The following is a 60,948-nucleotide window of genomic DNA, read 5'->3' on the forward strand; positions in this document are numbered from 1 at the left end:
TGTGGATTCTATAAAAGAATTCCTCTTGCTAATAAATAGTCTATAATATTTTAGTTATAAAAGTTTTAAAAATTTAACAAAAAATTAAACAAAGGTTTTTCAGTTAAGATTTAATTAAAAATTAGCTTATAAAGTATTAAGAATGAACTTTCTGTACTAAAAAGTTCAGTTTGCTTTTTTTTAACATGACATTAAAAAATCATTTAATTGTTTATTTGTACAATGAAAACTATAAAAACTAGTTTTGTACTGTTATAAAAATTATTGACAAAAATCTTAAAGCTAAGTTTACTCTTTCTTTCAAAATATTAAGTATTTATACAGTATAAAAACAATTTTAAAAATTGGTATATTGATTGATTACTACTTTCTGGAATAGTTGTTTACAAATACACCAATAAATGAAGAACTATCATGGAGAACCTTACTTTTTCCAAGCGAATTTTTATTCACTGGAGGCGTTTTTTACACAATATGTTTTTATGCATGAATGATTTCTCTTAAGTCAATTATAACTTTCGAATAATTATGTTTTAGCTTGATGTTACTATACGCAATACTGTTAAAATTATATTAAGTTGTTGGTAAAATCTATTTTTAATGCCTTCGAAAATATATATATATATATATCTTTTTTCTAGTAGCATTTAAAATTATTTTAGTTATTTGTTTAAAGCTTAATTTACTAACTTTTTGATTAAAATTGGTTTCAAGAGGCCTTTATCAGGATAAAAACTGTAAAACGAAAAACAAATATTTGACATTTCTCTAAATATTTTATCTATCTTTTTAAGTTAGTCTACATTTACTTGTAATTTTTTTATGTAAAAAATAAAAAAATTACTAGTTGCTAGAAAAACAAAGCTTAGCACAAATTTTGTTATAATTGTCTTTTTTTTTGGATTTTTCCTTTTGTTTTTTTGCTTAATGTTAATTCCAAACTTTAATAAGTTTAAAAAGTTGATAAAAATTAAAATCCTAGTTCATGGATCGGCACACGATAAAATTTTCAGCTAATAAGGTTTTTTGAATGTAAATGATAAAAAATTTTTGTTAAAACTTACAATTAGACTCTTAACTTATTAAGCTATTTGACAGTGTTTAAATATTGTATGTTTTATCTCATTTTGTTTTATATAATTACAAAGTAGTACAAAAATTTCATTTGGTTTCAAATAGTAAAGAAGCTACAACAACTACGTTTATGCTCTATTGTAAGTTAAACTGAATATTTTTCTAGTTGCTTTTCAAATTATAAAAATGTTCACTGTTATCACAACAGTTTTATATTATTACAATATCAGATGTTTCAACATGCTTCCTGAATCAGAATTCTGCGTGAAAATAGGGTACGGGTCTAAACTGCACGAATACAAAAATGCACGAGGTAACTAAATTGCATGAGGGGACTAAATTGCACGAAGCCAAATTTGCACTAAATTAAAATTGCACGAAGACGATTATGCACCAAGGGTCAAATTTGCACGAGCTACATTTTTGCACGTGAGTAAAAAATAAAGAAAAAACTGAAAAAAAAAACAGAAAACAAAAAAATAAAAACAGTTACTGACCGAGGGTAAGGGTAAGGGGTTACAGTACTAGTAAAACAAATAACTAATAATGATCTTTTTAGGTAAAAAAATATTATTAAAAAAAAACATTAATTAAAAAAAAAAAAGCTACCGACGGAGGGTAAGCATTAAGGATAACAGTGATAGTATAAAATAAAAATAAAAGCAAAAACAAAAAAGATTTAAATAAATAATAGTTATTAAGAAAAAATAAAAATACAAAAAATTACTGACCGAGGTTAAGGGTTAGGGGTAACAGTGATAGTAAATAAAAAAAAAAACATTAATTAAAAGAATTTAAAAAAATTATCCGTGCAAAATCGTCTGCTCGTGAAAAATCGTCTGCTCGTGCAAAAGTGTATTCGCGCAAAAGTGACCCTTCGTGCAATTTTATCCCCTCGTGCAAAAGTATCTTCGTGCAATTTTGTGAACTTGAGCAATTTTGTCCCCTAACGCAATTTCGTACGCTTGTGCAATCTAGACAGCTACCCGAGAAACATAACAAAAAGATGAATAGCTGTGTAAAAAATCTACTGAAATAATTCTATTTGTTGTATGTTTATTGTTTGCGTTGTTTGCATATATTATTAATATTTAAGCTGTTTGTTTAATTACTTTAAATTGTTTGAACTAGATTAATTTTCAATAATTTTCTAAGCCTTTTACAACTTATTGTTTACTAAAGAATCATGTAAACTATACTAAGCTATTTCAAATTTTTTTTTTATATTTAAATATTGGGTAGTTCTTTAGTTGACTTATAGTTTACTGCTCTAAAATCTCGTTTATTATTAAGTTTGTATTTTTTTAAGTAATTTCAAAAAGTGTTAAAAGTAACTTGTAACTTTAGATATAATGCTTATATCTTATTGTGATTATCTTTTTAGAATGGATTCATACTGTCTAATTTTGTATAAAGTATTCAAAAACAGCATCTAGTATTTATACGATTATAATCAAATGAGGTAGTGTTTAATTATGACTAGTAGTCAAATGAAATTAATTAAACTATCATTCAGGTATTACAACGTTTAATTAAGATGTCAGAATATTTAAATAAAAAATACACATATACAACAACTTAAAGATTAAACTATTACAAATATTCTTAAAATAGATTTTCATTTATAACACTGTTTTACAACAGTTTTAAAATAGCTTCATTGAAAGCTGCTTAACAATAGTAGTTCAAAAGCCCATGAAATTTCAATAACTATTTGTTAAATGCATAAAAATTATTTTTTGTTACAAGCAAGTATTATTGCCACTAGAGGCGTTTTAATCCTCACTACTAATTATATTTACATGCATGAATGGTTTCTCACTGTCAAAAAAACTTGTTAGCTTGTATTTTTTTTTGTTTATCTATTAGTAGCTGTTATTTAGCTTGGCTTTACTATGAAAAAACTGCTTAAGACGAATATAATTCTAAATATTCTATAAATTTTATTGTCTATTTTAGACCTTAATTTTTTTTTCTTTGAGTTGAGAAGTTTCATATATTCATTAACAAATCTGGCTCATCAATAAGTGACTATATATAGTTGAATATAAAAACTAATATAAATGTGGTTAGTTTTTTTCTTTGTTGTTTTCAATTTGTTAGCAGCTATTTGTTAAAAATTTTTAGTAATTGATTCGATACGTAATAACTTAATATATTTTCTAATATAAGCCCTCAGCTTAAACTGTTAACTGTTACAGCTACTAATTTTTTTTAAGTAGTAAAACAGTTTCAAAGTATTTCAAACAAGTGAATTTGGTAAGAAACTGTTTAAATACTTATAAAATTTTCAAATCTCATCAGATTGTTAAACTTCAACTAACTAGTTTTCTTATTATTAAAAACTAACACAAACTATTTAATGTGACAAGTATACCGATGCTTAGATATCTTTTATCTTTTTTTTGAGATAGTAGGATATTTTGTCTTTTTTTATTTCAGTTTGGTGAAACATGATTTATTTCATAAATCAATAAACAAAAACTACATGAACTCTGCATGAAAGTATTTAATGTTTATAGAGACAAATAAACTGAATTAAACTCACATATATTTGTTGTATATATTAAATAACTGTTTTTTCTGGTTTTTAATGTCTACAAAACAGTTTATTTAAATTAGTAGCTAATATTTTGTTAATACAGGTTCTAACGAAACGCACTCATTAAAAAGTACAATGAAACAACAATTTTAACAACACTTTTCTTAAATAACTGATATATGTTACTATGTTTTAAACAATTAACGCAGTTCCACGGAGTTCAGCAAAAAAGATTAGAAAATAAAGAAGATGCTCTTGCGTATTTAATTACATATAAATAACAATGGATACAGCACATTTTAATTGATCACTTGTAAATATCTTTATAAATGCTTATTGATTTACTCAATTTTACAATGTTAATGATAAAATATTTAGATCTATTTTTATTTATTGTTCTAAAATATTTATGTATTATACTTTAGTACAAATGCACAATCAAATTCTTTATATCTATTTGATACAAATTTTCGTGGAACTGTGTTAATTGTTCGACACTAAGTAACAAATGTCAGTTAAGTAACAACATTTATTTCGTTTTTTTTAGTGTTTACAATTATGTAAAAACAAACATAAATTTGATAATACTAATGCAGCTTAAAACTTTTGGATAGCTTGGCTAAATAAAATTGTTTTCAAGTTTAAAAATAAATGTTTACAGTTTAATTGTCTGTAATGGAAACTCTATATGTCTCTGTCCAATAAACGATGCAATAAAACAATCCTCTATAGATAAAACTGTTATCTTGTAAGACACGAAGCTTTTGTTTTTGTTTCTTCGAAATAAACTCTATTTTATAGAAATAATTAATATTTTTACTTCATTTGTTTATTAACTATACTATTTTATTGTTTTATTGGCAATAATGATACTTTTAGTGCGGCTCCTGTAAGTTTTAAACTTAGTTTGTGTAACGTTTCTGATCGGTTTGTGAGTTAGTAAGTTGCAATATATTAATAATAATATTATATACTTCATAAAATATTTTTACTAAAGCATTATATTTTTTAAAATTAGTATGTTAAAATTTTTTAGAATTTAATATATATTTCATACACAAAAATTTTCTCGATATGATTAATTCTAAAAAACCATTTTTTGTGAGAAATCGTTCATGTATAAGAATTTATTAAATTGTTAAAATAAAACGCTTCTAGTTACAAATTGGTTCTTAAATTTGTTGATATCATTTTAAGTATTGTATTAACAACCGATTAGAAATACATATATGTATCTTTTATCGTAATTTCAAAACTGTTGTAAATCAGAATAAATATTAGAAGTAGTTTAAACAGTTCTATTGTACAAATAATGAACAAATTGTTATGTAAAATAGACATAACAGTTCATAACAGTCGTTTCATTAGTTTAATTCAATAGTTTATAATCTAAGCCAAAATTTTAATTTTAATATAAACAAAAAAAGGTGACTTCTGTTAACACTATTTAGATAACTGTTTTTATAGCTACACTTAAATATAAAGGTTAAAATATTAAGTTACAAAATGTTAGAAAAATCTAAAAACAACCGATTCAAACTAAACTAAGAAGTTTTGCATTTGTCATTTGTATTTTTAATAAGATTTTAAAAGTAAAAAATGCATTAAACAAAAATTTTTAAAAACTATTTTTAAGCTAAAATTTTAAAAAAGTTAAGCAAAAACAATGAAAAATGTTTTTTTTTTTTAATTTAAATAGTTATATTAAAAGTTTATCAGTCATTCATATTTCTTTTTACCTTTTAAAGTTCTTTCAAAAACAAAACTACGCTTATTACAAATGAAAATTATTTAAGAACAAATACTAATGTTTTAACCAATCATAACAAAGTATCAATGTGTTGACCAATCAAAACACAGTAATTGTTTTTTCTTTATCACTTTCTTCCTTCCATTTTTTTCTGTTGTGTTGACATCCTTCTAACAGTGGCTTTAAGTCGGGTGAAACTTTGTAAAGGTGCTGTATAAAAAATATTATTCAAATATTTCTTTTGTAATAAACCTTTTAGCAGATTACTGATTTTTCTAATTACTTTTATTGTAAAAGCCTAGTTTTCACAGCATACACTACGATTTTTAACAGTTAATATAAAATAAAATACATCAATTAGTTTATTGTGTCCTGTTGAAAAATTTTCTGAAACAAGGCGCAGCGATATATCTTATTAATCTAGTAGTTTAGTTGAGAAGCATGAGGTTTTAATTTTAGTGACTATTTTCATACAAAACAATTAAAAATATATCTTAATACTCTTACGGTGGTACGACTCGATAAACAAACATTCCTTTATACACCAGACCCTTAGAAAAAACTTTTACAGCGTTTTTCTTTTATTATCAACAAATTAATCTTGATTAAAAGCGCTTTAATATTGTTTAAGTTGTCGTAAATAGTAAATCGCTTGATAAAAAAAAAGTTTGTTTCAATTTAATAGTTTTTAAGTTGTGAATTTTTTTTTTTACCTTCCTACTAAAAAAAATTCTATTAAAATTAACAAAAACTTAACTATTTAAATTTTATTTTATACTTGACGTAGTAATTACATAAGTCTAATAGCACTAGCCAAAATTGTTATAGTTTTTATATTTTAGTATACTATTTCGCTACATTTTACACTTAAGCATAACTCGCATAAGGTCAAAGAAAAATCAAAAAACATTGTAACTATGTCACCAAATTTGTACATGTCTTACATTAAACTTTAATTTCTCGTAAATAGGTAAATATCTTGAAACATGTTGTGTTTAATATTTTTTTTTATTACATAGTTTTTTGTTACGGCTTTTAACCACAAAGTTATTGATTTAAAAATCTAACAGCTATTTTTTTTTGTTAACATTAAAGTTTTAGTACCGCTTAAAAAAATTATCAGTTTTACTACCTCGTAAAGTTCATATGGCATCTATAAATACGATTAAACAAATAATTAGGTTTTTAACTTGTAGTGTATTTTAAATTATCTTTTTAAGTTTTTACTTAAAAACTTGTAGAGTCTTATATTATTTTTGTTGAAAACTTGGTAACTCCTAAACACTCATATATATTGTAGTATATGCTATCAGTATATATAAATGTTTAACAAAAGTTAATATGTTTATTCTATGGTTATTTCCATTACCTCATACTTAGTAGTGACTCATATGTGCCTTTATAAATCGGGTATTAATAAGCTTAAATTAATAAAAAATAATAATAAATATTATCTCTAATACCTCACACTTAGTAGTTACTCATAAGTACTTAATAAAATTGGGTATCAATACGTTTGAATTAATAAAAAATAATAAACATTATTTCTTTTACCTCATACAGCGGCATGCAGATGGCATCGATGAACCCGACTTGCATGCTGGGAAGCTTGTGCTTCAGCTCCCTGTCCATCAGTTCTATTGGCTGCTGCTGCAACCTAGACCTCTCAAAGTCCCCTTGCTCGAAAAACTCCTCCGCAAGCTCTTGCGCTATCTGGTGGTTGAAAAATTTCATTTAATGAAACTAATAACATTGATTGTAGATTCAAAATCGTAAACTTAGATAATAAAATTTACATCAATAAACTAGGTTTAGTATCATTTATTTTGATTTTTTTAAACCTTTATTATATTTGTTGGTAACATAAGTAGAATCTAAAAAAACTTAAACATTTTCTATCTATTTTGTTCATAGTTTATAATGAAAACATATTTTTATACACATAAGCAATAAGCATACGACTTATTTTAATTTAAAACTTGATTAAAAAAAGTAATAGGAACAACAGAAACTCTTAATAAGTAATATATTTTTTTAAATATAAAATTATATTTTACAATGATTTTTCAAACCAAGTATTAATTAACATCAGTTCTTTGATTAACTATTACCAAACTTTTTCAAAGTTTTCGAGACAAGACCATGTAAAAAGTTATTGTTTATATTATTTTTATTGACTACAAAACTTAATTTAAATAGCTTTAAAAGATTTAAAGATGTTTTTAAAAAGCAATTTAACAATTTTGTTTTAAGTAGATAAGCTAATAAAATTAAAAACAAGTTTTGAAAGTAATAATAAACGACTTTTTGTAGTATTTTAACTATCAGACAAGAAAGTAAAATGATTAAGAAAAATATAAGCTAGTTTATTTAAGATTTATTATTAAAAGTAAAAAAAACACTGAAAATATAAACAAAAAATGGTACTTAAAAGTTATTAAAAACATTAGTTGCTTGCTATAATCACAAAAGACACATACTAACATGTTGAATCATTTAAGATTTTTTTGCAAATTATACACAACATGCTTACAAAATAAATTTAAACTGTAGACGAAATTAATTTATCATGGTTTCGAGCACATATGATGATGCATACCAACAACTTTTAAAAAGAAAAAATTTATCATCATAGATGTAACTTTTATTTACAATAAAAACTTCTATTCATTCAATAAAAATAACTTCTGATAACTTTTAATTCATTAAGTAATTAGTTAACACAATCTACACAACACAAATTTACAAGAAATTTTTTTATTATAATCGTTCAAACTCGTGTGACAAATTATAACACATTTACATGTTTTCAATTACCTTTCTCTGAATATACCACGGTTTACAAATTGCTGCAATATCCGTTGACGTCATCATCATGCTTCTATTACGTCATAATTAATTTGTTAATACGTCATAAATATTTAGCTAATGTGTCATAATCATTTTGTAAATAGGTCATAACTATTTTGTTTTTGTGTCAAAACTATTTTATTTATCTTTCTTATAACGTCATAGTTATGTTTTTAATATTTTGTGTAATATTGAGATACTTTAAATTAATTACACTAAAAGAATAGAAGAAAAGCCTAGTTTTCCAGAAACATAGTTTCGTTTTTAGGAAGCGAAATTACTTTTTGTCAGTAATTTAAATCTAAGAAAAATTTTATGGGCATTTAGACAAAATTGAACTAATGGTATTGCAATTGACTTAGCATTATTTTTACAGCAGCATACAAACTATAAAGTTAGTTTAGTTACGAAAAATAAAGTTATAAAGTAGTTTCATGTTTTTAGACTTGGTGAAGCGTAGAAACTTTAGAAGTTCACTAAAAGTGTTTTTAAATTCTCGGTGTTTGAAAAATTTTTATACTTATGAGATATAGACAAACAAAATAGTGCTTTTAGTTTTTTTAAATTAAAATAGTATAAATCCAATTAACCTGTTTACTTTTTTGTTTTTTTGTTTATGTCAATAAATAACAGTAAATTTCGTACATAAACTACATAGTATTACAAGTTAAGACGCGAAGTTGTGTAAAATATCAAGCTATTTTGTTGTTTATGTATAATCAAGAATTTATCTACTTATTGCCATACAGTCATTTTTTTTTTTTATTTAAGGGTGTTACTATTGTTTGTTAAATAATTTTATTTAGTAAAAGAAATATATTTTTTTAAACAGCTTAGTGCGTTATTTCATATGCCTCTAGTTTTTGATCTTTATTAGCTAAGGCTTAATAAAAACAAATCCTGGTTATTTTGAGAAAAGCAAGGGTATTCTAATCAAATGACAAACATACTTTAAAAGAATAGAAAATTTATTTTGCAAAATCTTCAACCAAACACCAAACGAACACATTATGAATTAGTCTGCACATAAAACATAAGAATTAAGCAAAATGAATGGCAGATAGTGCAAGCATAACACAGCCTTACTTAAAATATTTATACCTTGTATTGAACTTCCCAAGGTCTTGTAATACCAGCTATGTCACTTCCGGTTACTAACATCGATCTTAAATATTTAGTAAATATGCTTAATTTAAAATAAATACTATTATTGATAAATTAGACTAAGGCTGATTTAAGCTTTGAGTTTGAGAAAATTAGATAAATATGTACGTTCCATAAGCCGAGTTGTTTCAGAATTATTTCTATTAAACAAATAAGGTTTATTTAAGTAGCCAAATACAAAAGGTATGTTTTACTATAAAAGTTCAGTGTTGTGATAAACTAATAGTTTAACACTTTCTTTAAAGCACTGACTTAGGTAAGATTTAGGAAGAACAGTAAATATTAAACAGATCACTTTTTGATTTTAATTTTAATATTATTATCTACGACCTAAGTAAAGCAATAAATAATTTACACTTGTTTAATTGAGTACTAAATTTTGTTGGTCAGTTACTTGAAAAAATCTTCAGTGAAATGATTTAAACCTTAGTAAACAACTAGTTTACTCAAGGTTTTACTCAAGGTTTTCTTTCCTTAATTAAATATTTAAAAAAAACTTATAAAAAACATCTTTCATTATATTTTAAAGTCTTACAGTTTTTTATTCTGAACCTAAATTTAAAAAATTATACTGTAGTATAAATTAAAATTGTAGAGATTATTAAATTAACAAAAAACTACCTAAGTAAAGCTCTGTTGTTATTTTTGTTCCAGTCAACATCTTGTTTTTGGGCGCACTCAAAAAATTTTCCCTTCCTTTGAAAGTATATCGCCAGGTCAGTTGATATTATCGAATGCCTGATCAGCTCAATCACGTGGCTGTATTCTGATTGGTTCAATTGAGACAATATCTCGCATCCTGTGTTTTGATTGGGCAATAGTCATTCACAGGTTTAAACATTTGAAAGTAGTTTATTACTAGAAATATAACTAGAATTAATTAGCAAACTATGTTTTTTTTTCATCATTGATTGTAACCACTGTCTTGCATCTAAGCTAAAACTGTGAGAAATAAGGTGATGAAAGTTTCAAAAAAAATTATATAGATACAATACTGTTATATTAATTAAAAAGCATGCACTTCTATTCTACTCATCAAAAGTTTGTTTGCTTGAAAAGATTTAATTTTTATAGCTAGATGTTTTACGAGACTAATTGTCTTTTCATAGTTTGAATGAAAAAGGAAATTCTATTACGATTGTAATAAGAAACTAATATAATATAATTTAAGTACAAAGTCTTTAGTAAGAAAAATATTAAATTGCTAGAGATTGAAAACTCACAAAGTTATTTTTACCAAAATAAAACGATTGTTAGATAATTTCAAATATTTATTTATTTTAAACATATATTGAGTAAGTTTATTTAAGGCAGTTACACAAGTTCTGTAATTTAACAAAAACAAAAACTAAAAAAAAAATCCGTTGACTAAACTAAACAGAAACTTTACCAATAAATGAAAATTACTCAGTTGTTATTTTACAAAAGTTTTATGATTTTCTCTGTAATGGAATTTATAAAATGTTGTTATTTATTAGAATTCTAATACGTTTATGCCAGCGAAGATATATGGATTGTTATACGCAACACTCGTTCTTAAAACTTTGTTTTTTATTGGTATTTGAATTTTTATTAGTTTTTTATTTTAAATTCCAACAGATATTTCTGAATATTTGTTTGGTGGCAGTAATCACATAGTTCGGTTGTTGATGTTTTTAAAGTTTGGTAAATACTTGCTTTGGGATTTGGGGTTTTAAGATAACTACACACGAATGTTTGAATTTTAATCCTTCAAGTGTTTGCTAAGTGACGTACCTGCAAACATATTTATCTTTTTTTCCGTCTTTTTTGGATAATTAAGTTTTGACTATTAAGTAGGCAGGTATTTTGACACAAAATTTTGTTTGCTTGCCCAACTCATAAATTTGATCGTTAGTAAAAGAAAAGTGAGTGACATGTTTTCTATAAAGAAAAAATTGACTTTTTTTTGTGGTTTTTTAAAATTAAAACAATAAACAAACATAAAAGTTATAAAACCTTCACTTTGTAGTATCATCAGACATTGGTCTAAATGATGATTTTCTAAAGTTGATGTAGAATACAATCTTGCCAATGGATGTTCTATTCTGAAAATATGTACTTTTATTTTGATGTTACTAATAGTATAAAATGTTTTGACTTTTTCAAAGTAAAATAACCGACTTAATTTTTTTAGCAAATAAAACTTTTTAATAAATAAATAAATAAACAACTAGGTCATAAAAATAGTAACATTATGTTAACTAATCAAAAAACTATTTTTACTACGCTACTAGCTCTTCACATGGTCAAAATTGTTTAAATAAACAATAAGTTAAAAAAATTTAAGCCAGTATTCAAATACAATATATAATTGACTTGGCATGAAAATATTTTTACAAAATCATTTAAAGTATAAACTTTTGATATGTAGTATATATAATAATATAAGAGTTATGAACTAAACAATCAGCACCAACTTGGCCTGAAACGCGTTGTTCCTGCCCCTGTGGTCCAGATCGTGGCACAAGCAGCTGACCAGCAACGCCAGCCTCTCAATATCGTCGAAGTACTGGCCCAGCCCGCCCATGGTCAGCATGGCGAATGTGGTTTGGCACACGTTGAAGGCGTGGCGCCAGTTGTGGTACTTGACCGGACGGTAGTTACGCTTGACCGACGCCAGCCACTTGCAGAAAACCTGTGGGGATTTTAACGCTTGGGTTAGTTTTAATTAAGTTGTGGTACTTGACAGGGCGGTAGTTACGCTTGACCGACGCCAGTCACTTGCAAAACACCTGTGCAATTATAACGCTTGGGTTAGTTTTGATTAGGTTGTGGTACTTGACAGGGCGGTAGTTACGCTTGACCGAAGCCAACCACTTGCAGAACACCTGTGAAATTTTAACGCTTGGGTTAGTTTTGATTAGGTTGTAGTACTCGGCAGGGTAGTAGTTACGCTTGACCGAAGCCGACCACTTTGTTTTGGATTTTAACACTTGGTTTTTTTTTTGGTAGGTCGTGGGTAAGGAAGAAATTATAACGCTAAAGTTTAGCCAAAAAAAAAGTTTTGCTTGGTCGAAAACTATTGAGAGTTTTTGAGTTTTTCTTAGATTCAAAAAAGTGTAGTTTTAAAGTTAAGGTTTATTTCTTAGTCTTTTCGGATACTTAAACATTTGTAAGTGTTCTAGGAATAGTGTAAACCTTTTTTTTTTTAATTTCTGAGAAATAGTTATAAATTCTTCAGCAGACAAATCATTTTCATGTTTGTTGTTCTGTATTGAACTGCAATGTTTGTTGGTGTGTTTACCGTTATACGGTTTATATTACGTAAATAAAACTTTGATTGACGTAATAAAACTAACAAAGTTTTTCACGTTTGATTAGCCGGTCGTGGTGAAATGTTGTACTAATGCACAAAATACAAATTAGTATTCATGCAAAAGGAGTTTTTAAATTTTTGTTTCCCTGTCTTTATTTTTGTAAAACAAAGTAAAAAGTTCAATTAAAAGTAGCTACTTAATTTCAAGCCGAATTAATTTTTAAGTGTTCTTGTACAATTGTAAGTGTTCTAGGAGTAGTATAAACTGTTTTTTTTTCTGAGAAGTAGTAATAAATTCTTCAGCAGACAAATCATTTTCATGTTTGTTGTTCTGTATTGTATTACAAAATTATTGGTATGTATACCGTTATACGGTGTGTATAAAACTTTGATTAACGTAACAAAATAAATAAAGTTTTACGTTTGATTAGCCGGTCGCGGTGAGCCAATATAAGAACAAATGCATACAATCAGCTAGATTGTATTTGTCTAACAAATATTGCTTTCTCTGTGTATTTTAAATTACAAAGTAAAGTAAGTGAGTTTGGATAGAGTTGCTTTTAAATCAAAACTTATATGAGTTGTTTCAAAATGATGTTTTTTTAATTTTGTTATTGAAGTTATACAACGTTTTCTTACAAATCTAACTAACGAATTTCTACTTTAACAACAGCTTTGAAAGTTTGTAATGTACAAAACAACATCATTAAAATATAAATTTTACTTAACTTTCTATTAACATTCACTAACGTTTTGATCAATTTGGAATTTGTTGAACAGATCAAGATCAATGAACATTCTGTACGAAGCCTTCATCGTTTTATCGTCATCTAGTATGTGGTCATTGAAGTGAAACGAAAACAAATCCAATTTTTTTGACGATGGTATTTCTTCAACCTGTGTTAGAAACAAATTATTGTGAATAATAAAATCTTAAAGTGGAAATAATAGTTTTTGGCGGCATTATTATTCACTTTATAATAAAAGTAATTATTGTCGTTTAAATAAAATACAAAAACATGTCTTATTCAATTTCTTATAGCAGATAAACTAAGATCTAATTTTAATGAACTTATTGAAAATAGTTGTTTGGTATGTATGTTGTGATATGATAAAATATTATAAATTGATATAAAAAACTAGTATATTGATAAAAACTACACTGCTATTATTTAGCTTACTATTAAATCGTTACATTCTCCTTTATATTACTTCTTAATTTACACACTAATATATGAAAAAAAATTCAACGCTTATTAAACATACCATCAGATGGTTATACTCCTCTTTAGGTGCTATTGCATGATACGACAAGACCTGTTAAATTTTTAAAGTACTAAGTTATAAATAAGTTAAGAACCCAAGAATCAATACAAGAGACGTAACGTTTATAAATTTATTCGTTATAAAACAACCTCCAGCACGACTTGCTGCCTTGCCGACAACTTAGCTTTTGCCTCGTACATTCGAGCGTGGGAAATCCCCAGTCCGCAGAAAATGTTGAAAGCCTCCAATAGTATCTCGTCGCTCCTAGTGAACTTGCTCGATCCGGAACGAAGCGATTTGTTCAGCAGCTGGATGACTCCTAAGAAGTATCAATATAAAAAAATTAAAAAGTAAAAATAATATCTCCTAAAAAGAATCATTGTTATTTATCATGTATGTTTATTCGTGGTCTTTGAAGTTTAAAACCAGTAAACAATAAACATGTTTATTTTAAATTAGTTACGATGCTAGTCATCAGTCTGAAAACTGAATGACAACAAAATTTTCAAACTCACCAAGTACTCTAGTATTTTGATTATACTGAATATTTTCCATGCTTAACATAGTTTAATCTGATGTACTGAAATGTTAAGCAAAAAGAATTTTACCGGCAAATATTTTAAGCAAAATATCTATTAAAAAGCTGTAGACTAAGTTTATATGAACAAACCGATAACTTGGTTGTCACCGTCATACACAGGAACGCAAAGAATGTTTCTGTAGTTGAACCCACATATGTGTTCCTCCATCTAGTGTTTAAAATCGTTGTTTAAGTATTTGTTTATAAATGGTTAACATTAAAGTTTCATACCTCGAAGGGCAAGTTTTTTGCTTCCGATGGATCGCTTATGTTGACTGGCTGGAAAAATAAATACTTTTTTAATATACCTTTTATATTTTAAGTAAAAAACAAAAAAGCTATTTTTAGTATGTTACAATATGCCGACAACATCAAATCTTTTATGAAGCTGTGAATAATGTTACATGGTTAGTTTTGGTCAAAATACTAGTTTGTAATTTACCTTTTTTCATAGCACATTATTAGCTTAATGATAAATATGTACATGTGTATAAACAAAAGTATATATAAATCTTACGTGTTAATCTTTTTACATTTTTAATAACATTTTTTGATAAATTTTGTGTGATAGAACTATTAGTTCAATTTTTGCCTTTGCGGTTTTTAAAATTTAGAAGATCACAAATATTTTTTATAAATTTCAACAACGAAAAAATAAATTAAAGTACTTAAAATTTTTGTGTATTACTTATTAATTGTAAACGATTAAATAAGTTTCGCAAAATTTCTACTAAAAAAAATCTTATGTTGTATACTTTCTAAAAATCTTTAACTACTTAACAAATAATATTAAGCATGCTTTGTCCTTAAAAAATAATTCAAGTTAAAATTTGTGTCTAACTTTTGTTTATTATTATTATTCGTCTAACAAAATAAATATATGCTTTAACTATTGACAAAGTATCAACTGGTTTTCTTGTGTTTTACTTTTGAATAGTTTGAAGCTAAAGTTTAATAAAGTTCAACCTTTTTAGTAAATTTTATCTTTTTAACTAAGGTAACTATGAGCAAGCTTAAAGCTTTTAGTAATGTTTTAATATACAACTTATCAAAAGGTATTTTAATTGACGCATAACTTTTAGTTTGACAATCAAAACAATATTGGAGTGCACTTTGTTTATAAAAAAACAGATAAGATACATATTTGTCTTTTACATGGTAATAAACTTTTGAAAGTTTTATACAAAATTTAAAACAGTTTCTTTTATCTAAACAAATATAAGTTTTTTTTTAGGTTTTTAGGTTATTTTCATGTTTTGATTAAAACTTTCCTCTTTTTGTAATTTAACTAAAACAAATACAACAGTTGTGAGCTAACAGTTCTGCTGTGCTGCACGAAGTTCATGAGTGGAGCACTGAACGGAACGTTTTCGAGGTTCATGTTTTTGTCCAGCATGTTTTCATGGGCGATGTGCTCGTATGTTTGCTTAACTGAATCTGTATAAAAAGAAGTAAACTTTTTTATTTAAGTAATCTACAACGACAAAACAAGTCATGCTTATAATAGAGTAAACAATAAAAATTTGTTCAGCACATCGTTAAACCCAAAACCAAAAAATAATAATTAGACTCGTAATGACAAAAATCTCTGAAAGCTGTTTTAAAACAATTTTTGTAAAAGGAATGTTTTAGAAACCAAAATTTGGTTTCAATAGTTAATAAAGTTACAAAAAGTCTAAGTTTTCTGGCTTATGGTTACTTAACTAAATTAGCTTAATTTAACTAATAATAGGGCTTCTATTTAAAATGTTTTAGATCAACTAATCGCAGTTTACTTTTTTTTATTTTAAGTACTAGAAAATCGTATACTTTACAGCATTTAGAAACCTGGGTTGTCTGGAATTTTAATAAGTCTCACAGATGCCATTTCACATTGAAGAATCGTAGTGACATTCAGGAGAATTTTGTCAATTACAATCGACAGCGAGTTTTGTTCGGCAAATAGTAGCCTCGCAAGTTCTAATAATACCTGTTAGTTAGTATTTGATGAACTTAACATTTAAAAAATTCAAATTATAACTATGTTGTATAATTGTAGTTATGTTATAATTTTACTACATAGTATATAGCATATGTTATATTTTTTATAAGTGTGAAAGTTTTTTTTTTTTTTAAATGCTTAATCTTCTTTTTAAGCTTTAAGCCTGTTCTAAAAATTTATCAACAGAGTTTTAAGTTAGTTCTTGTTCCAATAACATTTATTCATCATTTTATAAAAAAAGTATACTTATATACTAAGTAGGTAAGTCACATATTTATTTTCATAGGTATTTTTAGAATGTTATACTTAAAAATAGCACAAATTTTGAAAGTTTGCACACGTTTTTACGTAACGAGATGTCAACTTAGAAATATTATTTTAATATTATATAATATTCTTTAAATATTTGTTACGAATAACTTAAGTGTCTCATATTGCGTAACGAGTAAAAATTAAAAATTTTTTTTGTTTGTTTTGACGTCAGTACCTAAATTATTGTGTTTTCGTTAAGTTTACTGAAAATAATTGTTTTGTAAACTTTTGCTGAACAAATAAAATTGTACTCAATTAGTTGTTTTTTTATATTTTCTCTTAATTCTCGAAAGTAATTCTACGATTTTGTTAAACACTAATTAACCAACATTATTTTTTTAAGCATAAGTTAAAAAAGGTTGCACTATTTTAAACAACATGCTTTAATGCAATATTTTACAGAGCATAATCAATAGCTAAACTATATGTATAATTGAACAACATTTGTTTGAAAAGAATAGTTTTCATCTATTAGCGTAATGCTTTTATTGTTTTCCAGAAAACTTTGAAACTAAAAACTTAGCTTTCTCGTAAATATATTTTGAAATTAACTCGAAGGCTACCTACGTAAAGCATGTTAAAAATGTAATGGCTAAACTCAACTTACTAAAACAACAAAAATACGTATATAAAATCCTTTTTGTATAAAAACTTTTTATTTTTTTAATCTCAATAAAACTTTACCCATACTACAGAAACTTTTTTAACCATATTAAAAAATGATGAACCTCATTTCTAACCGACGTACAATATGATAAAAATGTAATGATTAAACTTAACTTTCTAAAACAATAAAAAAACGTATATAAAATCCTTTTTCTATAAAATCTTTTTATTTTTTTAATCTCAATAAAATACCCATACTACAGAAACTGTTGTAACCATGTTACAGAAAAAAAAACCTCGTTTCTTTTGTTTTCAACGTGCAGACGCTCAAACATGGCAGCGTTGTGCAAGGCGATGCCACAAAATCCCAGGTACTGACCGAACACTTTCTCGTCCTTCTCGGTGAAACACCCCTCGCTTTTGTTTATCACTTGAGCCACCCCGATCACCTGATAATTGAGCTGTTTACGAACTTTACATGAGTTTATAGTCTTTATATTTAACTAAAGTGTATTTTTGTGCGAAATTTAAACAATTTTGTGTAGTAAGTAAAACTTGTTACCAGAAAGAATTAAAAAACTTGTTAATTTCACTATATAACTGTATTTTTAAATAGATTTTGAAAATTTCTAAAATTTTGAAAGACTAAATAGTTTTATTGAAACGCTTAAATGTAATTTTATAAAAGCATTTCTAAACATTTTACAGAATTATGTATAAATGTTAAAGTGGTCTAAATTTTATGAAATTTATTTCTTGAAAACAAACCGTTGTATATGGCGTGCATTTTATATCTAAAATAAAGTATTGAAAGCATTTGAATAATTTAGAACAAATCAAACTTTTCTATCAGAATCAAATATTGGCATGCACAGAATTGTTTTGGTGTGGTATCCAGTTTTTGTGTCGACTCTGTTATCGAATCTGGAATCCTGTTTGACCAATTGTTTATTTAACTGTTTTTGTATAAATACAAGCATTACTTTCATTTTGTTTAGATATGTTTTATGACCTCTAGTAGCTATATATAGTAGCAAGCTCTAAAAGTTTTGTCAACATTTTAAGGTTTTTATTGCCAAAACAATATATTCTATTGTTAAAAACGTTAACAGTCTATTTTTTTTACACAACAAGGAATCTGTTTTATCAAATAAACTTAAACGAGAATTATAATAAACAAATCGATTACACTAACTTTGTAAGCATTTCTGATGTTCAAAGTTTGTCCAGTTTTTGCCACTAAGCCTGCTATACCCTTGCCGAGCTCAATTTTTATTTTGTTTTTGTTCGGAACTATTGTGTCTTGCAGTGATGATTCCTACAGCAAGAAAAAACAATAAGCATTTTCACTAAATGAAGATGTTTATAATGTTTTTTAGTTTTAATTAAAAGTTAGTCAGATATACTTAAAACTATATTTAAAACAAAATATAATTTGAATAATATTATTTTTATCATGTCTACAATTTGAAAAAAAAAGCCAAGTATTGACTAATTATTTTTGTGTAAATTAGACACTACACTGTAAATTAGATACTATTATTATTTTATTTTTCAGAAATTAAACTAGTCAAAGTCTTCCTAATTTCAATATACATCCTTACTTATTAAAATACTATTATAATTTTACATTGCAGCTATAAAACAATAAATATAAACCTTTCCAATATCGAACAGTCTGGAAACAAGGTGCTTTTTATCTTCTGACATTTGAAATAAAGAACATCTGTCTGCATTAAGCAATATGCTCACGTTCTGCATACAAACTAATTTAATAAATTGAATTTATAATCATTTTTCATAGAAATAAAAGAAATTCGTAAGTTAAATGCGCAATAAGCAGTAAATTAAATTTACAATGTGCTTACGGTAAACAATAAATTCTAAACTGTATTAAATTCGCATAAAACAGCAAACATCCATATGTTTAAAATAAACTACAATTGGTTAATAAATTTGAAAATAATTTTACACATGATTCAAACGAAACACGGTAAGTCGATAACGAACACTGTTATAAATCAATATTTTTACGGGTAGTAAATATAAAGCGCCTATTCCGAGAAAAATACAAATTCAAATTGATTTATTAAGATTTTAAGTTAACAAAATCAATTTTTAGAACTAAATCGCTCTTTCCCACAAACTTCAGCTGTTATAAATTTGTAATTGTTAATTAAAAAACAATCTTTGAAGTCCAGCTCCGGTACTAAATTAGACTATCTTAAAACTTTCTTGTCAATTGAGCTAAAAACGATAAAACTTTTGATTGAAAATCTTACATTATTTACTTTTCTTGACTATAGTTTAAAGTCTATACTTTTTTTTATTAGAACTATACTTTTCAACTGATCATGTAAATATTTGAAGTTAGTCAAAATCAGCGAAGTTTGTTTTTAAGTTTTACTTTTTTTAAAGTTATAAAACAAACAAAGCTATTTAGTAGGTTAGTTTACGCTTCTAGTGTTGGACATAAAAAGTCAGTAAATTTTAAGTTCGAACTAAATTAAGTTACTAAGCTACCAATAAACTTAAAATTATGTTATTTATTTAAGTATTACAAAAAAAATAAAATTAACAATCACTGGAAAATTGTTTGTTAAAACTCTTGATAATAAAAACGCTAGATATATTTTATAAAAATAATTTTATCTTTTTACAATGAAAAGTAAAAATTAAAAAAAAACTAGATGTAAATGAAGACAATATTTTAAAGTAGTTTTATGACCAATCGCAAATTTTAAACAAACTACATTAGTATTATGTAAAGCTTCAGTAAAATATATATTTTTTTTAGCTCTGGATACCCTAAGAAAACGACAGAATGACTAAAATTACTAGAAGAAAACTGAGCAAAATTTATAAATATAAGTGTTGTTTAAAACCGTTCTTACAACTATTTATAATTCAAAAACAAAACTTCTACTAATTTCAATATAAAATCATGCAAAATCTAAAAAATGTTTATTTTTTTTTCACCTGCAATATTCGGTGGGTGACCGTCTCGAGGTCCAGTTCCGTGGTGATGTCCATGACGAGGTCCATTATCATGTCGCGCTCGTCTATGACGTCATCGTCACCCGTTACGTCACTGCTGACGTCGTTGTTGAGATCGTTCAGGTCGGGGCGTTGGTACTGGGTTATTCGCCTCGTCTTTAAAATTTTCTGAAACTTCTCGTTCTGGCCCTGAAAAGATAAATTTGTTTTATTATTTTAATCCAAATAGTCAATTTGTGAGCCAAAAAGTTTTCTAATGATTAAAACAACGAGCCTAGCTGTACTTCTATATCTTAAACCTACTAATGTTTTAAAACGAATTCAGTATTAATAATCAAAAGATAAAAATGTTATAAAAGATTAAATGTTATAAAAACATATTTTTCAGGATAAATTAAAATACAACACTAGCTACGAAAAATAAAAACACACACAAATGAGATAGATTTACTTTTTCATAACTTTGGCAAGGTCACGACAGTTTCACTAAACAAAAGCTTTGTAAATAACCGTACGAGCTGCTACTGTACATAAGTGTAAAACATATCAAACGACCAAGTTGTTTTTAAATATGTTGAAAAGTTTGTGACCTTGTCAAAGTTATGTCCGAAAAATTTACCATTTTGTGTGTGTTTTTATTTTTCGTAGCGAGCATGGTTTTTTAACTTTTTTTAAATTTAAATTTAAAGTTTTTTTCGAATTATTTCTATTAAACAGGTAACATTCAAAGATTATGTGAAAACTCGAAACCTATGCTAAAGTTGCATAACTAATTAAAATATAAAAGTTACTTTTCGATTTAAACAAGCTATGTCTAAGAATTTTTGTCATATATGTAAGTGGTCGTAATAAAAATTTCATATTAAAATGTAATTTTTATAGCTCAAGTTAAGAATTTACAAGTAAATAAGTGAAAAACAGTGTACAAGTTTGAAACACGTTTAAACGTTTTATACATTGAATTGAAATTGATTTTTGATAAGATAAATCAAAGTTGTGATAAAAATAAAAAATAATTTAATAAGCATAAGTTGTATACTAAAACTTAAAAACAAAGTCAATAGTAAAAGAAATAATTTCTTTCAAAATAAAAATAAATAAACTTTTATAAAAGTTTAAAAGAATTTTAAACAGTAAGAAAAATACTACTGTTGCTGTTTAACTTAAAAATAAGCATTTTGAATCTTTATGTTTACACATGAAAATAGTTTGATAGAACATAAGTACTAATTTTGTTTTTTTTTTTAACTGTTTTTATCAGAAATAATCATATAGTTCACACGAAACAAGTTTTCTTAGAAACCAAAAGTTTTAAAACAGTAAAAAAAAGTTATATTGAATATGTTTTATTTGTTTTCACAGTAACAATCAAAGTTATCAACTTAAGCCCATGGAGAATAATTATAAGTTAAATGATAAATATTTATAAGAAACTCACGAATCAATAAATTTGAAGCTTTTATATTATAGTAAATTGATAACTACTAGAGTACTAAGTAAGAATTGAATTTTGGAAAGCATAAATTAAATAATATTAGAGTCATAACTTGTAATAGTTTCTAAAGGTTTAGACAAATTTTTCAAAGGATATAAGTTATTCTATTTAGAATTCGAGATCTTTACAAAATTTGTTTTTTAAACCTTTTTACGGGGACTGACGTTGGGGCTGTCAACTATGGTGACCTTCTTTTTGATTGCACCGTTGCTACTGGTGACAAGTGGTGACGTCATCATTTCGTCATAATCGCGCGATGACGCAATCATTGCAAGTTTCGGGTCGATCACCGACTTCTTGCGAGTTGCTGGTGAGAAAAAAATATTAATATAAATCGTTAAAGTTTAAATTTTAGGTTAGTTGATTAATCTATTTTTATTAAGTTAAGAAATAAATATTTACCAAAGTTTCAAATATCAAAAAAGTTTGTTTGTTTTATGAAACTTATTTAGCCTCTCACTATTTTTCTTATTAATGAAACTGTCTTTAGTTGTATGATTTTTTCGCTCTTTTTCGGATAGTTTAAAAGCAATGAGCTCTAAATTGTTTTAATTATAAATACAAATTAAGTTTTGGTAAAATACTAACATTGTGTTTGCTTCTTAACTAGTACCTGAATAATAAAGTTAAAAAGAAAATGCTTATTACAAAAAAAAAATAAATTCCGAACTTGGACCTTTTTTCAAAATAAACAATCGATCAGTCATAAAATCGTGATTAAATTATATAAAAACTTTGTTGTTCAACAAACACATAAATTTAATTGCTTCTGTCAATTAAGTTGCGGTTTTCTCTCATGCTCTGACTGTAGTTTATTTTGTTTAAAATTTATTTTGTTTATAGTTTGTTTTGTTTAAAGGCGTTCCATTGTTTGCACTTTTACTTAGGATTATTGCTTTCAGGTAATTAAAATTGTAATAAACTACTTTACAAAAAAATTAAGTGAGTTTTGTATAGGCAAGTTTCAGGTTAATAACTAAAAGCTTTTAGATTTTACTACTTACACAAAGGCAAGTTGTTTACTAGTTTTTGTTGATTTTTTACGAGATTAACCAAGTTAACAAAATTAATCAGCAACTTTAAAGTCGTAAAACTAGTAAAGTGCCAAAATACAAAGTCTAAGTTCAAAGTATTTCAGTTTCAAAGCACTATTTTTTATGCTAAGAAAATTATAATTTACCACTACCTTACAAAATTGATCCAAAACCGTTTTGAAGAATAACTTAATATACATCAAATAACCACTTGAAAGTAAAGAAACTACGTAGAATTATTTATAACCAAACTTACTTACTACTCTATATGTATTTTAACACTGTGCATATCTTTTAATTCAAAGAATAAAATTTAGTTTTTACAGACCTTCTAGAATTGGTATAAAAATGACAATGAACTTAACTTTGCTGAAAAAGTGGGGGACTAAACTAAAGATGAAAACAAAAAAAGAGTAATTTTTAAAGCAAACTTGATGTTTTGATATATATATATATATATAAAATTTATCGTTGGCAAATTAAAAAGGCATAAAACAAACTCGTTTTCACAACGTTTTTATATTCGCTTTAGATTGTTTTTTTTTACCGGAATCATTTGTGACTAAAGTTAATAAAAAATCATTTTCAAAAAAGCAAACACTTAAAAACTTGTTTTAATTCTAACAAACACGTTATGTGACGTACCGTGTTCTTTCATCCTGTTTTTCGACTGCATTATGACGTCATTGAACCTGGTGGACGACGTGCGGTCCTCCCTGTTGAAATGCCACTGGTGCACCATGTCGGAGGAAGCCTTCCTCAGGAAGTAGGAGGACGCGAAATCAGGATGGTCGTCCAGCCATGCCTCTGAGAAAAAAACGATGTTTGTTAGCGTTTGGAGGGTGTTTATATATAAACAATGTGATTATTTAAACTTAATCACTTTCTTTAGAGCCTACTTGAAGAGCTTTTAGATAATTTTTTAAGAAAATGCAACTTTTAAAATTTCAGAACATATATTTCATAAAAAACAAAAAATTGTCTTTAATCTTCAGAAAGTTCAGTTTATAAAAAAATATATATATATAAGTGATAAGCAATGTATTAGAAATGGGAAGTAAGGTGAAATCAGGATGAGCGTTAAGCTTCATTTTTATCAAGTTTTTTAAACATTTGTCGGCAAAACCGTTTATAGCATTTAATAATATTTAAAAGTTACACAGAGTAGTAAAAAAAAGTGTGCTTAAAATATAAATGAGTTCAATAAGTTATATAACCAAATAAAAAAGCACAGTAACAGTAATAAACTTTACTTATATATTTTATTTGTTACACTCAAATAAATTACTAAAAAACTATCGAAGCTTTTATTAAACAGCTTTTTTTTATTGAAAATTACTAAAAGAAGAAGTATTTTTATACAATAATAAGTGTATTTACTGTAATTACGTAAAATTAAACAACAATCAACTGTAATAAATTTGTTTGATATCTAACTACTATTAGTAGATATTTTTTAAATACTTTTTGCAAGTTAGAATGAGTTTTTTAGGTACTTTATTTAAGGTTAAGTTAAAAACTAATTAACATATTACTATGATATTTTAAAACTTTACAAGGTTTTGTACTAACTTAATAAAAATTTTGTAGAACTATAGAGAATTAAAAAAAAAAATATTTGAAAACAAGCATTTACAGAAGATTTCAGTATAAAAAAATTGTAAAATTTCAAAAGGAGAAAGTAAAGTTTAACAATTTTTTTACACCAAAGTATGTTAAGTACAAAAATAGAATAGTGTAGAAGACAAAATAAATCAAAGTCTTTTTATAAATCGATTCAAAGATTACTTTTAGATTTAAAAGCTTGCACAAAATTTTGTAACAAAAGTTTGTTTCAACAAAATTTTCTCTTTAAGTTAGAGAAAACTACAAGAAAAAAACTTTCAAGCAAAATAGTATTCATAAACTTTAAATTCTCTACATAACAAGCGCCTAACTGCTTAAAGTAAAAGTAGCTTTTTTATTGATTTGAATGGTAAACAAGCTACTAACTCACTTTCAAGCTACTGTTTTAGTTTAAGGGTTTGAAGAAAAAAAATAAAAAAACACTTTTCGCAATTTTTTTCTTAAAAAAAGTGTTTAATTTTATACTAGTTTCAAACTATTATCGATTTTTTAGTAATTTATATTTCAGCTTGTATTCATAGAGCTTTCATTTTTTTAAATATTCTACTGATTATACATTGTTATAAACTGAGCATTAAACACATTAAACAAAAACCATTTAAAATAAAAAATAAGTAATTTAAGTCTAATCATTTTGAAGTAGTATAATTATCACGATATTATATATTTTTTTTCAAAACAAACTAACCAACTAAATTTGCATTAAGGATGTCTTTCATATTTAAGTTTGTCCAGATTTTTTTTAATATTTAAAACATCTTTTAACTGAAAAATAATAACAAAAACTAACAAAATTAATCTTCGTAAACAAAGCTAATATTTTTATCTGTTATAACTAATTTTACAACTGTTTTTTGTTATCTCTGTTGCAGTGTACAAGTTAATCATTTACTGATTGTTTGCTGCCACCAATTGTGACGTAACAATCGCGACTGTAAACTGACAAAATTTTTAAATCAAGATTGTTTGATAAACGTGGGAAAAAATAGTTATATTTCTCTTTCCGTGCTTATTTTACAAAGAAAATTTCTATAAATAAGATTTTAAAATTTAAAAAATTGACTTTTCTTTCCATTCAGAGATTTTTGTTTACTATTATCATTTAAGTTTTGAGCTATAATGACGGAAATCAATAATAGTATTAGGTCGTTGTTTATTTAAAAATATCAGTGAAACTAAATGCATTACGAAAAGAATAAAAAAGTGTTAGTCGTGACACTTTCTGAAACAATGTTCAAAGTACTTATAAAAAATAAAATCAAACCACATTAAGAAAAGTAAATGAAAAAGCAAACACAAAGCAAACTAAATATTTTAAACAAGTGATTTGATCATCAAAAGCTAACTACAAAAAACTTAAACTGCATTTAAGTGTTTTTTATATTTTAAAACGTATTTTAATGGTATATAAGTAAAAACTTTTATTATCTATTTTGAATCAAACTTGGCTTATTTAGAAGTTTTTGTCTTATGAAAAAATAGAAAAAGGTATACAACTAAGCCTTATTTTCAATGAATTTTTAACTAATAAATTTAAATGTTAAACCAAAAAAGTAATATAATCGATATTCTGCATCATTTTATTTTGCAACTAAATTTATTCACTTAATTTTTACAAATTTCGATTTGTTTTAAAGCAAAGCGATTTTGTACATCTAAACATAGTAGTTTGAACTTTCGACTTTATTTGTTATAAAAGTCCTTACATTTATTTAAAAACACAACAAGAGTTGTAAAAAAAAATGTTTTTTAAATTTCCAAGCTGCAAACACGACATTTAACGGTTAAAAATGTACAAAGAAGCAAAAATATTTTGTTTGTTATAACAACAAAAATAAGCGCTTAAAAATTTGGTTCAAAGACCTAAAAACAAAATTTCGCTTGTTGTTGAATTGCGCTTAATATACCTCGGATACAGTCTAATGTCTCGTCAAGGACTTGAAAGATACGATAAAAACAGACATGACTTATCAATTCGTAACGTCACAATTTAAAAGATTTCAGACGTTTGTTTTTATGAACTTAAAGTAATATTTTCTGGTTTTCGTTTTTTTAATTAGAATATAAATACCTTTCTTATACTTAAAAAAAAACTTTTGTATAAGTTTTAGCTACTTTTTTTGCATTTTAAGTTTGTATTTACAGGGCCAAATGTAGAATATATTATTATTTAAGCTATATTTTTAAGTACTAATATTTTAACTTAAACAGCTATTGCTATGTTTTTCAAACTTAATTAACATGATTATTTGTTTACTTAAAAATATTCACCAAACTAAAAATTTTCTAAAATTTTAACGTAACCAAATAGACTAAATACATATAAAGTTTAAAAAAATTTAAAGAAAGTTTTTTATGATAAGTTTTACGATAATAAAAACACCTAGACTTAAATTCATTTTCATGTTTTATTACATTGATTTATTTGTTTTCAAACTTTATGGTTTTTCAGTACAAGAATTATTAAACTCTATTCTTTATATGATAATATTACTGAACATTTTTTAGATTATTTATTGTTTTATACTTGATAGTAAGCTATATATTTTTTTTGTTGTGATAAACTTGTTGCATCACTATGCTTAGATACAATTTTGAAAATTTATAAACAATCCAGCTGAACTAGTACATATCTTAAACAATCCCTATGTATAGGATATCAGACTTATTTTTTTTAGTTTTTTAACTTGTTCTTGTTAACACTTTACAAAAAACAAATTAATTTATAGTTTTGTACGAGTTCGACTTATACTATTGTTTTATATGTTATTAGTTTTTGTTTGGCGTATTTTAAGCTTTAAACAACCAGGCTTAGAACACTATAATAAGTAAAAACATGGTTTGAAACAAAACATTTAATTTATACTTTAAAACTTTCTTTACAATTTTTGATTCATTTGTTTAAAAGTACTGTTTATAAATATAACCATAAGTTAACGTCTAACAAAATTGTTTTTTTTTTTCAATATTAAAAAAAAAGTTTTACTTCAAGTTACGAAGTAATTTACAAAGCTGATCAACGAACCCGTATAAAAAATTTTACTCATAAAGAACTCAATCTGAGTAGGCTTATACAAGTTAAAAATAAAGAATCAAACATAAGGCAATAAATCAAAAAAATGATGCTATAAATTTATGTTGTATTACAGTTTGTATAAAACTTATAAGCTTTTTAGCGCAACCAGTTTTACATTAAAACATATAGAGGGGGCTAAACTAATATTTAAAAGTCCTAGCAACCATTCAACAGAGAATGGCTGGAAATGAATAGTGAACAGGGGAAAAAATGCAAAACAATTGTCATTGAAAGTTAGGGTTAAACTGATGTGTAATCATAAATTAAACCACCTTTAAAACAACAATTTTAATAAAACAATAGAAAACGGTATACAACTAAGCCTTATTTTCAATGAATTTCTAATTAATGAATTTAAATGTTAAACCGAAAAAATAATATAATCGATATTCTGCATCATTTACTAAATGCAACTAAATTTATTCACTTTATTTTTAGAAATTTCGATTTGTTTTAAAACAAAGCGATTTTGTACATCTAAACAAAGTAGTTTAAACTTTCGACTTTATTTGTTATAAAAGTCCTTACATTTATTTAAAAACGCAACAAGAGTTGTGAAAAAAAAATGTTTTTTAAATTTCCAAGCTGCAAACACGACATCTCACGGTTAAAAATGTACAAAGAAGCAAAAACATTTTGTTTGTTATGACGACAAAAATAAGCGCTTAAAAAAGTTTGGTCAAAAGACCTAAAAACAAAATTTTGCTTGTTGAGTAATATACCACGGATACAGTTTAATGTCTCGTCAAGGACTTGAAAGATACGATAAAAACAGACATGACTTATCAATTCGTAACGTCACAATTTAAAAGATTTCAGACGTTTTTTTTTATGAACTTAAAGTAATATTTTCTGGTTTTCGTTTTTTTAATTAGAATATAAATACCTTTCTTATACTTAAAAAAAAACTTTTGTATAAGTTTTAGCTACTTTTTTTGCACTTTAAGTTTGTATTTACAGGGCCAAATGAAGAATATATTATTATTTAAGTTATATTTTTAAGTACTAATATTTTAACTTCAACAGCTATTGCTGTGTTTTTCAAACTTAATTAGCATGATTATTTGTTTACTTAACAACATTCACAAAACTAAAAATTATCTAAAACTTAAATGTTACGTAACAACGTAGACTAAAACGTTTAAAACTTTTAAAAAAAAGTTTTTTATGAGAAGTTTTACGATAATAAAAACACCGAGACTTAAATCCATTTTTATGTTTTATTACATTGATTTATTTGGTTTCAATCTTAATGGTTTTTCAAAACAGCATAATCTACAACAATTATTTAAACTCTATTCTTTTTATGATAATATTTCTGACCATTTTTTAAATTATTTATTGTTTTGTACTTGATAATTAACTATATAATTTTTTTGTTGTGATAAACTTGTTGCATCACTATGCTTAGATACAATTTTGTAAATTTATAAACAATCCAGCTGAACTAGTACATATCTTAAACAATCCCTATGTATAGGATATCAGACTTATTTTTTTTAGTTTTTTAATTTACTTTTGATAACATTTTACAAAAAAAAATATAGTTTTGTACGAGACCGACTTATACTATTGTTTTATATGTTATTAGTTTTTTTTTGGCGTATTTTAAGCTTCATAAAACCAAGCTTAGAATATAATAATAAAAATAATAAAGAAAAACATGCTTATTAAACAAACATCAAATGTATACTTTAAAAACATTTTTTTACAGTTTTTGATTTATTTGTTTAAAAGTACAGTTTATAAATATAACCGTAAGTAAACGTTTAACAAAAATTAGTTTTCAATAATTTAAAAGAAACTTTTTACTTAAAGTTACAAAGTAATTTACAAAGTTTATTAACGAGCCCGTATAAAAAATTTTATTCATAAAGCATTAAATCTGAGTAGACTTATACAAGTTGAAATGAAGAATAAAACATAAGACAATGAATCAAAAAAAATTATGCTTAAAATTCATGTTGTACTATTGTTTGCCTAAAATTTATAAGCTTTTAAGCGCTACCAGTTTTACTTTTAAACATATAGAGGGGCTAAACTAATATTCAGAAATCCAAGCATACCATGCAACACAGGATGGCTGGAAATAAATAGTGAACAGGGAAAAAAATTGCAAAACAATTGTCGTTTAAAGTTAGCGTTAAACTGATGTGTAATCATAAATTAAACCACCTTTTAAACAACAATTCTTCATTCACTAAAAACATTGCGGGTTTTATTTTACTAAAACCACACCTAGCAACGACAACTTTTTGTCTAAATACGATTCGTATTAACATCTAAAAGTCAATTTTTTGTTTTGGCGAAACTTAATACTATTTTGATATAATTTCTAAACTTATTTTAGCCAAACTTTAGAACATATTTACAACTTTTCAAATTAGAAAAAATAGCTTGTACATATTGATAAGACCTAAAAATATAATTTTCTCAACATACATTACTTTTTGAGTTGTGGCATTTTAAACATATTTCTAAGAGTTTGAGTTGTCGGAGTTTGAATAGTCATGTACAAAATACCACGGTAACTGTGAAGCAGCCTTATCAATTAAAATGTCTAAGAAGTGAACTTTTATCCGGAAATTTCTTCTTCAAAGATAAAAAACTATGCATTTGTGCATCTTATTTAGCAGAGTAAAAAAAATATTAACATTATTTTTAAAAGGGAAAATTGTATTATAGCAAAATGTCGGTGATGTTTTTGCTGTTTTCCCTTCTAAAAATAATGTCAATATTTTTTTTACTTCGCTAAATAAGAAGCACAAATGCATAGCTTTTACCGTGGAGAAGAAATTTCCAAAAAAAAAATAACTTCCTAAACATAAACATTACTAAAAACAGCAACAACGCCTTTTCTACTTCTGTGTAAAGATAAGAAATTTTTGTACACACTAAATTTCCTTGAATTCGTTTTACCCCAACAAACGAAAATTAAAAATCATAAAATGCATAACCAACAGAGATATTATAATTTTCACGACCGACTGCTTAGATTTCGACAATATCTACAATATTTTTCTCTCGTTAGGTTACCCCAAAACAATCACCAAGAAGAAAATTAAGGCAACTCAGTCCAAAATGAACCGCATATCCTCTTTCGGCCCACATCCTTGCCCAGTCTAACTCCGCCTTCCTTATATGGTTGAAAACTCATTTAGGTTGGCTTAGCAAGATTCAGTAGCTATAAAATCCACCTTAATAGCGTTTCGCTACGTGTTGTGTACAGCACCAACCACCGATTAACGGAATCATGAAAATGCCACACCTACCCATGATTTAGGTAATGTAGTATACATATTTAAATACAATGCGGAAATGACTAAGTAGGTCGAACATCTCATCGTTTCCACGTCAGGCGAGAGCAGCATGTCACGAAAGGTTTATTTTTAGTGACGACGCTAAGCCAAAAGGTGAACAATCATCCGTATATGAACAACTCCTCAGTAATCCTAGTTGTGCTGAGAACTACCTGTACCTGGATAGTAGATATGAAATTCTATCCAGAGCGAGAAACTCTTACCATCTCTCAGTTCTAGAACTATTGTTTATTAGAACTCGTGAGCCGAAAATATGTAAACAATGAGGATTCAACAAGTTAAGACTTTATAAATAGCGTGTGTTTAGTTTTATTGTTGTGTTTTTTGTAACGTACATTTATATTTTCTTTGAAATGAAATTTCTACTATGTTAAATGTATTTTATTCTAACAATTATGTCTTAAAAATTACTTAAAATCAAAAAAGTATATATAGCTCTAATATAAACCTTTTTGGAAAAAATTTACACTTAACTCTTCATGACCTAACTATTTTTAGTAGACATTAATAATAATTATAGATAACTAAATTTACACCATGTTTTTATCAGTTTTTAGCAAGCTTATTTTTATGATGCACTATATAAAATTAATTGATAATTTTTTTAAATGAGTGATTTATGTTAAATTTTTCAAAGTTAAATTTAGATCTAAAGTTTAAAACCATACAAAACGGCAAACTGCACAAAGGTTTCACAAATTTTCACTGAAATGCAAGTGTGAGCATAAAATAGGTCACAATTAGTTCAATATTATAATTTCTAGAAGACTAACTTCTAATTTCAAAAAAAAAGTTTTATCAAAAACACTACATATAAGTTAAAATTTTATTAGTATATGATTATGTATATAAAATTATGCATTCTCTTTTCAAAATTTTTCAAAATTTTAAAAATTCATTTAAAGTTTACAATTTTTATTTTAAAGTAGCAGGGTAGCCAAAAAGAATAAGTTGTTTGTTTAATAAAACTATGTTTATTCAACTTAAAAAGTCATGCTTGAGTAATTACTGGCGACTATTTCGTTTTCATAATGGCAATTTAAGCAAATAATTTAAAAGTTTAGATATAGATATAAAAGTAATAAAATCTGTTTCTTTATCAAATTCATTTTTAGAATTTTTAAAGTCAAAAATATTTATAAGGTTATTATAAATCTTAAAGCATTTAATTAAGTATACCTTTATGAGAAAAAGTTAAAATTTAACAACTCACGCGAATATTTGCAATACATCCTTGCTTAGCTAAAATCCTAAGTATCTTTTCCTAAAAGGACATTTTATCCAGTGTTGATAAAACAACAATACCATATCTTATGACCCCCCCAGCAACAAAAAATTATTTCAAAGCTGTTTAAAGTATACTTTATAGTTGGTTTTTTTATAAGTAGTAATTAACAAAAATGATGACCCAAAATATATGCAGTTCCATGCACCAAAATGAGAAATTATCTGGTAGGATTAATTGTTTATTTAGATGTGTTTTCCTTATTTTAAATTTTTAATTGCTGTATTAATTATTAATAACAATTGTAGACTATGCATTAATAATGATTTTTACAAATGGTTGATTTACTAGTTTACCTTAATATTATATTTTGAAAGTTTTATTCTATGTATGTGGAATCCTGCACATTTAAAAATTATGCTTGAGTAATTTCTGGCGACTATTTCATTTTCATAATGACAATTTAAGCATATAATTAATTAGTTTAGATATATACTTAAAAGTAATAAAATTTGTTTCTTTATTTATAATATATTTTTTATTTTTAAAGTAAAGGACTTTTTGCTTTAATCTTAAAGCACTTGATTAAGTACACCTGTATGAGAAAAAGTTAAAGTTTAACAACTCACGCGAATATTTGCAATACATCCTTGCTTAGCTAAAATCCTAAATATCTTTTCCTAAAACGACATTTTATCCAGTGTTGATGAAACAACAATACTATATCTTGTGACCCACTCAACATTTCATAGCAACAAAAAAATATTTCACCTACCTCAAAGCTGTTTATAGTATACTTGATAGTTTGTTTTTTATAAGTAGTAATAAACAAAAATGATGACTCAAAAAATATGCAGTTCCATGCACCAAAATGAGAAATTATCTGGTAGGATTATTTATTTAGATGTGTTTTCTTTATTTTAAGTTTATAATTGCTGTATTAATTGTTAATAAAAAATGTAGACTATGCATTAATAATCATTTTTACAAATGGTTGATTTACTAGTTTACCTTGATATTATATTTTGAAAGTTTTATTCTATGTATGTGGGTTCCTGCACATTTATCTCTTAATTGGTTTTTTTTTATATTCAACAAATTTTAAACTTATTTATGATCTAGACAGAAAACACTCCTATATACACTTATAACACAAAACTTTTTAGAAATAAAGATTTATTTAATAATAGAATTATGCAGTTAATTTAGTTAAAATTTGTGGTACCAAAATATTTTATATATTTGTTGTGTTAAAAACAAAAAGTAAAGGTTATACAATAAAATTTTAAAATTAAAAAATAAAATCTACAAATATTTTGTAGTTAAGCTTGTTTTTTTGTTTTCAAGTCTGGATTTATTATTTACTTTATTTAGTTTTGACATGTTTTAAAAATATTAATGCATAAAAATTCCTCATATAAAAACCATATAAAAATATTAGGTTTTTTTTCCTGGATGTGATAAAATTATAATTTAGTTTTTTCTTTGTATTGTACTTACTTTAAATAACAAACTAGTTTATTGCTGACAGTATTTTTAGCAAAGTATAATTTAATGAAGAAAATAGTTGATTATCTTTTAAAATTTATAATCTTCTTTTTTTTATTAAAAATAAGCAATCTAATTAATATCTATGTTGCACTTCCTAGGGCTAATTTGTGTTTAGAGAAAAAAAAAGAAAAATTGAATTGTTACCAAATTGTTTTAAATAAAGAGGTTTTTTTTGCTGATATTTGTTTAGTATATTTAAAAAAAAAATCATAACTCTGAATCAATTTTATATCAAAAGTTATTATGCATATTAGGAATATTTAGTATTATCAACTTTTCCATTAACTTTTACCCAACTTTATGCTATTTTCATACCCAACTATTCTTAATTAGTGCTAACTTTGTTTTTGCCAATGAAGTTTTTTGCTAGATTTAAAGTAATTAGTACAATCAAAATTAAATCTTTTACTTAAATTTAAGTAACATTTTTATCATTCCTAATTTAATGAGCTTATAAAATTATCCTAATAAAATGTTAAGTTACACAAGTTGCTTTAAAAAGTGCTTAAATTAGCATATTTGTACAAGTAAAACTTAGGTTCTAATGAAAGTTTAACAAAGAATTTTTTAAATATATACAATCGTTCTTAAAGATTTATTCATTAACACCAATATAAAGTTGAGTTGCTAAAATAAAATGACATGTAAGTTATATCATGTGATTGAGTTGAACTAGTATCAATTAACTCAGAATATCTGGTTTTATTTGTTGCTAATACTTGTATAAATTTAAAATAAATGCAGACTAATCCAGGTGAAATACATTTGTTAAGTCATAAATTTGTGTACTTTATTTTGATAAGTTTTTTAAACTTATAATCTAAGTACACTTATTAATTTCTTTACTTGTGTTTTGTTCTCGGTTTATGCTGTGTACTGTACAACTTGGTACATTTTTTGTGAACACTGGTTTAATGTAAAATATACCAAGGTATAATTTTATTAATTACAAACAGGGTTGCCACACATTGTACTCAAATGTTGTTAAGTTTTTTAAAGTATCCAGACGGCTTAGCACAATTCAGAATATTTTGAATTTTGTTTTTGAACTCCAGATAATTTTAGGATTTTTCAGTAATCTCATGACAGATTTTTTTCTAGATTTTGAATGATTTTTAGGTGATTTAATTTTAAAACTTTTTTATTTTATAAGCAATTTTCTTGAAGAACTTAATTTTTATAAATTTTGAAAGGTAAAAAAAGACTTTTAAAGAATGAAAAAACTTAGGATGACTCAGGACAATTTAAGGTCACTCAGAGCAAATTTTTTTTTGGCTCAACCCAGTACAAATAACTGGTTTAATGTAGAACTAATTTTAATTAAATTGAAACAGACTAGTTTAATAGTAAATATGTATTATATCTTTTAATGGGTTTCTTAAATACAAATTGCACCATAGTTTCAATAAATAAACATTCTGTTCACATGAAAAGTACCAAGTTGTTCACATTCAAATTTTGTTAAAACTTTTTAACTAACCAAACAAACTTTCACATATAGATTCAAAATATTTATATACGCCTATAATATTGGAACTGGTCAAGCGTGAATTTGCCAACACCCATGCCAAAGTATCAATTGAAGCTTTGTCCATCATTGTGTGCAAATGCACTAAGGATTGTTTCAGGTATCACTTGCAGAATCCCGCGTTCAGAATCACACACAATTGGCTGAATGATTTCATTGTGCAGTACAAGTTAGATGAAAAGTACAGCGTCAAGCAGAATCCTTTGAAGTCTTCATACAGATTTGAGTTCAGAGGTGAATCAGGCCAATCAGAGCAAAGATTGAATGAATTCAGCCAATCAGAGCAAAGCTGTGTGGTTCTCCCTGGGAGTGGGGTTAAAATTTACAAAGTAAGGTTTTTAGTATTTGTTGATTTTCAAGATTTTTTAAAGTATTTAATTAAGGTCAATGGAGGTTGCACCTTTATACAATTTGATCTTATTTTTAACATTTCTTAATTATCTACCTGAAACTTTTAACTGGTTTATCAAATTAAATTATTTTTGAAATTAAGAGTGCTAATGTTTTCCCTTATAAAAACTAACATTGCCAGTTATTTTATAGATCAGAGTATAGACTATAAGATACTTATGATAAAAAAAAACTTTTGAGATATAACCAGTTTTGTAAAAATAATCCAATACAACAGTATAGAATCAAAATTTTTCAGGCCAATTTGTTTTGGAATTTTTTAAAATTCATAAAAAATCTACTTCTTCATTATAAAGAAATTTACTTCAAAGTTTTGTTCTTTTTAATATTACAAACAACTTGTATGAAGCAGATTTAAAAAAAAATACTTACAAAAATAAAAAACTCTTTCCTACAAGTCTTTTAAAAATAATTTAAGATAAATTTAAAAAGTTTGAAAGCAATTGCTCAAAAATGAAGTAGGTGATAGATTTTAGTGAAATAGTCTATTTTTGTCTTTTTAGTTTTTGATTGCTTATATTTTTTAAGTTACTTCGGGATTTCAACAAGTCTTAAGGAGTAACTGGTAGCTTTATTATGTAAAAAATAAGTATCAATTTTGAAAACGTGTTTTACCTCCCCCTCATTCCCCTTTTTTGCAAGTTTGAAATGATGAATTTAGTTATTAAGTATAATAGTTTTAACCAGTTAAATGTTAATTATTATTATAAATTTTTATTTCTTTATATATCCAATGTGCATATTTATATAATTATAAGTTCATTATTTTAGCTAAGTTTTCATCATTAAGCTTTGTTTTAAAGTCTCAGTTGATAACTAACTTAATATTATTTATTATAGATACATAGATTTTGGGCTTGTTTTCAAATCTCTAACTTTTTCTAAGCATAAATTATTAAAATATTACTATTTATTAATAGTTATAATTAATTATAATTTTTACTAAGTTTTACACTTGAATACAATTTCTTAAAGTGCTTATAATATTTCAAGATTATTTAGGAAGTATTTAATTAACTTAGTTTTAAATTTTAAGTAAACTGGCATTTATATTTAAACTGAAGCCTTACAATTATTTTTGGGTAAAGAATTAAATAGTAAAATAAGTATTTATATTGTAAAAAGATTATTATAATTTAGTTAGCAAATGCTTTTCTAATACAACTTTCTAATATAACAATATGTTTATTGAACTGTTAAGTATGTGTATGTAAGCATATTTCAATAGTAATATTTTTGGAATATCATATTGTAAACAGTATTAGCAGGGTTGCCACAAAACTTGGAATCCTGGAAAAACCTGGAATTTGAAAAATAAAAAAAAAACCTGGAATTTTGAACAAAAATCATTTAAAAACTCGGAATTCCAAAAGTTTTTTACTTGTAAAGCAGTAAAATATTTATTTGACCTAAAAAATCTATCATATAGACAAAAATTATTTGTAATCAAACATTTAACTTTTTTTAAAGAAAACACACTTAAAGTAGTTTCACAGTTTCTTTTTAATGTTTTTATACTACTTAACACAGTTTTTAACCTTAAACTTAATTTCAAACTAAAAATAGACCTAAAACAGTGTAGTTTCAAAAACCAGAAGAAGTTTTTCAAAACCAGTGGCAACCCTGTATTGATACTTAATACTATGTTGATATTAAAACAATGTTAAATGTTTCCATACTTTTTAAATAAATGTAGCTTATATATCACTGTTTAGTAAAACTAGTATGATACAGTAATGCAATAGATTTAAAATAATTTTAAAACAACTAAAGTAGTATAAAAACTATACATTTAAACAAATTAACTGTGTTACTCTACACCAAGTTCCACAAGTGTGTAAGTTTGCTAAATAATAATTGTTAAACAGAAGAATCCCACAAACGTGAAAAGTGCATTGCAGACAGTTAATGAAGTTATTGATGCTATTTCTAAAAATGGAATACCTTCACATCTTTATGTTAGTTTTTAACTTTTATTACTTTCTAAATCAAAAAGTTGTAAACTTATCTGTTTTAATACGTTATATGTGTAAAAACTTTTTTTAATTTGAAATAAGTAAATTGTTTCAACAACTTTATTAAGTTAGATAAATATATTAATTAAATTTATAGTATTTATATAGTTCAGTGCTTATTTTTGGTTATTAACAAAAGTTCAAAGTACCTTTCTAGATTGCAGCTTACTTAATTAGAAAAAAAATCTTGTTATCTTCAAAATAGTTTCTAATGCTTTCTTTAATTTATACTTTGAAAATTTATTGTATGTAATCTTGGTAATTTGGGATTCACTTTTAACCTTCAGAACTATAACTTTTGCTATGTTTTCTAAGTTTTTTAGTTGATAAAAAAGATAAAAAATTACAAAATAAGATCAACTTGTAAAAATCAAGGTGGACCCCCCTATGCCCTTAATTAATGATCTACAATTAACTTTGTTTTCAATGTTAAAATTTGACCATAATTTTAATTTAGTTAAATATTTATTATTCTTATTATTTTTTTAGTTCAAAGTTCACTTACGTAAAAGATAAATTAATAAAAATAAAGTTAAAACTGCCATATGATAACAATGCAAATGTTAAAAAACTGTCATGATTTGATATAAATGTTGCAAAAATGTTAACATCATTGTAAATGTGTAACATCACATACTTTAATTTTTTTTACTTACTAAGTTGTGTTCTCTTTAAATTAAAACTTTATCAATTACAAGAGTCTTGCACTTTTAAACTAAACAAAAATATACCATTATTTGAGTCTTATCAAAGTAGTTGACACCAAAAATACATAAAACTTTTAGCTTTGCTCTTGTTTGCCTTACTTACTCAATTTCTCTTTAAACTTAATGAATTATGTTTGTTTGAAGTTTTATTAAACATTTTTGACTGAAATTATTTTGTATATTAATGTTTAAAACTTTTTATTATAATTTCATGTTTTTTTGAATAATTTATTAATCACTTTTCTCATTGGGTCTACCACTAACAATATAGTTAACTTATATTAATATTTTCTGATTACTATAATCTCAAGCTGAATAAGGCAAACATGTTACAATAAAATTTTGTGTATTTCTATTGGTTTAATATAAAAAGAGTAAAAGTTATGTACTTTTAACTAAACAGGACAAAATAAGCCAGTACAATCGTTCAGATGATCCAGTTTACAAAGATTATCTGCCAACATCAGCTTTAGGCTGCAAAAAATTTTTGAAGGTTTGTTGGAGTTCATACTTATGCTTACTTTTTTACATAATAAATTATAAAAAGCTAATTTTCAATGAGGAAGAATTATTACGGTTGTATAAAGCTATAAAAAACTAAATAAATTATTTATGTATGACTGTATAGACTTTTTTATTCAACTATTTGTTAAAATTTTACCAGTTTTACTTGATAATATTAACACAAAAATGTTTTTATTATAGATTGCAAAAATCACCAAAGAACAAGTTGAATTGGAAATGAAATATGCAAATCAAGAAATTTCCAAAAAATTTGTGAGTTACATTACGAATAGGTTTTATATTGAAAAATTTGTTTGCTAGATAAAAAGTAATAAATGTAGTAAGCTTCGCTAAAGTATATTATAAAACTTTCCTTGTCTCAACCAAAATCAAGTGTTGAAAATACCTACATGATCAAGATATACTCATAATTATACTATTTGGTATTTTAAAAATATTTTGTTAGTTTTTTTATTAGTTTAGTCTAAATAAACTGTTTGGTCAACTACAATTTTATAAGTAGTATGTAATAAGTTACAAAGTTTAAAGTTATCATCATAAAATTAATTAAGTTTAATTCACGTATTTAACAAACGTATGTAACAGTTTATGACTAATCAATTGTTAACAGTGTTTTACTAATATTTTTAGTAAGTGAGTTTCTTACGAAAAAATTATAATAAATTTAAAAGTAGTCGAAATACCAGGTAAATTTCCAGTTGAAATTTAGTTATTAATTAGAAATTACTGTAAACATTTATTATAATTTGAATAAATAAGTCATTTATATTTTTTTTAAAGTCCTAAAAAACCTTGGATTTCGAGCAATTTTGTAATGGAAATATTAAGACTTAGATTAGATACAAAAAAACTGTTTTAAACACTAATTTTTGTTGTTATTTTTTTATTACAAAACATAATTCAAGTGGTATTCCAGTTTTTCAATATTTTTGTGCATATAATACACTTTTTACCTTAGATTTAATCTATAACAGAAATGGACTAAAAAACTTGTACTTTTAAAAAACTTAAGGAAAATTTCAAAACCTGAAAAATATTTTTAAAAAACCTTTGGCTGTTTATTATATCTAATTAATTAAACCTGTGAAACAATAACATCAATAAAAGTTATAATATAAATATTTTTTCTTAACTTAAAAGTGATATGGCATTTAAGCATTATACCACTTATTTTCAAAATTAAATAAAACATACTGTTACTTATAGATAAATTTTCATATAGGTTCCAGGCTGCCACAACATCAAATACGCATCAGTTTCGCAACCGATCAAAAGAAAGCCACTGGAGATAAAGTTGACAGAACCGTGCAGTAAGAAGCAGAAATTATCAAACGGTGTGCTGCGAAAACCGTTGAACTTGTTGGAGAGGTTCTCGATTGCTAAAGTTCAAGTTGATTTGAAAAAATCTTCGTGGAAGAAACCGGTGATGCATGAAGTTGCAATGCCCGAGTTGAGTTGTAAAAAATCAGTTGATGCTGATAATCAGTCAGTTGTTAGTCACAGTTCTTCAGTTGCAAGTGCCGTCTCTTCAGTTGTTTCTGAACATAAAAGTTCTGAAAATATTGAGCTTGAATGTACTAACAAAAAAGCATCACCCAGAAAAGTCTCTACTGATCTTAAAGCAGCTCTTAAAGGTGATCTTCATAAAAACGTTGCTAGTGAGTGTCCTTCAAAAACAAAGCCACTTACAAGCTCCAAATGTTCGCCCACAAAAATTTTCACTCATTTACAAACGGCTGTCAATGGTAACCTCCCTAATAAATCAGCTGAGTTGTCACCAGACAGTAGCATCAATTCAACACCTGAAAAGGAGAACAAAAACAAAAGAAGAGTGTGTTCAGAAAAGACTGAAAATTTGAAAAAGTTGCGTCTGAAATGTCAAAACAGTGCAATCAAAATAAACAGTTCCTTGCCAGTTAGTGGTTTGAAACACTTGAAGAATAATGAAAACAAAATAATATCACCAAACAAACAGTCCTTGTTTAAAAAGTTCAAAAGCCCTAAGACTGCCAACCAAAGCCGGCAGAATTTAAAAGAGTTGGATTCCAAATACCAGAGTTTAAAGGCGAAAATAGTAGAGTATCTGAATTCAGATTCAGAGGAGGAAATTTCTTACAAAAAACAAACAGACCGCAAACCTCTTTGGAGTCCTTCGGATTCTGAAAATGGTTATTCTTCTGAAGATTCAGGCATTCTACCTCTGAAATCTGTGAGAAACTGCAAACTGAGAAAGGCGCCAACAACTTTTTTCCCAACAAATTTTATGAATGAGAAGTTGAAAGCAAACAAAGTCATTGTTGTCGACAGTTCTGATAACGAGTGTTCATCTGACGAAGACGTCTCAAATGTTCAGTTTCCAACAAAATGTCTGGCCCAATCGACTCCAAAAGTCCCCAAGTCGAAACAAGAAGTTTCGAACGCAACTGCTTGGGATATTTCTGATAGTGAAATAAGTGAAGACAGTGGGAGTTTTTCAAGTAATTCTTGTGAAAATTTCAGTGTAAATTCAACTCAATCAGAAACCGAAGGTCAAGCTGAGCTGAACAGTTTACATGAAATCTTAAGTCAATCACAATGTCTAAATGTTTCTCCACAATCTTCAAATCTTCCCATACTTCAAACGCAAGAACAATCTAATCACGAAAACAGTGGACTGAACAAGACACTAGTTTTCAATAATAAGGTAAATAATTAACTTAAAAAAAATAATAGTTTGATCAAAACTCTAACTTAATTATACAAAATTAAAACTTTATAAATTAGTCATTTTCTTATTATATTGTTTTTAATTTGTGGGATACTAAAAATTAATTTTTACAGGTTTTAATTGAAACACATGGGTGTTACATATATCAAGAAGAAATAGATGAAGCCGCTGAATATTCACAGGTTTGTTATAACTCTGAAAAATATAAGTTAATATATACTATAATAGTTAAAAGCAAGGTTTTCATTTTTAAATGTTAACATAGTTACAATAAATACTTAAGTTAATAGTTCTTCCGCTTATAATTTATTTTTGTTTTGCATTTAATTTTATTCTTAATTCTTCTTGATTTATTTTTTGTTCACTTCAAAATGTTTAAATCTCTGTAACAAGATGTTTATGATAAAATGCTTTTATAGAAATCAATAATTTACAGCATATATTTTTGAGTTTTGTTTAACTACCATTTTAGAAACTTATATACTTGAAATAGTTTTTTGTTTTACAAAATTGCATAGTTTATTAAATTTTAAAATAATTTTATTAATACATTTTATCTGCTGTTTTTAATTTTAATCACTTAAACATATCTAAGTCTTTAGAATAAAACTAAATAAACAATATTTAATAACATTTTTTGCAGTATTTAGAAGATTGGCTGGATTCTGTGACGGAGTGAAAATTAAAAAGTCGATTTCTGAATTTTATTGTTCCATTTTATATTTTGTTGACTTTTTTGTACCAGATCATGAATTGTTACTTTTGTAGTTTTTTACCTCTTTGTGCAGTTTAACCTTATATTGAATGATTTGACATTGAAAGACATATATTTTGAGTTTATTTACTTAATCGTTTTAAATATGTGTTTGCAGTTTTAAAAGTTTATGTTTTTCTATATATATATACTTTATGTTACTTAAAACCTAGTTTATTTCCTTTTTGTTCACCTATTTTCACAAATGCTAAGTTTAAAATAAATCATACAAATTAAAGTGTATAAGTAGATTTTTTTATATCTTAAGTAAAGTTTAATATTATAAACTATTAAAGTACTTTACGCTTAGTGTTTAACGTTATTTAATATTAATACATTATAAATGTATTTTTACTTCATTGTAGTGACAAACATGAAGTTAATCTAAAATACCAGGAACTTGTATTATTATGATAAAAATACATTTGTAAATTTTTTGACTCTTATACGAATATAAACTGCGGTATGTACGAAGTATAAAGTTAAATAAAAAACTTTTTGCAAGTTTTCATTGCTTCATAGCTAACTAATTAAAATAAAATCTTTACTCAGTAAATTGATCAATACTTTATAATCCATAAAAATAATTGTACATTTTACTAGCTTAAATATTGTTTGGCAACTAATCTTGTTGATGCCCCAGGTTTACCTGAAAAAGTTCCTGAAATTTGCAAAAATATTTGGCAACCCTGTTATTAAATAAATTTGTTCGGTCTGTTTAATTTTTAAAGCTTAACTCTAAAAATTATAAGAGATCTTAAATATAATGTTTCTAATAAGAATAATGGTCATTATATTAACTACTAATGTGTACTAAAAATCAATTTAAGAGACGTTTCATAACGTTTTTTCAAACTATATTTTATTTGTTTTACACAAGTTCTTAGAAACTATGAACTAAATATCGTGTTCTAGATGGTTTTTGATCTATAACAATACATCTTGAGTTCATCTTTATAGATACAACTTCAGAATATTTATCTTCAGTTGACCTAAGACAACAATGCTTTCTTCAAATTTTTACCGTCTCAAATTGAAATGATATGTTCAAAATTTACAAGCTAGTATTATTTATTGTTAATCTTGTATATCTTTATTAAAAGGCATGTTTGTTCAGTTTTACCTTTAAGATAAAATAGTTGATCAGGGATCCATTTTTAAATTTGCAAGTCAATAATTAAGAAAATGCAAGTTATATATAGTTAATTATAGGCTTTACTTTAGAACTATATATTTACTTTTTTTTGTAAATTTTTTGTTTGTTAATTTTTGTATGATCTGCATACAATTATTTACCAAATTAAAATTCCCAGATTTTTCCAAGCTGATAAAAAGTATTATCAGAGTTGCCAAAACACCTTGGTTTGAAAAGTTAAAAAAAAATTGAATAAAAATCAATAAAAAATCTGGAACTGTTTTTACATGTTAAGTGACAAAGTTTCGATTTAACACTTAAAACCTATCATAAGGGAAAAAACTCTTTGTGTATTATTATTATTTTGGTTAAATCGCACTATTAAGTCAGTTTTACAACATATTTTCAAAGTTTATATGCTATTTAGACAGTTTTTTTTTTAATTTATACTAAAAATAAAATAAAAAGATTTCAAGCCTCGAAAAAATTAAGAAAACCTAGAAGAAATTTACAAAAAAAAGCCCTACAAAATATTTTTATGTTATACTAAACGTAGAGTTTAGAATTTTTATATTAAATTATTTTGTTTGCTCTTAAGTTTCGTGAGTAAAACCTTAACACTGATTACTAACATTAAATATTAGAAAAATAAGGTTTTTAAATAACATTAGAGAACGCTAATTTGTACGGTATCTACAAAAAAAACTGGTTTAAAGAAAACTATTGTAAAAGATGTTTTTGACAATAGTGAAGCCAGAACTGCGTTCAAATCATATAAAGTAATTAGAGAGTCTTTTGAATCCGATCAGCTCAAATTCTGTATTTAAATCAAGAGATTTTGTAAAATGCTACTTCTGAGTATTTTATAATTTTTTCTTTTGTAAAAGTTTTTTTTGTGCTGTATATTAGAAAAAAGTATTTAAGACATATTTATTTAGTTTACTATAAATCGGTACAAGTTTTTAACCGTCCAAAGTGTTACACTTATTTTATTTGTTTTAAAGTTGTTGTTTTATTATAGTTAAAATACAAATAATAGTGCTTACTTTTTTTCAAATCAATGTATTTAAGAAATTGTTAAGTTTAGTATATAACAGTTTTACTTAATGTATTTTTTTTATTTAGAAAGTATACTTTAAATAAACATTTAAATGTTGTCTGATAAAAATACATTTAGAACTACATAGCTCTTTTTAACAATTACTACTTAATTTTAATTTAGTAACTAAAATTTTTTTTAAATTAATCTTTTAAAGTAGTTGTCATGTATAACTTATAAATGATTGTTGCTGATATTAAATTTGAAACCTCGTATTTTCTATTTTTAAAAACCTAAAAAATTCTGATTTTTTTTCTTAATAGGGAAAAATACGGAACTTAATTTTTAAATTGTTTTTTATTTAGAGAGTAAATTTCTATAAAATGAAAAAAATCTCATACTCAAACAGTTTAACTATATAATCTAAACTAGGGTTTCCCAAAGCTGCCCCTTTGGGAGCCATGAGCAGCAAAGGTACTACAGAGGAGCCATGAAATAATAATTTGAAATTTACACTAGATATTCTGGAATTAATGATGAAGAGCAAAAAAAGAAGGTATTTGGTGCTTCTAATGGTAATTCAGGCAATATTGTTGAAGGGGGCCATAGCTTTTGTAATTTCTTTAAAGAAGGCCTTTTGAAAAAAAAAATGGGGAGCCCTAATCTAAACACATCTTAAATGTAATTCTTTTAATATGTTCATTTATAATATTTGTGTTTCAGTTCAATAATTGCTTCTTTAGTTTTCATTTTCGATACCAATATAAGTTCAAAAAAATCATTATCAGTTTGATATGATCATTTAAATATTTTACATAAATAAAGCTGTTGTTGCTTACACATTTGAGCATATATTTTTTTAAAGTAGAATAACCAAAAAATAGCTGTACTGTTTTTATAAAGTATCTATTTATAATTTGAATATTTTAGCAAATAACTTTTGAGATGTGGCTATATAACAAGACAAAACCTTATCAATAAGTCTAGCTACTTGCTATTTTACCTGGAGTTTAAGTAATATATCATGAATTTTATATCTTTTATAAGCACCTAAAATTTTTTTTTGATTTCTATTTTAAAATAACGAAGTAAATCTATATAAAAAATAGTTTTAATATACAATACAAAATGTTATGCTTTTATTTATTGTAAAGCTAACTTATGGAAGAATTACAACTCCCTTTTAGTACTTATTCAGTTATAATTTTTAAAAATTTTGTCAATTTATATTTTAAGGTTGTTTTTTACACCTAAAAATGAATTATCTACCAAAAAGGTACAAAAAAATGTACTTTAAAAACTTGGAATACAATCACAAAGCCTCGAAAACATTTCCAAAGACCCATTGACCTGAACAGAGTTCTCGGTCATTCAGTTCAAACTCTATAAAATTAAAATTAAGTTGCAATCAGTGTTGGAGATATAGTATGGAGTGTTGGAGTCAGGCTTACCAGAGTTAAAACTCAAAGTGCCTTTTTTTCTGATTTCGTTGTTTTAAATAATCCGAGCTTTACAAGCACAATTTTGTGCCTGTGCTCTGTACGCGCTACAAATTTCAGTAGTTAAGTTAGTTATAAAAAAAGGTCAGTTTACAGCATAAAGAGGTTATTTGAATATTAACAACAAAATTCTAAACTAACTTTTCTAACTGTAACTAGATCTCGTTAGTAAAACAGAATAGATAACTTGCACTTTTGTTATTGTTATGTAAAATTGTATTTAAAAATGTATCAACAGAGCTTGCAAAGGCTTTTAACTTATTTAGAGTAGACTGACTTCGCATTTTAAGAATAACTTTTCGTTTGCAATTTTATTTTTGTAATGAGACTGGTGAGTTAAGTTTTTCGATTATATTTTGCAGTTTAGTTAGGTATAGTTATTAAATATATTTATTTAAAAAAAAGCTTGTAATTGAGACTTTGAACTTCTAAGTTCAAACTTTTTAATTGTTTAGGACAAAACAAAACTTCTTTGTTTTAGTTTTTTGTAGCAAAGACTAGTCGAAAGTAACTCAATAAATTCTTACATATTGTTAAACGTATAAATTATGTAAAAACCATTAACTTTCAAAAGACTGACTGATTTAGTTTGTGGGTAGAATAATATAGTCAATAATTTAAAATTTAAGTGAAAATGTACACGTTGTGGTAAGATTTGGTTTTGTTTAATATCAGCCATCGGCTTTTTAAAAACTATTGATAAAAAATAGTCTTGTAACATTTTTTAAAAATTAAGAACAGTTGTATACTTTCCTTATGACATTTACTACTCAAATCAAAAGCTGATAATCGTTTTTATTTCATGGGCCAGATTAAGAAAAAGTCTTAGCGGGCCGTTTATTTTTAAAAAATTACTCTTTAATTTTGTCTTTAATAAAATTCGTTTTACCTGTTTGTTTTTATAAACTAGGTTTGCAGGCAAATTATTTTTGTAGAAAAGTTTACTCAAACTAATTATTTTATATTTAATATTTCCAAATGCGTCTTATAGTTGTAGTATAAATTTCAAAAAAGAAAAAAGCATAACTAAACATTTTTTTTTATTGCATAAAAAATTAGTTTTTATTTTTGTAAAAATGTCTTTTTTACGTACATAAAAAATTAAAGCCTTTAATAAGTTTTTATATTATTTTTATTTAACTTGTACTCTTAGGGGTTTTAAAACAACCTAATAGTGTTTAAATTTAATTATATAATAGTTTATGTTTTAATGTTAAATTTTTATCTTTTAAATTGAAGTAATATAAATTTAACAAAGTAACTGTTAGTAAATACAGGTGGGGATACTGGAGTTTTTAAACACCAATTCAATGAGAAACACAATCTAAGTTGAAAATTTATTCGCAGACGACGTTTCGACTTTTCATCAGTCATTATCAACAAAATACTGTGCCAAATATTTTGTATATTTAGTTTTTAAACACTAATTTTTAGTTATTTTGCGCAGTATTCTGTTGATAATGACTGATAAAAAGTCGAAACGTCGTCTGCGATTAAGTTGTAAACTTAGAATGTGTTTCTCATTGAATTGGTATTTAAAATAATTGTTGCTCAAAAGATATTTTAACAATGCAAAAACAAAAATATTTAAACTTCAAAACTGTGAAAGTTTTTTAGTAATGCTTAAAGCTTTTTGTTAACAAACCCAAATAAGGTGATCTGTTTTAAATTTGCAACAAACAGGACTTAAATTGTATGTTTTTTATTTAAAGTGGGTTTAGTTGTATCATAACTTTTGATAATTACTCATCTTGTTTTTTCTTAACCAAAAATCTTAAAAAACTTTCTGAGTTCTGTGCTTGAAATAAATAATAAGAATTTTATAAACTTTTAATTTTTTATGTAATTTTAATCTCTATATCCTTTTTGCTTTCGATCAAGAAAAACTCATTTCAATAGTTACTACAATACAGAAAGTATGAAAAAGAAAACGATAAAAAATACCAGTTTAAAATAGGAAAACTTTTTTGTAACGAATTAGGTTTCCATTCTAAACAAATTTTATACTAATACATATATTTTAAAAATACAGTATTGCTAAAAATGACACTGATTAATATTAACAAAAACATTGGTGAAAGTCCACAGAGCAAGAGCCTGGTTTTTCATTTGCTTAAGGACAAATTCAAGTTAACATAAGGCTTGATCATACCAACTCGATCATCAGCCCTCAAACCTTCGGTTGACTGATATCGGTCTATTTTGTTTGTGGTGTGATGAACGAATTAGTATGATCAAGCCTTACATAAATAGTATCAAGATACACTATGCAAAAATTTTTACAGTTTAAAAATAAAAAATCTAATTAATTTTAAGTTATAAACTTAATAAATTTAATGATCTTCTTTTTTAAGATATATTGACTTTTTCCTTTCTAATTTTTTGTTAGGATATGAACAAACTTCAATTCATTTGCTTTGATAAATCTTTTTTCAAATATGTAAGGAAAGTAATATTACTGTTACAGTTTTCGACTACACTAAATTCATGCTTGTCATCACTAAACAGTAACCCAACTACAATTAGGTATCATTTTTTAGAAAAACTTTGCAGTTCTGCTACTAAGCTAAACAAAAACATAGCGTTTTTGGATTAAGTTACTTGGTGAAGTTAAAACATATATAAAAAGTAAGCTTTTGTGATAACCCAAAAGAAGAAACTTTAAATAAGTGTTTTGTAAGTGTAAATTAAAAAGCTGCAAAATTAAATTAAACAAATTTTTTGTGATATATTAATTATTCCAAAGGTATAGCTGATGTTTTTATATATTCACAAAATACCCGTTTTATCATTTTTATCCCTTTCAGTTTTATTAAAGACTTATGGCAACCTTGATTAATTTTGATTCAGTCCGTCAGTGTTTACTGTTAGTTTTAATTCAATACGAGTGTATTTGTTGACAGATTTGAGGTTATTTTAATTTACAAAGTTAAGCTACCTTAAACTTACCTAATTACATCAATGATATCTTACAATTTTATATAACTTATAATGCTTCAATAAAACTAGAATTATATTTTCTGCTATTACTACTTTTATAGTTCTTCTTACTTTATCATTTGTTTAATCTTATATACAAAAGTCTGTCTAAAGCATTTGTTTGCTTAACAATACGGAAAGTCAACTTGGTAATTCCTAATTTTTATCTATCAAACGTGATTTAATTGATAACTGATATGTGATTTAATTTTCAAACTAATTTTCTATAATCAAAGTTTAAGCTTTAAAACAAAATAGCTAAATTAAAGTTGAAAAAAAAAGTTTATTTTGAATCATAGTTTCTTAAATGTTTGTATTTTGTGCACATTACATCATTTAAGAAAACACTATTTACTGTAATGTAAACAGATTATTTCAATACATTTTTTATTATAAAGCTATTTAAAACATTATTTTTTTTTTTTAACTAGGAAGTCACAAAACTTGATGAAGCTAAATATGCTAAACTAATCAAATACTATAAACTTTCATGTACACAGTAACATAACTCTATGCACACTATTGTGAGTTTTAAAGTAAGATTATTAAAAATACATTTAGTTCATTTTAAATTCATAATTACTTATATTCTGTAGAGATTTTCCAAACTGCTTTTAATTAAACGATTAGCTTTTTACTTTTAAAGCTATAAGTTTTCTTCTCTAAAAATATTTATACATTTACTGTATTAAACAAGTAAGTATTTTCAAAACATTACATATGCATAAATGTTACAGAGAAAGAATGTGTAAAAACGTAAAATAGATTTAAGCAATAGCTTTTTTAATCAGCTTAAATTCTAAACATAACAATGGCATACAAGATGTGGAAATACAGATTTATACTGATCGGAGATTCCGGAAAAACTTGCATAATGATTTGCACACGATAAATTCGATACTACTCACAAATTCACTATTGGTTAGACTTCTTTTATTGTTAGTCTTGTATTGTTTTGTACCTTCTTTGTTTATGATTATATTTTTTTAAAGTTATTGGAAGAAATTTAATTTATTTAATTACATATATAAAATAAATATGTTTTAAATATAAAAACATGAACTTAATGTAAAGTAAAAATCACGTGAATATTAAAAAAATATTTTTTCAAATTTATTTAAAAAAATTAACAACTATTATTTTTTAAACTAAATTATGTAAGTGTTAGTTGAAGGATATTAGTCAATATTGACGCATCATGTAATTCTGACCTGTCCCCTTTACGGATACTGCAAAATAAAACCAACCGATTTAAAGAAAATAAATCCAAACGTCTTTAATTTCGGTTGTGTATTTTAAAACATCTTGAAACTAAGTTAGTGTCTAAAATACAGTAAAGTTTAAAAAATTTACTTTATTTTGAGTTGTTTAGATTTACACAGTAAAAGTTTGTTGTTTTAATTAGTAATTTCAGCATTTAACAAAAAAAAATAACAAAGTTAATTTAGAATTTAAAATTAAGAATACTACGACTTGTGCTTTCTAATACATACATAATAATCAAGAGCTTAATTTAAAGAAAAAAAATGTTAAAAATAAACTCCTGAATAACAATAAATTACCTTAAAAGCAAAAGTTAAATTTATTCCCTAGGAAATTTGAAATTGTTTCAAGGTATCATGTATTACCATGTAAGTTTTACTTAATGATTTAAGCATTTTTTACGTAAGCAAAAAAAAAACAATGATCTGACAATGATATATATTGATAACTTTTATTTCTTATTTTTTTTATTTGCTTCGACTATAGTTAAAATCGTTTAACACTTAGCCTCCAATCTTATCATATTTCTAAATTTCGTAAGATTTTGTTTAGATATAAACCAAACACCTAGGTAAAACAGAAATTTATAATTTTTATTATTAAAACTAAAAAGTAAACAAAATATACTTATCGGATTTTTTTTATATGGAGAAGTTCAAAATAAAAATTTCTAAAGAAAACATACTTTAGTATACATTTACTTCAAATAAAATAGTGAAACTACATTTGTACTAATCAAGTTACAATTTTATAACTGCAGCATTAAATTTTTTAGCACTAAAGATATTTATTTGTCAAAACAACTGTTAAGTTTAATTTATTAATGACTCAAGGTTCAAATCAAAATTTAGAATAAATATTTTAAAATTGAAATAGTATAAATAATTTTTTTAATCGTATAACAAAACGTTTTGTTTTTAAGATGTTTTAAATCAAATCAAGTTAAGTTTATGATTAAAACCAAAATATTTAAAAAAAGTTATAATTAAACTTTTTAAGGTATTTTTATAGATTAAATCTTTTACTATTCAATGATTTTGAAAATACTTAAAACAAATTAGTCAAAAAATTATTAAAAATCTCATAAAAATTTTGAAAACTGAGTTATGTTAGACTTCAAAAAAAAGTTAAAAAACATCTTGAACTCAGAAAAATCATTCAAAAAAATAGTACAAACACATAACACTGCTATTTTTTTTTTCTTAATTTAAAAATCAAACGTGCAAAAAATGAAAACAAATTTAGCTCAAAAATCCATCAGCACCATTTTTATTTTGTCATAAAGTACCATTTTGCTTTTTATCTACTGTAAAACAAGACACTAACTTTTCTAACATGATTTTTATAATAGACAAGCACTAGACATTTACAGTTCAAATTGAGAAGCATATTTTAAGTTAATAAGTACGTAGACACCTTAAAAAGGCAGCTAAAAAAAAGTACAGACACAATCAAAATTTTTAAATGATTACAGTTTTACCAAGAAAAAGTAAGCAAAAAAAAACAATAAAAAAAACTCAAAATTGTTACAACCTAGAATGCAGATATCTATTTCAACTTTGAAGAATTATATTTTGTCTTCGAAAACGTCACACCAAACTCATTTTATACTTGATGAAACAAATTCAGAAACCGTATCAAATTCATCTGAAAACAGTTTGAAACTATGTTGACAACATTCACCAAGATTAATTTTTAATTTCTTTTAATATAAAACAACCAAAACTTTATAGAATTTTAGTCGTTTTTTGTTACAAAAGTTAGTAAATACTAAACCAGTTTTAAGTTTGTGTACCTGTTCTAGATTAATGTACTTTTAACTTTTAAATTTTTCAATTTAAGATAGTATTTTATACAAAAAGAAACATTTCATAAATCAGTTATTAATAAAAATCTAATGTTTTAAGAAAAATCAAACTACTTCCGCTTACAAAACTTTAAAAGAAAAATAAGTCAACAATATACTATACATTGATTAAGTATTTGCTTTGTTTCAACATTTTTTAATGAAAACTTTTTATTCAACTCAATTATAGATTTACACCATTCACTTATGGATGCACTTAATTTTGTTTTATAAAATGTTAATAAAGAAGTAAAACTTTCAAAAAAAAAAATTACTAAACTAAATAATAATTCACCAGCAACATACAAAAAGAAAGTATACTTAATAAGAGGTGAAAAATCAAATAAAAAGTAAAAAAAAAACCTTTGTTATTTGTCCCTCACTTAGTTGTAGTTTTGTAAATGTCTTCATATCTCGGAGGCGGTGTTTCAAGATCTTCAAAATTTGGAAGAGGCTCTTCTGTGATTGGTGGAGCCGACGGTTCCGCATGACTGACCAAGTTGTAAGTGGAAGTAACACTCGAACCATTTACTACACAATTGTTTGGAACTTGAACTTGACCATTCAAGCGAACTTCTACTAAAATTATAACAGTTGACTTTACCAAAAAAAGAAATTTGGACAGTGGCAAAATACAAATAAAAAGTAACCATTGACATTTACACTTAGAATCAACAAAATTTCATGTTTGATGCAATGTCCAAATCCTAATCACAATACTTCACTAAAGAAATTATTTTTTGTTATATAGGGCGATTATGGTTATCATAGGGCAATATCAAGTAAAGTAACGGAAAAGTAGATGATTAAATAACTAGTAAAGGGGCACTATGTAAAGAAGGCAGTGGTAATTATTTTTCAAATCTCTACCTTGCCGATTATGAAAATGAGTTTAGTAAGCCGTGATAAAAATAATTTTATATTTTTACCTGCAATTTACTTGTTAAGCTTACTGGTATATATCGAGCTTGCTCAAACTTGTTGTCACAAGAATGTGTGAATTAAAATATTTAAAAAGACTTTTTTTCAAATACTCAGTTTTTTAATTAAAGAAAAGAAAAAAATTAAACCTTTGATTTCGATAATTTAGCTTGTTTTGAAGGACATTTTTATAAGACTTTGATAGTAAAATGTTACCTGTTTATTTTTTTTTATTTAACTTAAAGTCATATTTTAAAATATAAATTTCAAATTACATAAAAAACTTTTAATCAAAATCATAACAAATCTACCACTTTATTTAAAGTATTTAATCGTAGTTATGTCTACTGAGTTACTGAGTCGGGGTTGCCACTTTTAGAGGCATGTTTTTAAAAATGCGTAATCGTAAAGATATACATTTTATTAAAAAAGGTATTTCTAAAAAGCAACTAACTTTAACACTAAGCCTCTACGATTATATATTTTGTAAGTTTAAAAGAAACTATGACATAATTACCATTGCAAAGCAGCTAAAAAACTTTCAAGTTATCATAAATAAAAAACTCTTATAAGTTTATACTATAATAATCTCTAATTATATTTCATATTATTTTATACAGGGTTGCCAAACTTTTTTGAGAAATTTTCTTCATGTTTTTAAAAGTACACATTTTTGGGTCTATCTTCAGTTTAAGGTTAAGTTTAAGGTAAAAAACTGTGTTTAATAGTGTAAAAACATCGAAAAGATACTGTATAACTACTTGAAATGTGTTTTTTAATAAAAAAAAATTTTGATGATGACAAAAATATTTTATCTCAACGGTAGATTTTTTAAATCAAAATTTGTCTACTAACATGTAAACTGTATAAAATTGTTTTTCTAGGTTTATTAGCCTAAACTGTAAAATTCAAGGTTTTTCAAGGTTTCCAAGTTTTTTCGCAAAACTGTTTATACTTATTTATATATCTTTTATCAATTATATATATCTACTTTAAACAGGCTTGCCAAAGATTAATTTCAAAAATTTTTCAAGGTTTTTGAAATTAAAAGTTTTTGTGGTTCATTTTTGAATTTAAAAATAAGTTTTGGGTACAAAACTTTCTTAAAAAGTATCAAAATATTTTTAAAATACTGTAATGCTACTTTAATTGTGTTTTATAATAAAAAACTTTAATTCATACAAAAAAAGATTGTACCTAATCAAAAATTTAATCATTTTACATGTAAAAACTGTTTAAAAGTCTGTTTTTTTTTTGCCTAATTTTTCAAACTCTAGGTTTTATTATAGTCATGTTTTTTTGCAACCTTTTTATAGAAGGAGACAAATATTTTTTAATTTCTCAAAAGTTTGTTCAATAAACTAGCTTTAAATTTAAAGAGCTCATAAGCGCACTAAATAAATTACTCTTCCATAAATATTAATAAATATTGATTAAGTACGATAAGTATTGAGAATTAAGTTCAAGCTTCAAACCAATTTCTTTAGAGTATATTTAGAACATGTAATAAAATCTCTATAATGTTAAAGTAAAAGTTTCTTATACAAATTAAAATACAATTAATTATTATAACTACCATGCATGTTTTGTTCACTGTGTGAATTAACATTTTGTTCATCATCATTGGAATTACTTTCAGAATCACCTTCACCCTGAATACTATTCTATATAAAATACACATATACATATTAGTTGCAATTTTTACAAATACTTTGATGACTTCTAATTTTTGTTCAAGATTTTTGCTGATAATTAAAAACACTCAAGTAATAATACTGTAATAAACTAATAATTTTTAGTCTTCAAACTCAAACATATTTAGTTAAATTCATACTTTATCTTTAATACAAAATTCGTTCAAATATAGTTTACAACTTTTACAAGGTTAACTTACTGATAACTATATTTTAGACTAGGGTTTCCCAAAATGTGCCATATGGCCCCATAAAGGGCAATTTCAGATATTTAGGCCATAAGCTGCAAAGGGGGGCCATGAGTATCAAAGGGGCGATGTTGCCATAATTTAAAACTTTCAATAGATATTCTCAACTTGAAATGAAGATCAAAAAGTGAAAAAGGTCTTTGTCATATTTAATGGAAGTTTTATACTAGATATTTTGGAATCGATGATGAAGAGCAAAAAAATTAAAAAGGTTTTACGCATAATTATCACTTTTTAGGGGTCCTTCACTTTTCTTATTTTTTTTAATGGGCTTTATGAAAATAAGTTTGGGAAACCCCGATTGTTATGATAATGTTTATATCAGTAAAAATAACTTTTATAAAAGAATGTCTAGTAAGTAGAGAAACCCATATAACAATCAAAATGAAATTTATTAATGAAGCTATAGCCAGGCAAAAATGATAGTTGCTAAATTTTTCTACTGTTTTTATGTCTTCTCCAGTCATTATAGTTCCATACTATTTAGGTAAAAAATTAGTTAATATCAAATAAGAATTAGAATAAATATAAAGATTTTTAAAATAACTTTTTTACTCTAAATAAATTTTATATATATATTTCATTAGTTAAGCTGTAATAGCTTTGTACTAACAAATAAAAAAGACATTTGAAACCTAGAAAAGACTCTTTTATATTTAGTCTTTATAGGATGATAGCATAGAATTTTAATTGTTTATTTTGTTCACCTTGTTTTATAAAAGTTGATCTCATTTTAAAGTTTTATCTTAGATATCAGATACATTTTACCACTTAATAAAACTAAAAGTATTTTTTGATTTATAAGTGTCTAAAACCAGTGAGTTCATTAGGGTTCTTATGTTAAGTACAAACAAAAAACGCAACAGTCTATTTAATTTTGTTTTACTTTTTTAAACTAATATTTAAGATATTAAAATATGATATAGACAAATAGTGTAATTCTTACCACATTCAAATGTTGCAAATAATTCAGTTGATTGTCATAATAAAACTTCATATGAAAACTTCTTATAGCCAGAACGATCGAACATACAGCTCCCCCAAGTTCAATGAGTGATACATACTGTTTTTTTTTTTAATAATTAAAAATAATATGAATTTTATAAATTTAAAGTTAATTGTTTGTTAGTAGCCCAGCGAAGCAAATTCACTGGAATACATAACAACAAACTTTCACTACAACAACAATAAATTTTAAAACAACAAATTATATACAATATAAACTCTTATCAAGCTTATAACAAAAGTTCTATGGTTTAAGTATGTTTTTCTTGTAAGTTTTAATATAAGTTTTTAAAATTTATGTAACAGATTCATTTGAAACATTAGACAGCATTAGATTTGATAACACTCGTAATTTTTTTTCCAACTTTTATTACAATGCAATATTTTACTCAAATGTACATATATAGTTTTAAACATAGGTAATTAAACTAGAACATTTATTTTCTTTTTTTAAGGTTATTAAACTAAGGCCATAGGGGGGGTAGAAGCCATTTTTTGATCAAAAATAACATATAGACTTATATTATAGTAAATTTCATAATCTTTCAGATGCTTTTTTTAGATTTTAAAAATGTTAAGTAACTTTTTTTTTATGACCGGTTATATAAAGGGTTGTCTTTATAAAGGGTATATAAAGGGTAACTTTAAAGCCGTTTTTCTCGTGTTTTTAAAAACGGGCTTTAAAATCTATCTTCTCATTCATTTTTCAAGCAATCTTCTTCACATTTTCAGGAAATGTTCCTTACATTATGAAAAAAAAATGTTATTTGTGAATTTTAATAATTTTATAAAATAAAAATTTTATGACAAAAATAAAATTAAAAAGTGATTTTTTATCAAAAAAAAATTTATTTTTTCAAAAAAAGGTATTTTTACTTGAAATTTTTAAAGTCACAAATAACGTTTTTTTGTTATTGTATAAAGAATAGACTGTAAAAGTTTGAAGAAGATTGCTTAAAAAATGAAGGAGGAGATAGATTTTGAATGCATTAGTCTTTTTTTGCCGTTTTAGTTTTTCCTTCCCCATAAGGAACCTGTTATGCGGCCCGACTTTGGCCGGTCATATCTCAAAAACTAATTCGAATTTTTAAAAACGGTAAAAAGCAACTTGAAGTTTAGTAAAAACTCTATAAAATAAGATCAACTTGTAAAAAACATGGCCTACCCCCCCCCCCCCCCCCTATGGCCTTAAATTAAGTTTTAACTGAAAAAATTAAAGAAACTGATATTTTGACGCTTGAAATTAATAATATTTTAAACATAATTGCAGCTGCACAATACAGTAAATTCATTAAAATGTTACTTTTATATGATGTTTTTTTGAAATTTAATCTAAGGATCATTTAGCATTTTAAGAAATATAAGTGCAAGTTTATGTTTTTATTTATATTACAAATTAAATTAATATAAGGCAATAGGGAAGGTAAATTACTTTTATAACAACTTGATCTCTATTTATAAAAATTTAACTAAGCTGTAAGTTGCTTTTTACATTATGTTAAAACTCATAATACTTCCTGACAATCCGGTTAAAGTTGAAGAGCACAATTTATTCCTTGAAAAAAAAGAAAAAAATTTAAAGAATGGATAAATAAAGCTCACTAAAATTCTGTCTATTTCTATGTTTTTTAAGATATGTCAAACTGTTAGGAAATGTACCTAAGAAAAATTATAAAATATGTTAGAGTTTTATTTTATTTATAAAACAAAAATTATATAAATAAAAATTTATAAATGAAATTAATTTTAGTTTACCTTTTAACATAGTTTTATTTTTGAAATATTTAATTTCTACGAGATTATTTTAAAACTACATTAAGATTAGATTGATTAAGTTTGAAAAGATTGCTTAAAAGTTGTAGGAAATATAGAAGTTTAGTAGATTTTATTTATTCACAGTTTTAGCTTGCGCCTTTACTGGATACTGAAACTTTTTAACTTTGATTGGTTCTCAAGAGCTACTTTGAAATTTAAAAACTGTAAATTACAACTTGAAGCTTTTGTAAAACTTGACAAAACAAGATCAAATTGTAAAAAACAAATCATACCTTTACAGATTTAAAATATATGTTACAGTATAAGAAACTCTAAAATCATTTACTTATTAAGTGCATATAATTAATAGTTATAAATAGTTACTATTTAAAGATTTTTTAATTTATAGTTAGTTTTTATAATATTGATAGTTTAAAAACTGCACTTTTAATGCAGTAAAATAAGATTAAATACATGGATTTCTACAAAATTTTTAACTATCAGATTTACATCAGCCATTAAAAACACTTTCAATGCATATTAATAATCAATAGTTAAATTTTTATTATCACAAAACTATTGTCAGTCTTACAACTTACAAGCACAGAAACATCATAGCAGCTGGCACCTTGTTGGACCAAATACGATGCAAAAACCTGAAACATATCATTATAGATTGTAGTAAGGTATTGAACTATGAACGCAAAACTTTATGTAGAATAATTACCAGACATAAAAAGATGCTTCAATTGACAAGTTTTAAAAAATAACATGTTTGAACAAACATATACTGATTGTAAAGCTAAAAATATGCTTAAAAAATAAAAATTTATACTACAAATGACTTTGTATTAGTACTTAAATAATATTTTTGAAAATGATATCTTAGTAAGTTTTTAAAATACTAAAACACTATAACTTTATGCATACAGTTATTTTAAGAAATTAGGTAATAAAGCAACTTTATTTCCAGCTTTAAGTCAGAAGTAAAAAATCTAAAACAGAAAGCCTTTAAATTCTTCCGACATCAACTTAGTAATTAATTAATTTTAATTTTTGTACTAATTTGTATGGAGCAAAATAACTTTCAAACATACTCAAACACCAACTTTTAATGCAAAACCGGACTTTTAAAACTATATTTTTTGAAATTTAATGCAGAAGTAAATACTCTGAAACAGCAAATCTTAAAACTTTTAAAAACTAAGCTAAAATAATAGTTAAATTAACATATACTTTAAACAAGTATTTTTGTACCAATGAATGACTAACATATATGGAGCAAAACAATCCGGCTTCCACAGAAGATCCAGCACTTGAGTGGGCAATTCCAAAAATAAAAACAGTCAGAGATGAAAGAAAGTGCAAAAGCTGAAAAAACTCTAATTATAAAGGTTGTATTTTACATTATATAAAGTAATATTGGTAGGTAAGTAGCAGTTTTAAACATGTAATTTTGTAACAAAACTTACAGTAATTGCAAGAACAGTTACCACCAACATCAATAAGAAAACTCAGCTACTGAAAACTATAGAGTTATTGCAAGTAGTAATATATATATATACATAGAACTTTCTGTCAATTGAAATATTTGTTATAAATGTTATCAACTGCTATTATTAACATTATTTCTAAAACTTATTTGAAAAATATTAGCAAAGGGCTTAATGAAGAATTTCTATATAAGTTTAAGTTTGGAATTGGATAAAACTCTAAATAAATAATTTCATCATATTTTATTGTGTTTAGAAACATTGAAAAAAATAGTTAAAGATAAAAACAATCTTTCATAAAACAGCAAAAAAAGACTATTTCATTTAAAATCTATCTCCTACTACATTTTTCAAGCAATCTTCTTTTAACTTTCACAAACTAATCATTATACAGTAACAAAAAAATGTTACTTTGTACTTGAAAAAATTTTAAGTAAGAATTTTTTTTTGTCATGATTTTTATGATTTAGAATTCATGAAGTTTTTATTTTTTAAGTTAATATTTATTAAACTTCTGGAACACTTGACCACAATTAAGTAACCAAATACCTGAAAAAGTTTAGGCCAAGCTCTGTTCTCGGTTTTTATATTGATTTTTTTTTAATATCTGTTATAGTGTGCATAAACCATATTTTCTGGAGCAAAGAAACTGTGGTCAACCTCGGCATCAATTTATAAACTTCCAAATTAAACACCTTATTTTTTTCTGAATACCAGTTTTCACAAAAAGGATTTTATTGGAGTCAGCGCAAACATATCTTATGTTTTTTTTTGCATACTAACAATAAGCATCAAATTACAACTAGCTGCACCAACCTATGCATATATATAATACTGAATATGCAGATAGAACAAACTGTAAACAATTCATGCTTGTATTAAATGTAAAAATGTACTGTTGTGAGCTGTAATTTTTAACTAATTAAACACATATAGATATTTACTAGTTTTTGATTGATTTTAATTAACAAAATAAATTTATACACATATACAGTAGGGTGCTTATAAACGGCAGAAAGTTTTATGGAGGCACTTCTTGACTTTATCTATTTTTTATCACCTTTTGTAAGTTTTTTTTTTTTTAATAAAAAGTGTCTCCATCAAACTTTCTTTAAATTACCTTGAAATTTGCACACTTTATTTTTGTGATCATTGCCACATGTAAAAAATTTCAAACTTTAAATGCTAAAATCCAATTTTTTGAGTCCCAAACAGATTGCAGTTTGGGTGCTTTTTAGAAAATTTAATGGTGTCAACATAAAAGTTTCTTCAAGTCATCTAAAAATTTCCGCAGGGTATTTTTGATATATATTCTAAATGTAAAAAAAAATAGTTGCTCAAAGGTTTTCATATTTTTTATAATGTATAATATACATAAAGTTTGTTAAATTTGAGCAGAAGGTCAAGATAATGAAAGAGAAGAAAAAGTTGGCAAATGCTAATCTTAACTCAATATGTAAAAATATTGAGAAGATTTACGTTAACGAGAACCTATCACAATTTAGTCGGGACCTTCTTTACCATACAAGAAGGTTCCAAAAGGCTAATGGCTGGAAGTTCTCTTGGTCGTCTGGTGGGGTGGTTTTGATGAGAGAGAGAAAACAAGCAAGGCTGTGGTAGTTCATTGTGTAGAAGAGTTGAAAAAAATATTCTAAAAGTGATTGTTAACTATCACTTAATTCTAAATATTAATATATT

The 60,948-nt window shown here is 25.2% G+C and overlaps 3 protein-coding genes across 4 annotated transcripts; 1 reads left to right on the plus strand and 2 right to left on the minus strand.

The window, feature by feature from the left end:
* Positions 1–5,465: 5,465 nt before the first annotated feature.
* On the minus strand, positions 5,466–23,739 carry LOC145836268 (cGMP-specific 3',5'-cyclic phosphodiesterase-like; the record flags this gene model as incomplete). The annotated part of the gene is made up of 20 exons (XM_082944087.1): positions 5,466–5,576; positions 6,921–7,079; positions 8,184–8,247; positions 10,002–10,179; positions 11,358–11,446; positions 11,819–12,036; positions 13,408–13,554; positions 13,924–13,974; positions 14,073–14,242; positions 14,594–14,672; positions 14,735–14,782; positions 15,822–15,940; positions 16,331–16,472; positions 17,699–17,851; positions 18,245–18,334; positions 18,598–18,720; positions 19,062–19,157; positions 20,382–20,588; positions 22,041–22,201; positions 23,574–23,739. Coding segments are annotated over 20 exons (2,571 nt in total), but the record flags the coding sequence as incomplete, so codon positions are not given.
* Positions 23,740–30,319: 6,580 nt separating this feature from the next.
* On the plus strand, positions 30,320–42,580 carry LOC145836269 (uncharacterized). The gene is made up of 9 exons (XM_082944088.1): positions 30,320–30,330; positions 30,961–31,190; positions 35,228–35,583; positions 37,534–37,623; positions 38,791–38,880; positions 39,093–39,164; positions 40,135–41,595; positions 41,733–41,801; positions 42,263–42,580. The coding sequence occupies exons 1-9, from the start codon at positions 30,320–30,322 to the stop codon at positions 42,296–42,298; spliced, it is 2,415 nt and encodes an 804-aa protein (XP_082800214.1). The 3' UTR covers positions 42,299–42,580.
* An 8,887-nt stretch (positions 42,581–51,467) lies between these two features.
* On the minus strand, positions 51,468–59,334 carry LOC145836062 (uncharacterized). 2 transcript variants are annotated; one of them, XM_082943858.1, is made up of 7 exons: positions 59,230–59,334; positions 59,030–59,128; positions 58,357–58,413; positions 55,944–56,060; positions 54,632–54,707; positions 52,498–52,710; positions 51,468–51,935 (listed from the first exon to the last, which is right to left on the minus strand). In XM_082943858.1, the coding sequence occupies exons 1-6, from the start codon at positions 59,257–59,259 to the stop codon at positions 52,514–52,516; spliced, it is 576 nt and encodes a 191-aa protein (XP_082799984.1). In that variant the 5' UTR covers positions 59,260–59,334; the 3' UTR covers positions 51,468–51,935; positions 52,498–52,513. The 2 variants fall into 2 exon arrangements, with proteins under 2 accessions (XP_082799984.1, XP_082799983.1); XM_082943857.1 differs by having other exon boundaries at positions 52,498–52,713.
* Between the last annotated feature and the right edge of the window lie 1,614 nt (positions 59,335–60,948).

Source organism: Thalia democratica, chromosome 5 (assembly GCF_965202585.1).
Source record: "Thalia democratica chromosome 5, ktThaDemo2.hap1.1, whole genome shotgun sequence".
Lineage (NCBI taxonomy): Eukaryota > Metazoa > Chordata > Thaliacea > Salpida > Salpidae > Thalia > Thalia democratica.

Bases quoted from the DNA above. Each gene is read 5' to 3' on its own strand.
- LOC145836062 (XM_082943857.1), bottom strand. From the start codon at position 59,259: ATGTTGGTGGTAACTGTTCTTGCAATTACT. The intron at 54,708-55,943 runs GTAAGAATTACA...AATAGTATTCAG, and splicing joins ATTTGCAACATTTGAATGTG to GGTGAAGGTGATTCTGAAAG. The intron at 52,714-54,631 runs GTAGTTATAATA...TTATAATTTTAG, and splicing joins CAGTGAACAAAACATGCATG to TAGAAGTTCGCTTGAATGGT.
- LOC145836269 (XM_082944088.1), top strand. The intron at 35,584-37,533 runs GTAAGGTTTTTA...ATTGTTAAACAG, and splicing joins GTGGGGTTAAAATTTACAAA to AAGAATCCCACAAACGTGAA. The intron at 41,802-42,262 runs GTTTGTTATAAC...CATTTTTTGCAG, and splicing joins AAGCCGCTGAATATTCACAG to TATTTAGAAGATTGGCTGGA.